Genomic DNA, 72,089 nt, shown 5'->3' on the forward strand with positions numbered 1-72,089 from the left:
ATATGTTATGGATGCTAAGGAGACAGACACTACGCCTATCACGGGTAACCTAGTCATTTAACATTTTTACATTGCTTACTATTGCATGAAATGTTAAATTGGTTGTTAGAAATTAATTGGGATCAAGAAGACGTAGGGACATTTTTAGAACTTCAGTTTGATCAGAGTAGAGCAACGGAAGCATGGATTTTGGGATATTAGAATCTAATTTAGGTATAGAAGGTATAAGTGAATTTCGAGGACGAAATTTTATTTAAGGAGGGAAGGAATTGTAAGGTCCAAAATTAAGACGGCGTAATCCAACGGCTTGCAAATCTAGGAATTCTGAAAAATGGTTAATTAAATTATTTTAACTGCTTATTTGATTATGTGATATGCATGCTTATATGTTAAATATGATTTTTACTTTCATCATGCATAAAACTGTATTTCTAAGGATTATTCAAGTGACGATCGAGGAACGGGGACCGAGAGCTGAAGAAAATGTAAAATATTTTTATTAAATAGTTGATTTTAATTATTTGAAGGTTGGGAGATGCTTTTTATTATTTTTGAAAAATAAGAGGTTTTGAGGTGATTTTATACGCCGGAACGTAATTTTTATCGGTATTGGATTTTCAAATAAAATACGAGCTTTCGAGCAACCCGGCTAATAAATTCACAAATTTATTTAAACAAAAGCCATGATAGTATTTTATTTAAATCATAAGCAAGCACTAATGGGCCTAAACTTGGCTTAATAGGCCTAAGCCTTATTTAGTGAATTAATTAGTATTTATAATGTTAAACCCTCCCCAAAACCCCACAAACTCACGCCACACACTCCACACAAATTGAAACTCCTCTCGGCAGCCTATACACGAAGCACACACATACAAAAAAAAAAACTTTGAGGAAATTCGGTGGAGGCTTAAGGAAGTTGATAGCCACGGTTCCCGTCCGTTCTTCGCAATCGTCAACGATTTTTCATGCGTAAAATACGCAAAGGCACGCCTATTCTTTCTTTCTAAAACCATCAACACATCATAGTATTTGTTTATGCATGAAAAACATGAAAATAAAAGAAGTACTTTGAATTATTTTCGGAATTTTGCCATATGTCAACTTTTTGTCTTGTTTACTCATTCAAAATTCATGTTTTTGTATGGTTTAAGGACTGCCATGATATAGGTATTGAACAAGCATTGTTTTACATGAAATTAGAGCCCTAGAACACCACCTAATCAACCACACGATCATGAGAATAATCTGAAAAAGTAAGCTGCTGTCATGTGAGTTCAAGGCTTCGGTTGTTGGTCTTCACGGCTGGGCTTAGTGTTGGCTTGGTTCCAGGGATAGCCAGGGCCGTGAGGGAGTCAAGGGAAGAGTCCTAGCCATGCTAGGACTCGAGCCAAGTGGGCTGGGAGGAGTCCTTGTTGACAGGGACTCCTACCCGAGAGTGACCAAACCTGCGCAGGTATGGTGCAGGCTGGTAAGGGAGTGTGGGCTCGGTCCAGGGGGCCTGGGCTGGGTTAGGTCGACTCCTTGGGGTCCTAAGTGAGTGCTCGACAGGTGGGTTCAAGGGTGGCTTTGTTGGCTAGAGTCCCAGGAGTGCAAACATGAGTCCTTGTCCAATTGGGTTTCTCGGCCACTTCATGGGGAAACTGGTGTGGGTCGGTTTTGGGGCTAGGGGCTTGGTCCGTGAGTTCCTAGGGTCCAGTATGGTGTCTAAGGACGTTGGGCAGAGTCTGGTTCAATAGGGTTCGAGGGTGGCTCGATAAAATCGAAAGATGGCTCGGGTTGCATCCTCAATGGTCAATTATGGGTTTTAATTGATAAATTAATTGAAACACGGCTCACGGGGGTCTAGTCATGGTTCACAAGGGCTAAAATAATATAAAAAAAAAACTAAATTTAGAATTTAGGAATTTTATATTAAAGTTTGGGATTTTTGAATTAAAACGCCCTCAATACGCCTAATAACGAATTAATTAAAAAGCCTAATATTTAAGCTAAATAAAATTATGGAAATTTTAATTTAGGCTTAAATAATTATTTGGGACATGTTAGAGTCAAAAGAATCAAGAAAAAGTCAAATATGAAAAATTATACGTCCAGGGGTAAAACGGTCTTTTTACACCTAAAAATTAGTAAACGTCATGGCAGTGCCCTAAATGCAATTTTATATGCTAATATGATTATTTTTATGATTATGGATGTTTATGAATTTTTATATGTTAAAACTTTTATTATAAATGTTCATGGATTTTTATTATTTAATCTTTGACATTTAAAAGATATGTTGCATGCATGGTTTCAAAAATAAAAACGATACGTATATGCATGGTTTTTTAAGTGATGATAACATGTTGAAGGATGTGAAAAGATTGTGACTACTGAATATGTTGGAAATATCGTGAGGGTTATGGTCCCAGTGGGAGCCCGACGATCGTGTTTCCTTGGATACGGATATGAATACGAATGCGTGATACGAATACGAATATGTTAATACGTTGGCCAGGGCCCAGTTGACCGGTGAGAGTGTTGCTGGTGTCCCCCGCCGCCCAGTACTGTGGTTTTCTTTAAGATGGATCCATCGCCCATTAAGATTAAGAATACGAGTCACAATCACGATCTGAATTCAACAAACACGAACATGAACATGAACATGAATACGAATATGAATATGGATACGAATATGGAGACGAATATGGATATGAATTAGTGATATGTTTATGAAAATGTTTTTATGCATCATGAAAATGTTTACGAAAATGTTTAAGTTTAGGCTTATGCATCTTCATGAAAATGATATTTTAAGTACAAGTATTTTTCACTGTTATATGTTAACTGTATTACATATTACTTGTTATCAAAGATAGGACGTGTTGAGTCTTTAGACTCACTAGGTGTGTTGGTGCAGGTGATATTAATAATTATGATGTTGGAGGCCTTGACGAGTGACTTGCTGGACTGTCGGTGCACACAACCCGAGGACCAGCGCTTCTATTTCCGCATTTAAGTTTATGATTTTAAGTTAAAGATTTTTACGACATTTATCTATGTTTTGAGAGATTTTGAGAGGTTTAGTATGAGCTACACTTTTCAACGTTTATTGCTTTCTAGGTTTGGTAAAACATTTGACGACTTCGTTTTTATGACTTTATCACTTGATTTTAAATGCTAGTTGGTCGACGTTTTATTTCAAATGGCAAAATATTTTATAAAAATATTTTCATATGGTAAATGTACATGGCCAAGGGTTGAGTGACAAAAAAAAAAAAAATTTCTAGTACTTTTAAAGCAATAAAAAGGACAGGACGTTTCAATATACCTTCAAGATGCAAAACTCGAGATCAATTGAAGATCATGTTGATGACTTTAATAAGATCATTCTGGATTTAGAAAATATCGATATCAAGATAGATGATGAAGATCAAGCACTGCTGCTGCTACGTTCTCTTCCGGATAATTATGCAAATCTCAGAGACACCATGATTTATGGGAGAGAATCCCTCACGATGGAGGAAGTACACTCCGCACTAATGTCAAAAGAATTGAACAAAAGGTTTGATGTTTCAAAGAGGGACAATTCGAAGGGCTATTTGTGAGAGACCGCACTGATAAAAGAGAATTCAAATATAGAAGCAAAACACGATCGAGATCAAAGAACAAGTTTAAAAGAAAGTGTTACTTGTGTCATAAAGAGGGACATTTTAAACGAGATTGACCTGAGTTGAACAAGAAATACCGGGACAAATAAACTGATGTTGGTGCTGCTGCAGCCATCCAAGATGGATACGAAAGTGCGGATGAACTCCTAGTAGCCACAGAAAGATCTGAAAGCGATTGGATCCTGGACTCCGGGTGCTCTTTCCACATGAGCCCACACAAAGACTGGTTTTGTGATCTTACCAAGGTAGATGGTGGTAAGGTTCTCATGGGAAACAACGTGTCTTGCAACATAGAAGGAGTAGGATCAATTAAGCTTAAGGTGGATGATGGAACAATTAAAACTTTTTCTGAAGTAAGATACATTCCTGGACTGAAACGAAATCTCATTTCCCTTGGAGTTTTGGACAAACTTGGTTATAGCTTTAAGGCAAAAGATGGAGTACTCACGGTGAAAAAAGGTGCATTGGTCATTATGAAAGGATGCATCACGAATGGTTTATACCTCCTTGAAGGAAAAACTTGTATAGATAAGATGGCATTCACAGCCATTAACACCAGTGATAAGAATGAGCTGTGGCACCTAAGGTTGGGTCATGTGAGTGAACGAGGGCTCCATGAATTAAGCAAGCAAGGAGTGTTTGGAAGAGACAAGATCAGCAACCTAGATTTTTGTGAGCACTGTGTCTATGGGAAGCAAACTAGAGTTAAGTTCTCAAAGGCTGTTCATAGGACAAAAGCTACCCTAGGCTATATTCATTCTGATGTCTGGGGGCCATCCAAAACACTTACCAATGGAGGTGCTAGGTACTTCATCACATTTATTGATGATTTTTCAAGGATAGTATGGATATACACAATGGAACAAAAGAATGAAGCAAGACAAAAGTTCATTGACTGGAAAACCTTTGTGGAAAATCAGACAGGGAAGAGGATTAAGAGGTTGAGGACAGATAATGGATTAGAGTTCTTGGAAAAGGAATTCACAAAATTATGTAAGAAACATGGAATTGCTAGACATCTTACAGTAAGACATAAATCCCAACAGAATGGGTTGGCCGAGCGCATGAATAGAACACTATTGGAAAGAGTAAGGTGCATGCTTTCTAGTGCCAAGCTGCCGTTAAGTATCTGGGGAGAAGCTGTCAATACCGCGGCCTATCTGATAAATAGGTGTCCCTCCACCGCTTTAGATTTTAAAACACCAATGGAGGTGTGGTCTGGGATGCCAGCAGACTATGAACATCTTAAAATCTTTGGCTCAATGGCATATATACATGTGAATAAAGGAAAGCTAAAACCAAGAGCTAAGAAGGTAATTTTCTTAGGCTATCCCGATGGAGTAAAAGGTTATAGAGTTTGGCTTCAAGAAGGAGGTCCTGGGAAATGCATGATAAGTAGGGACATCACATTCAATGAAAAAGATCTACCTCAGGAACATTTCATTAATGAGCTCACAACATTGCAGAGCAACAATGAGAATGAAATTAATCCTATGGTGGAGCCTACTGATACTTCATCAGGATCTAAGCAGACAAGTCAAGATGAGTCAAAGGACCAAGAAACAGATATGCATCAAAACCGGAACATTCTTGATGAATATGTTCTGTTAAGGAACAGAGAGAGAAGGGAAATATAAACTCCTGTAAGGTTTGGTTATGCTGACTTAATTCCATACGCTTTGAATGTGGCTGAGGACATCAATGGACATGAACCAAGGACCTATGAAGAAGCCATAAGTTGTCCAGACAGTGAACATTGGAAATCTGCCATCAATGAAGAACTAACTTCTCTGCATAAGAACCAAACGTGGAAATTGGTGGATATGCCTAAAGGACAAAAGTTAGTTGGATGCAGGTGGATTTTTAAGAAGAAGAAGGGAATACCTGATGCTGAAAGACCAAGATTCAAAGCTAGGTTGGTTGCACGGGGATTTACACAAAGAGAAGGAATAGATTTCAATGAAATCTTCTCCCCTGTTGTCAAACATACTTCAATAAGAGTTTTGCTGTCGTTGGTAACATTCCAAGACCTGGAATTAGAACAAATGGATGTGAGGACTGCCTTCCTACATGGTAACCTAGATGAAACCATATACATGAATCAACCCCAAGGTCATGTTGTATCAGGAATGGAAGAAAAAGTATGTTTACTCAAGAGATCCCTCTATGGTTTAAAACAATCCCCACGACAGTGGTATAAACGGTTTGACAACTTTATGATTGCTAACTCCTTTGACAGAAGCAAATATGACAGCTGTGTATATTCGAAGAGGACTTCAAGTGGAGGCAAGTTGTACTTACTGCTCTACGTTGATGATATGCTGATGGCTTGCAAAGACATGAAGGAAATTCTAAAATTGAAAGAACGGTTAAGTACTGAGTTTGAGATGAAGGACTTAGGACCGGCACGGAAAATTTTAGGAGTCCAGATAATGCGGGACATATTAAATAAGAAGATGTATCTGTCCCAAAGTGAATATGTACGGAGGGTGTTGGAAAGATTTCGAATGAACAGGTCTAAGGGAGTCACAACTCCCTTAGCAACACATTTTAAGTTGTCTAGTGAACAATGCCCAAAAACTCCATAAGAGCAGGAACTTATGCTGAGCATTCCATATTCGAATGCAACAGGGAGTCTTATGTACGCAATAGTCTGCACTAGACCTGATCTTGCTTATGCTTCGAGCATTGTTAGTAGGTTTATGCCAAAACCAAGGAAAAAGTATTGGGAAGCTGTGAAATGAGTTCTGAGATATCTCCAAGGATCTGTAGGTCAAGGCTTAGTGTATGGTGAAGAACAAACCACCACTGGAAATTGTTTGGCGGGATACGTAGATGCTGATTATGCAGGAGATCTTGACAAGAGAAGGTCAATATCTGGATATGCATTCATGTTTTATGGAAATCTGATAAGCTGGAAAGCCACTCTCCAACCCATTCTTGCGCTATCCACTACAGAAGCCGAGTATATTGCCATTACTGAAGCCGCAAAGGAAGCGTTATGGTTGAAAGGATTGGTTGGTGAACTACTAAGTGATGAGGTGGAGGTTACTTTGTTCAGTGATAGCCAAAGTGCTTTGCACCTGACCAGAAATCCTATGCATCATGAACGGTCTAAGAATATTGATGTGAGATCACACTTCATCAGAAACATAGATGAAGAAGGAAAAATTACAATGAAGAAAGTCTCTACAGATGAGAATCCAGCTGTCATACTAACAAAGCCAGTGCCTAGAGTCAAGTTCCAAAATTGTTTGAAATTGATCAATGTTGGAAGGATCCCAAGTATCTGTTAAAACTAAGGGACTGATCAAGGACTGTAAATCTAAACCAAGGTGGAGATTTGTGGTGTGGTTTAGGATTTAGCATCAGGTGGACCGTTGGGCCAGCTTGTGTTATGAGGAAGGCTTATCACTGGTGTGGGGACCCGGACGCTAATCATGTTCTTAATCATCATTGGGACTAATTAATCAATTATAGTAAACAGGGTCTAAATTTTTTTTAAAATGCGGAAGGTAATGGAATCAAACTCCTATTCATTCAGTATAAAAATATAAATCTGATAAAATATACAATCATACATACTCAGGTTCAACAACTACTATCAAGTGTTTAAACCCTATCTCTAGTCCAAGTCCGGAATCACCACTCTAATCTCGATCTGTCTTTACCGCTGTGACCCTGAACCTGTCCCACTTGTTGTCATGCACACATACAAACAAGACAACAGCCGGATAACTCCGGTGAGATATAAATATCCCAGTATAAACAATGTATTAAATGCAATCATATAAAACATATATAAAAGCATAAACAAACATCGAAACATGTATCTAATCTGACTACATGAATCAATGACTCGTGATCTAATTTTATCTTATCTCAAATCTAGGGATCCCAATCTAATTTATACTTTGGTATGCTGTATCGAGTGTCTGAGATAGACGTCGATCTACATCTAAGGCTCTTCGATACACCGTAAGTCTAGAGTCTTATCGGTTCTGAGAAAGACTCGGCGGTTCTGCCCTAGCTAGGCTGTCTGCCCTAGACTCGGACTCTTACTTTGTTCTAAGTCAATACATTACATATCAATCTGATAATCTGCAAATATCAATGCAATAAAATAAAGTATGTGATTTAGGGAAACTCAAGTCAAACCTAACTCGAGTTGTGCAATCCCGAATCAACATTTATTTATACCTTTCTTGCTGTCGATATGATACAATCAAGGTCTTGATTCAAAGTCTGTCACTGTTCAATCTGGCAATGACAATATCAATATTTTGTATCAATATTCTAATCAAATCACAACATCTCTGTTTTATCAAATTCTGACAGTATAACAGTACAATCTGGCGACCACCGTACAAATCTGATATCAATTCTAATCATTTCATTCTGAAATTCATAACAATTCCATATTCAGTCCGTTTCTTAATCTGGCTTTGATTCTACGTTGTCTAACATGTCAAGAACAACATATATGACGTGTATTCAATTGTAACAACATCATAATTTCAAAACATGTTAAAACGCAGTAAAACTTACGTCCAGTTGAAGCCTACGTTGTTAGGAGCTCGATACCGAAGTCGGATTCAAAATCAGACGGACGGATTGAAATATAAAGGCGTAAGGATTTTTCACAAAGTTTCTCTGAAGCCTTTCTCGATTTCTCCTTATTTATTTTCATAGATTCTGAAGGCAACGTATATATATATATATATCCGATTGCATGTAAACAAAACGTGGCTTCTTTTCACAATTTGAAAGTGGTGCTCAGGCGGTGCTAAACTACCGCTCGAGCGCGGCAGTCTCTGTCCAAGCCCTTCCGGATTGCACTTTGGCGCTCGGGCGGTCAAAACTACCACCCGGGCGCCAACTCTTCTTCCCGCAACGTAAATTTGATGAACACTGGCGCTCGGGCGGTCAAAAACTACCACTCGGGCGCCGGACTCTCTGTCCCCAAGTTATGCCATTCGTATGCTTGGCCCGATTTTGTCTCGTAATAGCCCTTTAATAATTATATCAATTCAATTTCAATAATCTTTGCTTAACATGATATAAAATCTAGGGCATTACATTTCTCCCCCCCTAAGATACGATTTTGTCCTCGAAATCACATGCATTTATTCGTATCAATAAGGAGTATATATACAAAACTGTATAAGAAATTTACATTATCGAAACAACTCTGGGAATTCTTGTTTCATATCTGATTCAGTTTCCCAGGTGGCTTCTTCAGTGCCATGACGAGTCCATTGAACTTTTACGAGTGGAATCATCTTCGTTCTGAGCTGTTTTTCTTTGCGATCAATAATCTGAATCGGTTTTTCAACATAGCTCAACGTCTCATCCAGTTCGGCCTCGTCTGGTTGAATAGCATGTGAAGCATCAGGAAGGTATTTCCTTAATAACGATACATGAAAGACATCATGTATCCCAGATAATGAAGGCGGTAATGCAAGTCGATAGGCACGATCTCCTATCTTCTCGAGAATTTCATAAGGCCCAATATATCGTGGAGACAGTTTCCCTTTCTTGCCAAATCTGACAACTCCTCTGAAAGGTGAAATCTTCAAAAATACTCGGTCTCCAACCTCAAATACCAACGGTCTACGTCGAACATTGGCATATTTGGCCTGTCTGTCTTGCGCTGCCTTCATTTTCTTTCGAATTAGCTTCACTTTTTCTGTCATATCTCTGATCATATCTGGTCCAATCTCAGGTACTTCAGAGATATCATCCCAATAGAGAGGGGATCTGCACTTCTTTCCGTACAACGCTTCAAATGGTGTCATCTCAATACTCGTCTGATAGCTGTTGTTGTACGAAAACTCACAAAGCGGCAATGCATCTTGCCAATTAGTGCCAAAATCAAGCACTACTGCTCTCAGCATATCCTCCAGTGTCTGGATAGTCCGCTCTGACTGTCCGTCGGTCTGTGGATGATATGCGGTACTCAGATGTAACTTCGTACCGAGAGCTTGCTGCAAACTCTGCCAGAAGTGCGAAGTAAATCGAGGATCACGGTCTGATACAATCGACTTCGGCACTCCATGCAATCTGACCACTTCTCTGACATAGATCTCTGCCATCTGGTCAAATCTGTACGTCATCTTGTACGGGATAAAACATGCGGATTTGGTCAATCTGTCAATCACGACCCAAATCGCATCACAACCTCGGGAGGAACGCGGCAACTGCGTCACAAAATCCATGGAAATGTGATCCCATTTCCATTCAGGAATGGACAAGCTCTGCAATAAACCTCCTGGTTTCTTTCTTTCTGCCTTCACCTGCTGGCAATTCAGACATTTGGAAACAAATTCGGCAATGTCAGCCTTCATTTGTTTCCACCAGAACTGTCTTTTTAAATCGTTATACATCTTTCTGCCACCAGGATGAATACTAAATCGACTGTTGTGCGCTTCTGACAATATCTGTCGTCTCAAATCTGAAACATTCGGCACAACCAGACGATTATTCACATACAAGATGTTGTCACGTACCTGATATTCTGATCGATGTCCTGTTCTAACCATCGATCCTGATTTCTGTACATTCAGAACTTCGCTGAGCTGCATTAATTCTCATAATCAGCTCTGGTTCTACTTGCACCGTATAAAGTCTCAACGGTTTATAATCTGTTTCAAATTTTAATCCAGACAAACAGCAGTCTTCTATCAAATTTGAAACACCAATCGTCGATAAGGATAAAGAACATACCTTTCGACTCAGTGCATCAGCTGCTGCATTAGACTTTCCTGGATAGTATTTGATTTCACAATCAAAATCTTTAAGCAAATAAAGCCATCTTCGTTGCCTCATATTCAATTCAGATTGTGAAAACAGATATTTCAAACTCTTATGATCAGAATATATCTCAAACTTTTCACCATAAAGATAGTGTCGCCATATCTTTAATGCAAAGACAATGGCTGCCAATTCTAGATCATGAATTGGATAACGATTCTCATGTGGTTTAAGCTGTCTTGAGGCATAAGCAATAACATGCCCTCGTTGCATCAGAACACATCCCAACCCTCTATGAGAAGCGTCGCAATAAACCACAAAATCACCAGTACCTGACGGGATAGTCAACACTGGTGCACTGGTCAACCTCTTCTTCAACTCCAGAAAACTGGTCTCACATTCTGCAGACCAAACAAATGGAGCATTCTTATGAGTCAGCTGAGTAATTGGTTTAGCTATACTCGAGAAATCTTTAATGAAACGACGGTAGTATCATGCTAAACCCATGAAACTGCGAATTTCAGGCACTGACGTCGGTCTTGGCCAAGAAATCACGGCTTCCACTTTACTGGGATCGACTGATATCCCATCTCCGGATATAATATGACCCAGAAATACTACCTGTCTTAGCCAAAACTCACATTTCGACAGTTTAGCAAATAACTTCTCAGCCCTTAGAATTCGCAACACAGTTCTTAGATGCTCAGCATGCTCACTCATATTCTTTGAATAAATTAAAATATCATCGATGAAAATAATCACAAAATCATCGAGATATTTCTGGAAGATACGGTTCATCAATCCCATGAATACAGCTGGAGCATTCGTCAGACCAAACGGCATGACAATAAATTCATAGTGTCCATACCTGGTTCTGAATGCTGTCTTTGAGATATCAGAATCTCTGACTCTCAACTGATGATATCCCGATCTTAAATCAATCTTGGAATATACTGAAGAACCCTGCAACTGATCGAATAAATCATCAATACGAGGCAAAGGATATTTATTCTTTATCGTTTCCTTGTTCAGTTGCCTATAGTTGATGCAGAGTCTCATTGAACCATCTTTCTTTCTTACAAATAGTACTGGTGTACCCCAAGGAGACACACTCGGTCTGATGTACCCCTTGGCCAGTAAATCTTCCAACTGATCCTTCAATTCTTTCAATTCAACTGGTGCCATTCTATATGGAGCTCTAGAAATCGGTACTGTACCTGGCATTAGTTCAATGCTGAAGTCTATCTCTCTAACTGGAGGTAATCCCTGGATCTCATCTGGGAAGACGTCAGCAAACTCACGTACCACTGGCAGATCAGCCAATGCTGGACTCGACTTCAGTAAATCTACTGAATATACAAGGAACCCTTCTGCTCCTTTCTATAACAATCGAATCATAGATAGTACGGATACTAAAGTAATTCTCGATCTAGAACCCTTCCCGTAAAATTTCCACTCTTCAGCCATATCTGGTCTGAATCTCACTATCTTGTGGAAACAGTCAACTGTCGCTCTGTACTTGGTCAGCATATCAATACCGATAATACAATCAAAATCGGACAACCCAAGTACGATGCAATCTAACTCAATCTCATGCCCGTCATACTGTAGTATACAATGCTTAACAGAATTTACAGATATCAAACCTATCCCCAAAGGCGAAGATACCGACACTACAGTAGCTAAAGACTCTACAGGCAATGCATGACTCAATGCAAATCGTTCAGAAATAAATGTGTGTGAAGCACCGGTATCAATCAGTACGTAAGCAGAGTAACCACATAAAGAACAGTTACCTGCCACAACGTCATCTGGTGCTTCCTGGGCCTGCTCCTCTGTCAAAGCGAAGACTCTGGCCTGCTGTCTCGAAGGCTGGCCAACTGTCTGGCTTCCTCCTGGCCTCTACTGTGACTGAGCTGGCGCTGGCTGAAATGTATGAACAGCAGCTGATCGTCTCTCAGTCTGTGCTACTGATCCCGATGACTCGGCTCCCTGAGTTCTCTGCGAACCTCTCTGTGGACACACTTTAGCATAGTATCCCGGCAGTTTACAGAAATTGCAACTACCAGTCACTCCCTGGCATTGCTCAGTAGCATGTCTTCCTCCGCAAGTCTTGCAATAAACTCCAGTGTAACTCTGGCTCAGTCTGGAACCACCGGAGCTGGAAGAACTACTGCCAGATTTCTTGAATTGCTTTCCCCTGGCTTTCAAAAATTCTTTCTTTCCTCCAATACTGCTGCCACTCTCAAATCTGGGAGGTGGTTGTTGTGGTCTCGGTGCTGGAGACACAAATGAAGCCCCTTTCTGTCTCATCAGACCGGCTTCTGCTCCCTTGGCTCTGTTCAAGGCATCAGTAAAATTATCCGGTCGCCCTGTGTTCACCAATGTGAAAATGTCGGGGTTCAGGCCATTGATGAACTGGTCAGCAGTAGCTTCTTCGCTGTCAGCCACATGTGGAGAAAATTTCAGCAAGGAGGAGAACTTTGACACGTACTCCTCTATATTCATCTCTCCTTGCTTTAGATTGGCAAACTCCGCCCCCTTATCCTTCCGGTACGACACTGGAAAGAATCGTTGATAAAATTCAGTTCTAAATATATTCCAGGTAATATTCGTACCTCTATGCTCCATGGCTCTCTTCCTCGTAATCCACCAGTCCTTGGCAACGTCGTGTAACTGGTGTCCAATTAATTTCACCCTCTTTTCATCTGTATACTCCAAGGATTCGAACAGCATCTCTATATCATCAAGCCAACTCTCACACTCTACAGCGTTCTCTGTGCCTTTCAAGGTCGGCGGATGAAAAGACTGAAACCTCTTCAGTAAGGTTTCCATTGGAGTCGGTGTTACATCCATTAGAGGATTGGATGTACTTCCCTGTTCTGGTACTCGTCTCGGAGGCATATCTAATAATCAAATAGATTAGTAACAAGTACAACAATTCTGTTGCAATCCTCCTCTGATCATCTCACTGTTGATCTAGAATCAGTACTGATCCAATCTCAATAAAACATATTACTATATCAATCAGATAAACAAGTAACATGTAATAAAGCAGTAAGACATGCTAGCATTCAAAAGCAGGAAAGAAAACCTCAATCTACCCCGCTCACTAGCCTCTTCTATCTCAATCTAAAGAATCCTCGCTCTGATACCACCTGTTGTGGGGACCCGGACGCTAATCATGTTCTTAATCGTCATTGGGACTAATTAATCAATTATAGTAAAGCAGTAAGGATTTTTCACAAAGTTTATCTGAAGCCTTTCTCGATTTCTCCTTATTTATTTTCATAGATTCTGAAGGCAACGTATATATATATATCCGATTGCATGTAAACGAAACGTGGCTTCTTTTCACAATTTGAAAGTGGCGCTCGGGCGGTGCTAAACTACCGCTCGAGCGCGGCAGTCTCTGTCCAAGCCCTTCCGGATTGCACTTTGGTGCTCGGGCGGTCAAAAACTACCACCCGCGCGTCAACTCTTCTTCCCGCAACGTAAATTTGATGAACACTGGCGCTCGGGCGGTCAAAAACTACCACTCGGGCGCCAGACTCTCTGTCCCCAAGTTATGCCATTCGTATGCTTGGCCCGATTTTGTCTCGTAATAGCCCTTTAATAATTATATCAATTCAATTTCAATAATCTTTGCTTAACATGATATAAAATCTAGGGCATTACAACTGGGTTGTTGAGTTTGATTGTGAATGGGCCCTGATGGTTATGTAGCCCACTCCTTGTCAAGAATCGTAGTCGTCTTCTTAACTGAAGGAGTCAAGTTAGTTGCTCTGGTTTTTTACAGGAGAGAAGAGAGTATCTTTCGGTGAGAGCATGATAGCTTGAGTGATTACTACTTTCCTTTTGTAATTCAATTATAAGAGTGATAAGGAGAAGTCTGAGAAAATCACTGTAAACATTCCTTTGTTCCAGCTTGTGTTTAGTGAATTGGTCTTGATCGGTAAGTGGATGTAGGACTAATTTTGAGTCCGAACGACTATAATTCTTGGTGTACATTTCTCTTTGGTGTGTGATTGATTGTTTAAAACTCCTCGCATTCGAACTTATCAAGTACAACAAGATCTTTTATGTTTTTGAAATCCAGTACATCAAGGTCAAACATAACCCCATAAAGATGTATTGGTTCTAAAACATAATTCCCATAAGGTGTTTGGTGTAAGAGAATTTGATTTCTCTTTTACCTTGTTCTCGATGGGTGTGCTTCTCTACCTACATAGAAATCTGTTTGAGGTTATATCATAATTGTATTATGAGATCTCATACGGTGTTTCATGGGAAGATGACCAAATTACTGAGAGAGTTTCGTAAATTGTTGAGATTCGCAAAAGATTATATGAGGTTTTGAAGATCTTCTAGACCAATCCTTTCTATAATTGTCATCAGCTTAATTTATTTTCTGAGATATTTTTAATTAGATTGATCATGTTTCCTTCGTCGATTAAAGGTTTGGGCATTACCTTGACCTTAATTTTTGGTGTAACAAGGGTTCAGTACCAAAGAATGGTGATAACCTTCCTTCTGAGGTCCTTTTATTAGAACTTTGTTGTCAATATTGAGTTTGGATTTTTGTTTGAATATTCTTTAATGTTCCAAGAATTTCTTATTTTTTTTCAAGGATTTTCTCAATTTTATGTGATATATAGTATAGCTGATTGTCGTGCCGTCTTTTGGATCTTTCTAATATCTCTGAAAAATTTAGAGGAATCTAGTACTATTTCTAGGAACCTATTATTTTGAATCATAAGTTTATTTTAGGACTCTGTTGTCTTCCTCTTTGCTCCCGATCTTCTTATAAATATTCCCAAGTATTGGAATAAGTCATGTAAATAAATAATATCGAACTTATGCTCGAATATATAATTTTTGAGAAAAATATATTCTTCAAACATTTAATTACACGATAATAATACCATTGCATATTTGAAATATTTTTATCTCGACTCTGTTATCATTTCTGATATAGTTTTAAATAATTAATGAATGTAAGGATAGTTTTGTATCTTTGTCATGGTTAGGGAGTTCAAACCAAATTTATAAAATATAAAGTATACATGACAACTTATTTTTTACTTTATAAATTTATCTCCAATTTCCCAAAAAAAAAAACATGGAGCAGACCTAATAATTTAATTGCCCTACAAATTAGGCGGAAGACTTTTCTTTCTTTGGAAGTTGAAGAAAGATTGGATAAAACTATTATGTAATAAACAAATAAAAAAAGTCCTTCTCAATTCTAACATTCATATAAAAAAATTACTTTGATTTATGCTTTATTTATATTTTATATAAAAAAATAAGTGGCATTCATTATCACCAAATGTGTCTTTTCTATTTACTTTTCTATAATAAATAATTGTGAAGATTTATATTATTCTAAAAATAAAGTTATAGAATAAAAAATCAAAAACAAATGTAAATAATTATATCAATATAATTATTTTACATATAGAAATTTTAAAGTATTATAGAATAAAAACTCAAAAACAAATGTGTGGGGACCCGGAGGCTAATCAAGTTCATAATCGTCATTGGGATAATTTAATCAATTATAATAAACAGGGTCTAATTTTTTTTTCAAATGCGAAACGTAATGGAAATCATACTAGTATACATAGCAGTATACAATAAGGTACAAATCTTGTACATCATACATTCAATATAGACTAAGGTTCAACATCTAACTATCAAGTGTTTAAACCCTATCTACAGCAACGTCAAAGTCCGTGGTCTCCACTCTAATCATGATCTCTCGTCATCTCCTCGACCCTGATCCTGTCCCACCTGTTGTCATGCACACATACAAACACGACAACAGCCGGATAATTCCGGTGAGAAAATAATCCCAATATAAATCAATGAAACATGCAATCATATGATAAACATAAAAGCATGAACAGGTAACAGCAATATGTATCAAATTCTGAAATATAATCAATATAAAACTGTCGAAAATGCTCGTGACTTCACAACTTAGACTAGACTCAATCCTAGTCTAGGGATCCCAATTTCCAGATGTTAATATTCCTATATCGACCAACAGTAATAGAAAAAACTCTGATTCTATCCACGTCGATATAACCAAACATCCAGTGTCTGGACCTATCCGTCACAGACTGTGGTCCTATCATCAATACACTATCTTGTGACATCGTGCAATGTGCCCATGGCGATCCCGCCACTTTCAGGTACTTCTGTCACAAGATTACTCGTCTAATGCATGCTCCTATAAATCAATAAAACAAGAATTTTAATCAAATCAATGAACACAATGATAAAACATAATAATAAATATGAGATTTAGGGAAAACCATGTATTTCCTACTTGAGCCGATCTCCCAATACACATTGACTTATACATTTCTTTTGTAGTCTCGGTCTGAAGTGATAATCGTCCTGAATTCAAGACTGTTTCTGTAAATCTGAAACGACATGTCGAGAATCATAATATCAATATTCCATTCTCAATTCAACACTGAATCTGATTAATCTGGATTTAATTCAAATCACAGTATAACGGCACAATCTCAGTATCCCCGTCAATACCATATCAACAGACATCAAAATTACAAATCATAACTAATATCCGATACAATCTGTAATTAACCCATTATACAAATCTGTCCAATATCAATCGATATATTCTGAAAAATCATAACAATTTCATAATCAATCTGTTTCTCAATCTGACTTCGATTCTACGATATCTAATATGCCAAGAACATCATATATGAAGTGTATTCGATTCCAACAATATCATAATTTCGGGACATATCAAAACTTAACAAAACTTACGTCCAGTTGTAGCCTGCGTCGAGAAGAACACAGTACTGAAGTCGGATTCAAAATCTAATGGGTAGATTTCTCGCAAAATCTAAATCAAAATCAAAATGTGAGGTTGGCTTCGGTTTTCCTTTTTTGCCGATTCTGAAGGTTAATTAACGTTTGTGTGTGTATATATATATATATATATATATATATATATATATATATATATACACACACATACACCATGCATTCTTTCAAAACGTGGCATAACTCCTTAAGTTGCATGTCTCGCGCATAGGCGCGACCATTCTCGGCGCATATGCGCGAGACATAATGTCTCAGCGCGTCACCTTCACAGCAGCTCGCGCATATGTGCACCCATACTCGGCGCATATGCGCGAGGCCAATGTTCAGTTTTGCCAACTCTTGGGTATCCTCGCGCATATGCGCGGATTCATGTCGCGCATATGCGCGAGGTTCTCTGGACATTTCGCGCATATGCGCTCGGCGGGGTCGCGCATATGCGCGAGAGTTCATCCTCGCACATACATTTTTTCATGCTAAATTCAAACCGTGTCCCAATTAATCCTCTCATAATCACTTCAATTAATTAACCCATCATTTCAGATTAATAACGTAACAAATTCCGAGCATTACATTTCTCCCCCCCTAAGATATGATTTCGTCCCCGAAATCACTGGCAATCAATCATATCAATAAGAAGGCATGTAATAGAAACTGAATAGAAACTTACATCAATGAAATAGTGCTAGAAATTCTTGTCTCATATCCGATTCAGTCTTCCAGGTGGATTCTTCAACGCCATGACGGGTCCATTGAACTTTAACAAGAGGAATCGTCTTTGTTCTGAGTCTCTTTTCTTTACGATCGATAATCTGGATCGGCTTTTCAACATAACTCAGAGATTCATCAAGTTCGGCCTCGTCTGGATGGATAATATAGGAGTCATCAGGGAAGCATAGATACATGAAAGACATCATTTATCCTGGATAATGAAGGCGGTAAGGATAGTTGACAGGCACGATCTTCTATCTTCTCGAGAATCTCATATGGACCAACGTATCGTGGAGACAATTTCCCTTTCTTGCTGAATCTGACAACACCTCTGAAAGGAGAAATCTTCAGAAATACTCAATCTCCTACCTCAAATACCAACGGTCGTCGTCGAAGTGTCCTGTGTTGCCTTAATTTTCTTCTGAATCAGTTTCACTTTTTCTGTCATATTACTGATCATATCAGGTCCAGTCTCCGGAACTTCAGAGATATAATCCCAAAAAAGAGGGGATCGGCACTTCTTTCCATACAATGCTTCAAAATGTTCCATCTCAATACTCGATTGATAGCTATTGTTGTACGAAAACTCACAGAGAGGCAATGCATCTTGCCAACTAGTGCTCAAATCAAGCACTACAGCTCTCAGCATATCTTCCAGTGTCTGTATTGTTCGTTCTGACTGTCCGTCTGTCTGTGTATGATATGCGGTACTCAGATGTAACTTCGTACCGAGAGCCTGTTGTAAACTCTGCCAGAAGTGTGAAGTAAACCGAGGATCACGGTCTGAAACAATTGACTTCGGCACTCCGTGCAATCTGACCACCTCTCTAATATAAATATCGGCCATCTGATCATACAGGTACATCATTTTGTATGGAATAAAACATGCAGATTTGGTTAATCGATCGATCACAACCCAAATCGCATCACAACCTCGGGAGGATCGTGGCAACTGTGTCACAAAATCTATGAAAATGTGATCCCATTTCCATTCAGCAATAGACAAACTCTATAGCAATCCTCCTGGTTTCTTTCTTTCCGCTTTCACCTGTTGGAATTTCAGACATCTGGAAACAAATTCTGCAATGTCAGTCTTCATTTGTTTCCACCAAAACTGTGTCTTCAAGTCATTGTACATCTTTCTGCCACCAGGATGAATACTGAATCGACTACTGTGCGTTTCTGTCAATATCTGTTGTCTCAACTCTGAAACATTTGGCACAACTAGACGATTATTTACATACAGTACATTGTCACGTACCCGATACTCTGATCGATGTCCTGCTCTAACCATCACAATCGAGTTCTGAACATTCTGATCAACTTTCTGAGCCGCTTTTATTCTCAATATCAATTCTGGTTCGGCCCGAATAGTACATAATCTCAATGGCTGACGATCTGTTTCAAAAGCTAATCCAGACAAACTGCAATCTTCTATCAAGTTCGACACACCAATAGTCGATAAGGATAAAGAACATACCTTTCGACTCAATGCATCAGTTGCTGCATTGGATTTTCTTGGATAATACTTGATTTCACAATCGAAATCTTTAAGCAAATCAAGCCATCTCCTCTGCCTCATATTCAATTCGGACTGTGAAAAAAATACTTCAGGCTTTTGTGGTCAGAATAGATTTCAAACTTTTCACCGTACAGATAATGTCGACATATCTTCAATGCAAAGACTATGGCTGCCAATTCAAGATCATGAATTGGATAACGAGTCTCATGGGGCTTCAATTGTCTTGAGACATAAGCGATAACATGCCCTCACTGCATCAAAACACAACCCAATCCACGGTAAGATGCATCACAATAAACCACAAAGTCACCAGCACCTGACGGAATAGTCAACACCGGAGCATTGGTCAATCTTTTCTTCAGTTCTAAAAAGCTGGTCTCACATTTTTCAGACCACACAGCTGGAGCATTCTTCTGAGTCAACTGTGTAATCGGTTTTGCAATTCTGGAGAAATCTTTAATAAAGCGTCGATAATATCCGACCAAAGCCATAAAACTGCGAATTTCGAGCACTGATGTCAGTCTCGGCCAAGAAATCACGGCTTCAACCTTGCTGGGATCGACTGATCTCCCATCTCCGGATATAATATGTCCCAGAAATACTACTTGTCTCAACCAGAACTCACATTTCGACAGCTTAGCATACAGTTTCTCAGCCCTCAGAATTCGCAACACTGTTCTCAAATGCTCGGCATGCTCCATCATACTCTTGGAATAAATCAAAATATCATCGATGAATATAATCACAAAATCATCGAGATATCTCCGAAACACACGGTTAATTAATCACATAAATACCGCCGGTGCATTCGTCAAACCAAACGGCATGACAATAAATTAATAGTGTCCATACCTGGTTCTAAATGCTGTCTTTGAGATGTCAGAATCCTTGACTCTCAGTTGATGGTATCCATATCTCAGATCGATCTTTGAATACACCGAAGAACCCTGCAACTGGTCAAATAAATCATCAATACGAGGCAATGGATATTTATTCTTTACCGTTACCTTGTTCAGTTGCCGGTAGTCAATACAAAGTCTCATTGACCCATCTTTCTTCCTCACAAACAGTACTGGAGCACCCCAAGGGGACACACTCGGTCTGATGTACCCCTTGGCCAGTAAATCCTCCAACTGTTCTTTCAGCTCTATCAACTCAATCGGTGCCATCCTGTACGGAGCCCTCGAAATCGGAACTGCTCCTGGCATCAAATCAATGCTGAAGTCTATTTATCGAATCGGAGGTAATCCAGGAATCTCATCTGAAAAGACATCAGCAAACTCACCCACCACTGGCAAGTCCACCAATGGTGGGCTTGATTTCAGTAAATCACTTGAATAGACCAGAATCCATCAGCTCCTTTCTGCAATAATCTAGTCATATTCATTGCAGATATCAAATGAATTCTGGCTCGAGAACCCTTACCATAAAATTTCCACTCCTCGGCCATTTCAGGTCTGAACCGAACAATCTTGTGGAAACAATCGACTGTGGCTCTGTACTTGGTTAACATATCAATATCGATAATACAATCAAAATCAGATATCCCAAGCACAATACAGTCTAACTCAATCTCATGCCCATCGTACTGCAGTGTACAATATTTCACAGACTTCACCGATATCCACCATGTCCCTAACGGAGAAGAGACAGACACTACCGCAGACAATGAATCAATAGGTAATGCATGACTCAATGCAAACCTCTCAGAAATAAATGTATGTGATGCACCGGTATCTTACAATATGTATGCAGGATAACCAAAAATAAAACGGTTACCTGCCACTACATCATCAGGTGCATCTTGTGCCTGCTCCTCGGTCAAAGCAAAAACTCGGGCCTGCTGTCTAGGAGGCTGGCTCATTGTCTGGCTTCCTCCTGGCCTCTGCTGTGACTGGGTAGACGGTGCTGGCTGGAAAAAATGAACAGCTGATGGTCGTGTACCTGTCTGAGCCACTGATCTAGATGACTCAGCTGCCTGGGATCCCTGGGCACCTCTCTGTGGACATACACGGGCAAAATGTCCTTGTTGTTTGCAGATACGACAGCTGCCAAATATTTCTCGGCACTGCTTAGTGGAATGCTTCCCTCCACAAGTATTGCAATAAGGTCCAGTATAGCTCTGGCTCTGTCAATGACTCCCAGAGCTAGAAGAACTGCTCCCTGACCTCTTGAATTGCTTCCCTCTAGCTTTCAAGAAATCCTTCTTTCCACCACTGCTGCTGCCACCTTCGAATCGAGGAGGTGGTTGCTGTGGTCCCGGTGCTGGAAGCACAAACAAAGCCCCTCTCTGTCTCATCAGACCGACTTTGGCTCCCTTGGCTCTGTTCAAGGCGTCGGTAAAATTGTTCGGTCTCCCAGTGTTTACCAACATAAATATTTCCGGATTTAGGCCATTTATAAACTGATCAGCGACGACCTCATCATGTTCAACCACATGTGGAGCAAATCGCAACAGTGAAGAGAACTTGGCCACATATTCCTCAATGTTAAGATGGCCATGTCTCAAGTTTGCAAACTCGGCTCCCTTGTCCTTCCTATACGACACGGGAAAGAACCTCTGATAGAATTCAGTTCTAAACACATTCTAGGTAATGGTCGTACCTCGGTGTTCCAATGCCCTCTTCGTCGTAATCCACCAGTTCTTTGCAACGTCGTGTAACTGGTGTCCTATCAGTTTCACTTTCCACTCATCAGTATATTCCAAAGACTCAAACAACATTTCAATATCTTCCAGCCAATTCTCACAATCCACGGAAGTCTCCGTTCCCTTCAAAGATTGTGGATGAAATGACTGAAATCTTTTCAAGAGCGTCTCCATTGGAGTGGCTGTAAAATCCATTGGAGGATTCGAGGTGCTACCATGTTCTGGTACTCTTCTCGGAGGCATATCTGATAATCAAATGGATTAGTAACAAATACCACAATTTTATTTCAGTCTTCCTCCGATCATCTTACTGCTGATCCAGAATCGATGCTGATACATTCTCAATCAAACATATTATCATATCAAATCAGATAAGCAAGTAAGATGTATTAAAGCAGCAAGACATGCTAGCATTCAAAAGCAGGAAAGAAAACCTCAATCTACCTCGCTCACTAGCTTCTATCTCAATCTAAAGGATCTATCGCTCTAATATCACCTGTTGTGGGGACCCGGACGCTAATCAAGTTCATAATCGTCATTGAGATAATTTAATCATTTATAATAAACAGGGTCTAATTTTTTTTTAAAATGAGGAACGTAATGGAAATCATACTAGTATACATATCAATATACAATAAGGTACAAGTCCTGCACAACATACATTTAATATAGACTAAGGTTCAACAACTAACTATCAAGTGTTCAAACCCTATCTACAGCAACGTCAAAATCTGTGGTCTCCACTCTAATCATGATCTCTCGTCATCTCCTCGACCTTGATCATGTCCCACCTGTTGTCTTGCACACATACAAACACGACAACAGCCGGATAATTCCGGTGAGAATATAATCCCAATATAAATCAATGAAACATGCAATCATATGATAAATATAAAAGCATGAACAGGTAACAGCAATATGTATCATATTCTGAAACATAATCGATATAAAACTGTCGACAATGCTCGTGACTCCACGACTCAGACTAGACTCAATCCTCATCTAGGGATCCCGATTTCCAGATGTTGGTATTCCTATATCGACCAACAGTAATAGAAGAAACTCAGATTCTATCCACGTCGATATTACCAAACATCCAGTGTCTGGACCTATCCGCCACTTTCAGGTACTTCTGTCACAAGATTACTCGTCTAATGCATGCTCCTATAAATCAATAGAACATGCATTTTAATCAAATCAATGAACACAATGATAAAACATAATAATAAGTATGTGATTTAGGGAAACCCAAGTATTTCCTACTTGAGTCGATCTCCCAATACACATTGACTTATAACTTTCCTTTGTAGTCTCGGTTTGAAGCGATAACCGTTCTGAATTCAAGACTGTCTCTGTAAATCTGAAACGACATATCGAGAATCATAATATCAATATTCCATTCTCAATTCAACACTGAATCTGATTAATATGGATTTAATTCAAATCACAGTATAACGGCACAATCTCAATATCCCCGACAATACCATATCAACAGACATCAATTACAAATCATAACTAATATCCGGTACAATCTGTAATTAACCCATAATACAAATCTGTCCAATATCAATCGATATATTCTGAAAAATCATAACAATTTCATAATCAATCCGTTTCTCAATCTGACTTCGATTCTACGATGTCTAATATGCCAAGAACATCATATATGAAGTGTATTCGATTCCAACAATATCATAATTTCGGGACATGTCAAAACTTAACAAAAATTACGTCCAGTTGTAGCCTGCGTCGAGAGGAACACAATAGTGAAGTCGAATTCAAAATATAATGGGTAGATTTCTCGCAAAACCTAAATCAAAATCAAAATGTGAGATTGGCTTCGGTTTTCCTTTTTTACCGATTCTGAAGGTTAATTAACGTTTTGTATATATATATATAATATATATATACACACACACACACACCATGCATGCTTTCAAAACGTGGCATAACTCCTTAAGTTGCACGTCTCGCGCATATGCGCGACCATTCTCGGCGCATATGCGCGAGACGTAATGTCTCAGCGCGTCACCTTCACAGCAACTCGCGCATATGCGCGCCCATACTCGGCGCATATGCGCGAGGCCATTGTTCAGTTTAGCCAACTCTCGGGTATCCTCGCGCATATGCGCGGATTCATGTCGCGCATATGCGCGAGGTTCTCTGCACATTTCGCGCATATGCGCCCGACGGGGTCGCGCATATGCGCCCGAGTTCATCCTCGCACATACATCTTTTCATGCTAAATTCAAACCGTGTCCTGATTAATCCTCTCATAATCACTTAAATTAATTAACCCATCATTTTAGATTAATAACGTAACAAATTCCGGGCATTACAAAATGTAACTAATTATATCAATATAGTTATTTTGTATATAGAAATTTTAATATAATTAAAAATTAAATTTATATTAAAATTTAATATATCCATGGCTACTAGTATTACTTGAATATTGTTTCAAACAAAATATATGATATTACGAAACAATTAAAACACGTTGTCAGATTATTAATAATAATAATAACATAATAATAAAATAAACGAAAAAATTGTACTTTTGTACTTTGTGCTGCACGAGTAGTACCAGTATACACGCTTCCAGATCAAAGGTTTATCATTATGTCATCACCCCTTTCCAACCCTCTTCTCAGCTCTCCTCCAATGCCACCGCGGATCCTCTTAGCCACTGATTCTGTGACCGCCAAATTCGGCGCCGAATCGGCCACCCCCAGTATTGCCACAAAGCAAGACAATTATTTTATAGGTTTGAGCATTACATTTGAACCGCAAATTATTGCTGAAATCAACGAGGTTTAAATGGAAAATCCACAAATTTAGAAATCAAAAGAGTTGGTTGCAATCAAGATGACTGAACCATATCTTCAATTTGTTTCATCATAGACTCCAAGGCTAATTTTTCTGGCGAACTTTGACATACATCTATCTCAGTTGGCTCGAAGTTCAGCTCGATGTCAATGGCAACTGATTGGATGACTTCGTCAACGTTGTACAATGACAAGTCAGCATCCATGTATAGAAGTTGTCCAACTGGTTGAGATGATGAAGGTGCAGAGAGTAAAGATGATTGAATATGCTCAGGAAAAGATTAAGTTGTTGTCTTAGAAACCTGTTCAGCATTAGGCTCTTTGGATGGTTCTGACTGAAATCCAGTTTGCTGAAATTGCTCTGTTGATGTTGGACTTTGGGAATCAACCGGTATGTTTAATTGTTGATCCATTTTCCATACTTTGATCTTCATTTGCAAGGATATTAAATCTCAGTCCAGCTGCTGGAATACATCTCGGTCATTATACGCAGTTGGACTGACTGGATCGTAGTCCAGTTTCAACTGAGCTGTTATTTCAGTCAGCTTCTTCAAGCGCATCAGATCAAAGAAATAAGTCCTCCTTTCCAATGCCTAAGAAATAATGACAGCCTAGATTGTCTTCCAAACCATTGTTTTTAGGGCATTGAATTTCCTTAAAACTGATTTCTTCTTCAGTCGCCTGGCATACACTATAATGCGAAACCTGAGCCATTCATCAACATCTTCCACCTTAGATTCAGCAAATTCATGCATCTCACTCCAAATGAGATCAATGTGAATCTGACCTGTGTTGGTTGGCATGGGCTCTTCAATAATTTTGCTCTTTCCTTTTGGGTCAGTTAGGGCGTGAGAAATGGTCAGCCATGTAGCGGTTGTATCTACCTTTTCTCTAGTCACCACACCTTTCGGTCGAGAAATTGGTAGAATAGTTGATCTGATGACAAAGATAAGACGTGCTCGATGTCCAAAAATCTTTATCTTCCCACCAGATTCGGTGACAAACTTCAAAGAATGATCAGCTGTCTTCTTCAGCTGAGTCTCTTCAAATGATGATGCAACTAGAACTGACCGAATTGGTATAGCAGTTATGGGTGTTTCAGCTCCAGTTGACAACACTCGAGCATCTGGTATGGCTTCAAGAAGGTCTTCGGTGACCTAGGTTTCTTCACAATCTTTGGAGGTGCCTTTTTTGAATCACTTTCACTGACAATCAATTTCCTTTTGATTGTCAATTTCTTAGTAATCTCCTTGGATTTGGTTACCTTCACAGACATCCAACGTCCCAATCTCAGTTTTTATTTTCACAAATTTTGATAGGGAGATGTCCAGCTTGGTTCTGGGTGGCTAAACATTTTTGGCGTTGAAGACCTTGAACTTGGACGACTTTTCAGCCGAGTCATCAACGAGGCTTGAGTTTTTCAGCAAATAGCTGTGTTGCAGAGCGAAGCCATTGGACTGCTTGGATAATTGAACCATGTTCTTCAATATATTGAAAATATTGGTTGAAAAGTTCAATCTTATGCCTTTCATGATCGCATTCATGATTTGACACTTTTCTAATGTGAGGGCAACGAATGAACCTGCCTTGGCGAGGACGCCTTTTGTGTGAATCAAAAAGTCATATTTTCAAAGCATTTTGAGCACAAAATTTTCTCCCCCTCAATATTTAAAAATAATCTCTCCATTAAAATATAACGAGTTCTCCCCCTATATATCTAAAATTTTAAAAATTATAAAAGAAGAGGGATAACTAACAAATTTTTTCCATGGCTCATTTTCTGCTTCAGCACTTATGCTCTGCCTTCAACGGATAAACTGCTTTTTCTCGAGCATAAATAGGCTGCAAATTTTATACCATTGAAATGCTTTATGAGTCTAGTTTGCAACACAAAAATCGATTTGTCATTTGTACACTCGAGCAAGGAGATATGTCATATTTCCCACGGTAGCTGCAAGCTGCACAAAAATTTAGTTTTGCATATATATGTTTAAAAAAATATGAAATTTTCAAATTTTAAATATCAAAATTAGTTTCAATGCTCTTTCAAGAACAACCCGCTCTGATACCACTTGACATGATAGATTTGAAGGATCGAAGTGCTTAGAAAGGGGGTTGAATAAACACTATAATTTGACTCTTTTTCGATAAAGGTGAATCATTTTAGTGATAAACTGAATCCACGAATCTTGTTGTCGATATCAATCAACTAACCAGTTTAAGTGCAGAAATAAACCAACTGATAGATTGAATACTTAACGTATAACTAAAACAAAGAAATTTTGTGGATGTTCGGTGACTTCAAATGGTCCTATGTCACCGCTTTTATCACAAGGATATGATTATCACTAAAAGACTTTGATTAAATACAGAGGCTGTAATGACCCGCTTCAGATTGGTCTTAAATACTGTCAAACTGAAACTCTTAGTATCTTTATAATTTATCAGTATACAACTCATTTTCTTTTCTTAGCACAACTGATCTTAAGAGATCGAATACAACAATGTAATGTGCTAGTGCTTTAGCTCAGATGATAGCCTGAATGCTATGAAATATCTCTGTTAAGTGTGAGCTTTTCTACATGAATATCGTAACTAAACTTGTATGCTTGAATTCAAAACTCATGCCTGAATTCAAAACTCACTCAGAATAATTGTGCAAAAAGTTCTTATCTCAGCTGAACTCCACGGCTATTTATAGGCTTTGCTTCCAACGGTAACATTGAATGCGTTAAATGACTCATATCCATTGATTTATCCTTTCTGAACGTGTCAACATTCTTCTGACAATAGTACACTGTGGCATTTTGATATGCGACGCTCCCACTACGAGTTACAATATGCTTTTGTACAATTTTTCAGTTGTTGGCTACGCTCTTAACTGATGACATTTCAAACTGACTATCAGTTGACTATATAACCGATCAGTTGAGCTGACTGTATAACTGATAGTTAAATTATCTATACAGATTCAGTTATCGTCGATCAATTCGATTGCCTTCGATTATTTAGCGCATTAATTTTCAGTTTGGGGAACTTCAGTTTAAGATCGAATTCATTCAGTTAAGTCGATCAGTTCTGCAATCTTCAAAAGTTTTATTTGTTAAACTCCAAAATTATAATTCTAACACTTTATATAACTGATATACTGAAACTGATTGTAGATAAAATAATGTATAGCTTCGTACAGAATAAGAAATAGCTTTTCACTTTGTTTGAAAGCGGTAAGTACAGATTCATACAAAAATTTCAAAATGAAAATATATATATATATATATATATATATATATATATATATATATAGATTCTCCTCAGACTATAACTAATGTCAGATACTTTGATCATTTCTTTGCTTTCTTTGCAGCTGGTCCTTTATCAGTTGGTTTGTCTGGTTCACTATGCTTCTTGCTTGTCTCTGCTGCTATCTTTAGTTCCTCCCCCCTTTTTGTCAACACCTGCCACTTTGGAAAAGAGGAGGATTGTTGGGCTTACTTGATCGAAAACTTCAGCTAGTTGATTATGCATAATATCAATCTATTTGGACAAACTAGTGTGCACAAAGTCATTTATATTGTTGAGTAGTTTCTGGGAAGTGATTAGCTTAGGAGTTGTAACCGCTTCTCTTTTCATCCTTTCCACTATAATAAACAAAGCATATGCATCCTTAATTAGCTTCTTCAAGTCCTTCATTATATGATCTTTCAGTGTATCCAGACTCAAAGAATGTAGCAGTTGAGTAGACTTGACCTGAGATATGTTTGACCCAAGATCTGTGAGGTTTGACAATATACTATCCAGCATCACCTCAGTTGCAAGTGGTAGTTCAGGGGAGAGTTCTTCAGTTGTAGCCTTTTTTTCCCTTTTCCCTTCTGACTGAATTCCACCACTGCTTACTGAATTGAGCCAGCATCATGGTCAATATTGTCTCTTCTTGGACTGTAAAAATCTGAGGCTGATCCTTATGATTAGATGCAGCACTTGGTGCCTCAATAGTCTTCTCGAAGGAGATCAGTTTGTGGGAGGCTTTTGAGATGAAGAAAGTCTCAGGAACTGCCAAGCTAGTTGAGATCAGTTCTGGTAAAACTGATGGTTCTTGGATTGTTGGCAATATTGTGTCATCAGTAGGATAATCAGTTCTTGACTGAACTACATCAGTTGTTGGGGCACTTACTTCTTCTGCAACCGACACCACAACAACTTCCTCAGAAGCTTGGTCGTCTTTGTATTTCTGCTGAATATCTTCAGAAACCGATAGCAGCAACTCATCTACATTTGCTAATGATAGCTCTTCTTCAGTATAGGTAGTTGGTTGAACTGCTGGTTCAGAAACTGGCAAAATAAATAAAGAGATTGAGGAGGTTGAGCTTCTGAGGAGGATGGAGGGATAATCTCTGGAAGCTATTCCGCAGTGTTTATCTTGCTTAATCAATTTCAGCTGGAACAGTTAACGGCTCTGTAGCAATTCAGTTTGTATGAACTCCTCAACTGGTGTAGAGCTGCTGGTCTCCACTGGAACACGCTACATATGTCCCATCTCCCAATTCTTGACTTTAATAAGGGAATGATGAGATCAGAGTCCAGTTGTTGGAAGACTGCCCTATAAGTATAAGCAGTTGGACCAGCTGGATCATAGTTTTTCTTCAGTTCAGCTGTTATTTCAGTTAGCCCCTTGATTCTCAATAAAATGATTACATCATTCTTTCCATTGCTTGGGCGACTGAAGTAGCCTTCACAGTCTTCATCATTGCTGACTCAAGTGAGATGAAGCGCTTAAGAACTGATTTATTCTTGAACTGCTTGGCAAGGGTGACAGTTCTAAACTGTACTCATTCATCATAATGCTCTAGTTTCAGCTCAGCACACTAATGGTATTGAATTGAGTCTGAATGGTACTGTTAGACCTGGTTCCTCAGTCATCTTAGCCTTGTATTTTAGATCAGTTAGGGCATGTGGAAGATCCGATCCAATACCAGTTGTGTTCACCACGTTTGTACTAAGTACACCTTTCGGCCGTGCCTTAGGTTGAATGGTAGGGAAAAAAACTATGGTGAGGGAAGCTGGAATTCTAGTCAGCTTGAATGTCTTCCCAGATTCATTTATTATCATTTGAGGATAGTCAGGTTTGCTCTTGGTCCGGAGCTCTGCAACTGATTGGACTGATTGGATAGGCATAGTAGGAAGTGGCTCCCCAGCACCTGTAGACATTAATATGAGCTCAGGTAGAGCTCCTGGAGTGGCAACCGGCTTGGTCTTCTGAGACCTCGGCTTCTTGATTAGTGGGGAGAGGGAGTCTTCTCCAAGTCACTGCACTATAAGAAAAATGCTAATTGACAACGGATTTTATCCGTTGTCTTTTAGGGTGAAAAACTGATGTTGTAAGCAGTGTTGTTAAAAGTCGGGACAACGACAACGAATAAAATCCGTTGTCTTAGATAACAAAGACAACAGTTTTGCATTGTTTTTTATATGTTGTGTGATATGAGATATGACAACGGTTTTACAACGTCTAAAAACCATTGTGTTATATGAGCTATGACAACGTTTTTGCAACTAGTTAAAAACGTTGTTGTTCTGAATTTACAACAACATTTTGACAATGGATAAAAAACGTTATTATTTGTGTTTTACAACAACTTTTATGCAACGAATCAAAACCGTTGTTGTATGTCTTTGACCTTGATTACAAATCAATTTTGCATCATTTTATAATTGTTGTCGTTAAATTTTTAAAAACTGTTGTTTTTCACATTTTATATACAATGAACTAATTAATTAATAATTATATAAAAACACAAATTAAAAAATCCTGAAATTAGAACTAATAAAAACTTAAAAGATACAATCATCCTCAAAAAATTCAGTCCAAAAGTAAAACATAAATTGTGCCCACATCAATGTACCATAATCCATAATATTTTATCGAAAATAAATCTACAACACCAAAAACACTAGATATAAATAAAGGTGCATATTTTTATGAAGCTTTCTTTCTCCTTCTACCGAAGCTGCAAAGTGTTTATCATTTCGAACATATCCTATATTGAAAAACAAAAACCATGGTTATATTTTTTCGAATATTTAACTGAGCTCAAAAACAAAACAAAAACAGCTGATGCAAAAACAAAAACACATAGATTTCCATGCACTATCTCGCGGTTGCTAGCGAAAACAACATAACAATTGTATACTCGAAAATGAAGTCCCCAGAGGAAAGCATTAAATCATTATCAAAATGGATATATCAAACATATTTGGTTAGGTTTTAATTCAGCAACATAAAGAAGGATTTCATAATGGTATAAATATTTTGATTTACTTTTCTAGAAATTTCGGCATGACCTCCCCATAAATAGGACCTCCCGAAAAAAATAAAAACAACATAACAACTGTATACTCGAAAATGAAGTCCATCGATTCAAACATAAAACAAATCGCATGCAGAGCCGGCCAAGCTCGATCATTTCAAATAAAATCTATCAATCAATTATCACACAATATGTACACATACACGGGGTATGTCCTCAGCAAATGACTGAAGATGCAGTTATTTAGTACTTACCAGCAAAAATATCTGAAATGTCTCAACAGCACAACAACAGCAATTACCTGGAAATGGAGGAGTTATAATTTTAAAACTTTGCAAATGTTCATTTACTTATATCAAACAATTGTTAAATGAAAAGAGAAACAAAATTATGGAGGGAAGCCAAGCAGAGAATTTACAGAACAAGTGTTGAAACAAGTCCTGGATGACTCTCTGATGCAATCTGATTGCATTTTTGTTTCTGATATCCGACTCAATAATAATATTTTTTTTCCCCTTCAGCTCCAATTCCCTTGTTTTCATCAAGCACTAGTAGGTCATTTTCGACTGTTGTAACTGAGGGTGTTGTTGAAAGTGTCTTCAACGACAACGGTTTTAAACCGTTGTCTTTTCTACCAACGACAACGGTTTTGCAACGGTGTTAAACCGTTGTATTTTCTACCAACGACAACGATTTTGCAAGGGTTTAAAACCGATGTCTTTTATACCAACTACATCGGTAGTATAAAAATGCTATTAAAATTTGCGACGGCATTAAAAACCGTCGCAAATGAAAACCGTTGTCGTAGCTGCATTTTGCGACGGTTTAATATTTTTTGCGACGATTATACAACACCGTCGCAAATTACAGTTGCGACGGAATTACTCAGAAACCCGTCGCTAAATGTAGCGACAGTATTCATGTGGAAATACTGTCGCTATTTTGCGACGGTTTACAGGTCTGTCGCTAATATTTTAGGTAAAATAAAAAAAAATTTAAGAATTTTATAAATCTGTGTTGTGAATTGGTACAATCTTGTAAGAGATAAAAACTTTAAGTGTCGTGAAGTAATAAAATCGTGTAAAAGATAAAATTTTAATTGTGATGAAATGGTAAAAAAATCGTGTAAGAGATAAAAATTTTAAGTGTTGTGAAGTGATAAAATTGTGTAAGAGATAAAAATTTTAAGTGATATGAAGTTGTAAAATCGTGTAAATAAGAAAAAGTTTAAGTTTAGTGAAGTGAAGTGGAAGAAAATGGAGTGAATTTGTATGTATTTATAGAGAGTGGTGGAAAAAAACGGAGGGAAATTTAGGCGGGATCGAATTTTTTAAATTTGCGACAGGTGTTCGCTAAACCGTCGCTAAATTTAGCGACGGGAAATTGCGAGATACACTCGCAAATAGTAGCAACGATTCTTATTTAAACCGTCGACAATATGAATGTAGCGACGGTATATATCAAACCGTCGCTAAAAATGGAGGGTGAATCAGGCGGGATGAATTTTTGAATTTGGCGACGGGTTTTGGCTAAACCGTCGCTAATATTAGCTACGGTCTTAAATAGAACCGTCGCGAATAGGAATGTAGCGACGGCGAATATAAAACCATCGCTAATATTAGCGACGGTTTTGTTACCCGTCGCTAATTTTCGTTGTGTTTTGTCCTAAAATCGTCGCTAATTAACGTTGTGTTTTCTAAAACCGTTGTCGATTGTCCAAAAATACACGCTAATAGACAACAGTTCATGAAACAGTTGTCGTAAACGTTCTACGACAACGGTTTTTAAAAACCATTGTAGTGTATTATAATACTACAAATTATTTTAAAAAAATTCTACGACAACGGTTTTTAAAAACCGTTGTGGTAGCTCGAAAAAAAACCGCTAATAGACAACAGTTTTTAAAAACCGTTGTCATTGCCCAAAAAAACACAATAATAGACAACGATTTTTAAAACCGTTGTCGTAGGCCAACAAAAAAACAAGTTAATAGACAACGGTTTTTAAAAACCGTTGTCGTAGGCCAAAAAAGACACGCTAAGAGACAACGGTTTTTAAAATCCGTTGTCGTAGCTCGAAAAAAACCGCTAATAGACAACGGTTTTTAAAAACCGTTGTCGTAGGCCTAAAAGGACACGCTAATAGACAACTGTTTTTAAAACCGTTGTCGTAGCCCAAAAAACACAAGCTAATAGACAACGGTTATTAAAAACCGTTGTCGTAGCCCAAAAAGAACACGCTTATAGACAACGGTTATTAAAAACCGTTGTCGTATACCAAAAAAACACGCTAATAGACAACAGTTTTTAAAAACCGTTGTCGTAGACATATCAATGACAACAGTTTTTAAGAAACTGTAGTCTATGAGCGGGTTTTTTGAGCCTACGACAACGGTTTTTCTTGAATCCGTTGTTAAAAGACAAAACACAACGCTTTTTATAAAAAAACCGTTGTCGTTGATGTGTTGTTGAATGAAGATTTTCTTGTAGTGAAGTTTCTTGGTTCCTAATCTTTATCCTTATTTGTTGTTGCTGCTACTAGAAATAACTATGACCACCGTGGCTGTGGCCAGGTTGTCTAAAGGAAAACGTACTAGAGTTGGCAAAGTCAATTACATTGTTTGTTTATTGGAATACTTCTATCAATGTATAGTGTATTTATTGTTGTTCAATAAACCCTATAACAACGGGAAAGGCCTCAGCATGTGGGATAATTTCACGCACACGTATCCAGAATATAAATGCAGTAGAAGGGCAGTATTTGGGGAAGAACAAACAACCAAGAATCGATTCCACATAAACTTAATTCCTTACTCAATACAAGACAAACAACCACGAACCAAACGCAAATCTAACCTGAATCGAACGCAAATCTCGCACAGCCAACAGAAAAGAGTTGCAAGGGCTTAGGGAAGAACTTCAGGTGTAAAGGCCCGAAAATCCTTGCTTGAAAATTTGCGGAAAATTAAAATTTTTCTTTTAAAATAAATGGAGTGCCTCATTCATACCAAAAACTGATAAAATGTTTAACGTTCAAAATAGCAGCGGAAGAAATTATTACTTGCCAAAATAACAAGTTAAAGTATTCAACAACTGATAAAAATATTTGGGCATAAAAAAAATGGCAAGTGCTGAAACTGAGGTCCTCGGGTGCCACTACTGCCGACCCAAGCTGGCTCACTGGTCCCCGCCCTCGGCCCTAGCCTCATCAGTACCTACAACAATCAAGTCTAGTGAGTCTAAAGACTCAACATGCATATATCGTAGATAACGAGTAAATACTATCGTAAAATTTTGCATGGGATAAAATATCATGTCATGAGGCATACTAAAAATAACTTGTACTGAGCAATTATAATACGTGTATAACTGAACTGAAAATCATAGTAAAAATGTTTGCTCCTTGGAGCCCTGTACTGAAATAACTGGTAATAATTTTCTGTTGAGATTATGGTCTACGCCTGTGGCCCCTGCACTGAACTGAACTGATCGGTAACTGGTTACCGGGGAGTATCAAACTGAACTGAACTGACCGGTCACTGGCGACCGGGTGGTACCAAACTGAACTTATCGGTCATTGGCGACCGTGTAAAATAATGCTCCCATAATAGTGAATTGACCACAAGCAATATCGCATAAATCTCAAAAATAAGTATTTTCTATTTTCATGCACGTAATATAATTAAATGGCATAATGAAAATATCCTGTTTATTTTACCAACTGGATTGGATCGCTCCCAGGCTTGCTGCAACCTAAATATGCCATGAAAAATATGAAATAGCTTTTACTTGACCAAACTATGCAATTAAGTTTGAAAATGCGACAATTACGTCTAACGACTTCGTATTTAATCATGACTCCGAACCAACCCGAACCAACACTGAACCGACGTATAGTCATGATTAAAATACGCTTATAATTATGAACTAATGCTCCTAAAATGATGAGGGTCGAAATCTAGGTGAAATGGAGGCCAAAACAAAAAACGCTCTTTCGAGAGTCAATTTGGCACATCGCACCGTAAATTCTCGTACGACCTTAAAAATGATCCGAATCACGAACGGTCGAAAACATGACCTTCCTAACTTGATGGGGCACTGTCCAGTCCAATTCCATAGGCTAAAAGCCAACCATGAACTCAGACGAGCCTCCGAAACCTCACAGCAAGTTGCTGTCAAATTCCAGCAGCAGCAACTTCGCTTGCATCGCGTCGTTTGCGAGACTTTTGGCCATTGGGGCTGGAACCACCGACCAGAGCCTCTCAACAACATCCCAAAGAATGATCTGAACCATGGCTAAGGGCCCTAGGCCAGCCACAATTCGCACCATTCCAGCAAACATCAGAAACTTCAACCTAGAACACGCGTGCATGCGTGTGTAGTGTTTTGTTTGATTGCTGTCTCGTGTCGTTCCAGTGCCCATGTGATTGACCATGGCACGATCTAGAAATCTAGGGGCATGGTATGAACCGTGGCTAAGGGCCATAGGCCAACCAAGATCCACACCAAACCAACCAAAGCCGAAACTCATATGATGTACCAATGAGGAAGTCGAATGTGGGGGAGGGGCTGTTCTAGAGTTTTATTCAAAAACCGATTAGCCATGTACCAAGCCACCAAAAGGGTGACTTAGTCTCGTCTTAGACATGCTAGGGAAGTGATCTAACCATAGCTATAGGCCCCTAGGACAGCCATGATCAGATCCTTACCTTTTGACCGCAACTGAATTTTTTCAAAACTCAAGATGACACTCATGGGGAATGTGCTGTCATTCCTGAATTTCAGTGAGTATGGGGCTGGAACCAACGTTCTTTCATGACCCTAACATGTCCTAGTACATGTCTATATGCAGCCTCGAGCCCCTGGAACGAGCCATCCCTGAAATCGAAACAAAACATACCCAACGTGAAGCATGGTAGAACCGAAAATCTGTGCATAAATTATTTCTTGTTCTTGTTGCTAAAATTTCGGTTTTTGGCATGAAATGATGATCATGAAACATGAAAATAATGTTAGTAGGACTTGACTGAAGAGTCAAGGAATAATATATGCATGCGTGGTTTCGTTTGAAAGAAAAACGAAAAGAAAAGACGATCTGGCGCGGAGGAGTGGTGCGACCTAGCTTCCTTGTTTGCTACTGAATTTTTCTCTCTTTTGTCTAGCTAAGAAACCACGGTTTTTACACTGATTATACCTCTGAAATGCTCTCAAATTTCGGTGGATAGGGGAGGAGAATGGTGGTTAAGAAGGTGAGGAGAATGGGTGCAAAATATAAGGCCAAATCAAGACCAAGTCTTCCTAAATTTGAATTTTGAATTGTTGTTTGATATCAAGTCTTTGTTGGGTGTTTCTAGAATGTGATGACCGAAATCCTCAAGCTATCTAGACAAGGATAATGCTTATTAGTTAATTAATTAAGTTGCTCTATAATTAAAAATATTAGCATGCTAAAACAACAAGGAATGGGTCAAAAGGGTGAGTTGGCATTTCCTAGCTCAATCTATTAAGGGTTGCCGAAAATCATCACTAAAATGAAGGGAATTTATTTACTAACTAGTAAATTTATAACCCTTAAAAGCCTCACTAATCCTTTAAATAATTTAGTGAGCTAACCCCTTAATTATGAAACTTAAATAAATTTATTTTCTACTCACCTCAAGTAACTTAAATAATTCCTTGAACTTCCTTATTAACTTAAATTAACTTACTTGCTAGCTAAAATAAATCCTGGAAATGTTTCTCGAATCTTAAATTCTATCTCAAGACTCCAACTCCAGTCCGGCCTCACTGAAATAACTGAAATGATAAAAACCAAAATGCTGGCTAAAACAATTAACTTCAAAGGAAAGCATTTAAATAATCATGAAATGAAGTCAATTAAATTCAAAATACTAGAATTATGCATGGCTTATACGTAGGCTGATTTACGGGTTCTACAATCCTCCCCCCTTAAAAGAAATTTCGTCCTCGAAATTCGCTTATACTTGATAAACAAAAAGTTTATACTTAGTTCTAATATCCCAATAGTCCACGCTTCCGCTGCGCTACTCTGATAAAATAAGTGTTGGGTTGTCCTTCCGTCTCCTCAATCCTGATTAACTCTACCTTCTAATCCTCATTTGCGAATTGTAACTTAAAACAACTTATGGTAACTTAGTTTTATTCTACTATGAACTCAAATTTTACTTATCTCGCAATTCCTCATAATAGAGATGAATGTCCAAACTTATCGCACCTTACTTTTCTTATATTATACCCCTAATATTCATCGAACTATTACATTAGCATTTATGCGGTTCAACTTAAAAAACCTTAGCACCAAAAGTTACTGATCGACTTCTATCCTCGGTAAAACAATTAAATGTTAAACCTTATCTCAACCTCATAATAAGATTAGCCCAAGATCCTTGAATCATATCTTTATCTTATGGCACCAAACTTACATACTAAATTATTTACAAGTACATCCCAAATATTAAATTGTCGCAAATCTTAAATTTCAAGTAGTGATAATTCATAAAACCCATTTATACAATATCAAACTTCTACCTATATTTTAAAGCCTTTCAAGTCCCAATTACATGCTTAAACCATTTTCTTCCCAATTACAATATAGTTGAGGCCTAAGGCCCTTGGACTTTCCTCATTGAAACGAATGTCGCATTCTTACGTATTGTGGGGACCCGGACGCTAATTCATTCCTTAATCGTCGTTAGGAATAATTCCAACAATTATAATAAACAGGGTCTAAATTTTTTTTTCCTTAAATTATACAGCGGAAACATAATGTAATTAAATTCAAATTACATATTGAACATAACATACAATTATTGTAGGATCAACAATAATCCAACTAGGTTCAACTACAAGTCAGTGCAGAATCCTAAGTTGCTTCAAAGCCCGGATCTCCACGCTATCTAGTCCAGCCTCGTTCTCTTCTTGACCCTGATCCTAGCCCACCTGTTGCCATGCACACATACAAACAAGACAACAGCCGGATAACTCCGGTGAGATATAAATATCCCAATATAAATCATATATACATGCCATCATATAAACGATATAAAAGCATATATCAAAAATCATATCATGTATCAAAATCATGATATCAATCCATAATAAGAATAAATCATATTCTATACAGGTACCCTAATCCGGAACATAATTCAATATCCAGAATAAATTCTATTCTACGCATGTACCAATATCAGGAACATACTCAATATCAAGAATAAATCCTATTCTAAACATGTACCACTATCAGGAACATACTCAATATCCAGAATAAATCCTATTCTAAACATGTACCAATATCAGGAACAAAATCAACATCAATAAATATAAATCAATATAATTGTCACTCAGACTTGTGACTCCACGTTTTAGACTAGACTCAATCCTAGCCTAGGGATCCCGGTTTCCAGATGTGGTATTCCTATATCGAACAACAGTAATAGAAAAGACTCCAGTTCTATCCACGTCGATATAACCAAACATCCGGTGTCCTGACCTATCCGTCATGGACTGTGGTTCTATCACCAATATCATGTCCTGTGACAAAGTGCAATGGGCCAGTGATGAGTCCTCACTATCCGGCCCTTCTGTCACAAGATGAAATGTCTACAACTAAGCATATCCGCCTAGGGCTCAAGACATACATTGTCTATAAATCCATAGACCAAACACATCAATCGTATTCAATTGCAAATAACAATGCAATAAAAGAAAGTATGTGATTTAGGGAAACTCGAGTCAAACCTCACTCGAGTTGTGCAATCCCAACTCGACATTAATTTATACATTTATCTCCTCGCTCAGAAGAAGAAGAAGAATTCCCGACTCTATCTCGGTCCATTCTCAATCTGGTAATAACAATACCGAACATATATAATATCAATAAACAACTCAATTCAACACCTGTTTTGATTAATCTTCAAATCACAATAAAATCTGATCAATGTCAATCAACATACGGTATCACAATCCAATCTAAATCAATACCGAATCTGATCAATATCAATTAACCGATGTTTCAACGGTATAACAATACAGTCTCGATCACCCCCTCAATCCGAACACCACAGATATAATACCAGAACTCATAATCAATATCGATACCAGTCATAATCTCAATAACAATACATATCTGATAAGAATTCTCAGTCAAATCAATTCCAAAAATCATAACAATTACATAATCAGTCCGTTTCTCAATTTGACTTCGATTCTATGATGTCTAACATGACAAGAACATCATATATGAATTCTGTTCAATTCTGACAGTAGCATAATTTCAAAACATATCAAAACGTAGCAAAACTTACGTCCAGTTGTAGCCTACGTTGATAGGAACTCGGTACTGTACTCAAATTCAAAATCAGACGAGCGGATTTCTCGCAAAACGGCGTAAGGATTTTCAACACTTATACAGAAGCTTTTCTCGATTTCTCCCCGAATGCCTTTATCAATGTTTGTACATATATATATATATATATATATACATACACGTTTTCATGCAAGTGACCAAGTGGCAATTTCTTGTTTCGCATGCCTCGCGCTCGGGCGGTAAGAAACTACCGCTCGAGCGCGGCAGTTTCTGCCCAAGCATTCTCAACTTGCACTATTGGCGCTCGGGCGGTAATATTCTACCGCTCGGGCGCCACATCTTCTGTCCGAGTGATGTTCTTATGGAACACTGGCGCTCGGGCGGTAACTTTCTACCGCTCGGGCGCCAGACTTTCTGTCCAAAATCCACATCTATGGTGCATTGGCGCTCGGGCGGTCTCTTTCTACCGCTCGGGCGCCACAAGTTCTGTACAACAATCTTATTTTTCTTGCACCGATGCCCGGCATCGTCATTTGAGTTCTTATAACCTCAATCACATCAATTAATCAACGTCTGATTATAATAATTAAATCTCGGGCATTACATTTCTCCCCCTCTTAGATATGATTTCGTCCCCGAAATCACAACCAATCCATTCATGGAATACAGATAATCATATCTAATACCAATTCAGATATACGAAGGAGATATACAGCATTACAATGATCTCATCTAAATGACCTCACTCGCGATAGAATCAACCTCAGAATTTTGGTTATACAACATCCGTATATACCAATCAATAACTCAACATAATCAATATCATTATCTGTTAATCCCTGTCAAAGACATACTCCATCTTCGGCTTCAAATACCAACAGTCATCATCCGACGTTGGTATATTTAGTCTACTTATTCTGCGTGGATTCCATTTTATTCATCTGATCTCTAATCTTATCCATTCCAATCTCAGACCTCCCCGCAATATTATTTCCATACAAAGGAGATTTGCAGTTCTCACTGTGCAATACTGCGATTAAAGCTATTTCGATACTCATCTAGTAGCTATTATTGTACAATAATTCACAAGTGACAATGAATCATGTCAACTAGTGCTATAATCCAGCCTTACATTTCCTGGATATCTTCCAGTATCAGGATAGTTCACTCCGACTATCCGTCAATCTATAATCATAGATAAAATATCATCTCATGCACTCAGCCAAAAATAAAAAAAATATCAAACGAAAATCACAGTCTGACATAATTCACTTTGGCATTCAATACAATCTGATTCCCGTTTATGACATACCTTTCAGTCAACTGATCATATCTGTGCCTCTTCCTGTATAATATAACACGTACAGATGTGAAAAATCATTCAATCACAATCACTGTCTTGGCCAGATTGCAGTAGTGTCATCACACAATACATAGAAATGTACTCCCATTTCTATTTATAAATCAATAATCAAGATCAGTAATCAAAAAGGTTCTATCTGTCTGTCTTCATCTGTCAGCGATTTAGACATTTCAATACAAATTCTGGCATAACTGATTTCATCTGTTTACTTCAAAACGGTCTATTCGAATTATCACACGTTTCCTGTAACCAAAATAGTACTGAATCTACTATTGTGTGTATCTGAAAATACCTGACATTCCAATTCGAACATCTGACATAATAAATCAGCTAATAAGATAAATTAAAGAAAATACCTACCTGGTATTCAGTTCTGACTATCAAAATCAAATTCTGGACAGTCTGATCAAACTTCTGAACTGCTTTAATCTTCAAAACCATTTCTGATTCGACTGGACTGTATATAAACTCAACGGTTCATGACAATCGGTATTAAACACGGATTCAGAATGATAACAATATCAGATCAGATTCAGAATATCAATACACAATACTGATTTAATAACTGCATAGAATGCAATTTCTGACATTTCTGACACTTCTGAAATTCTGCTATATTCAATGTCGTTCTCAGCCACTGATCACGGTCTCACAGTGCTACAATCAATCAGTATACTATCTTCAGATATCATAGACTCTGAATACAATCTGTTACAATCCCGATTCATGTCCGAACAATTCTGTATATAACAATCTCAGTTCCCAGAATATGCAGTACAATTGTCAACTGTTCGATTCAATCAATCATACGCTGCAGATACATCAAATGTCATAGATAAAACGCGTATAACATCATCAGAATACTTCTGAACACAGGATTTATCAACCCATAAATGGAACTGAAGTACTTTACAGAGAAACATATAATCAAATGTAACTCTACCTCTTCAGGCAATAATTCTTTCAACTGATATCTCAATCTTCTCAATTCAATCAATATCAGTTTATAAGTAATTCTCAAATGAAACCAATACCTGGAATTACATCAAGGCTGAAATCATTCTCCCTGATACAGGACAAACCTGAAATCTCATCTGCAAGACTATAGCAAACTTCCTGCTACTAGTAAATCAATCCCTGATAGGCTTCATCTTTAGTAATCAACTGAATATATGAGGAATTACTCCATTCCTTTCGATAATCATCAAATCTTATATATAATACGGATATCAAGGAATTCAAATTCAAGAATCCTTACCGTATATCATTCATTCTTTGGCCATTTCAGGTCCGAATCTTACCATCTCCTGGCAAGAATTTAAAATAGCTCTGTACATGTTCGATATATCAATATCCATCATGCAGTCATCATCAGACAATACAAATACAATCTAGTCTAATTCAATCTCATTTTCAACTCATTGCAGTATACAATATGTCACAGAGTATTACTGCTATCAATTCTTTTCCCCAAAAGGTATAAAGGTCAATACTTCAGTAATATAGACCCAACAGGTACAACGTATATCAATGCACTCAGTCACAGATAATCGTAAATAATGCATTAGTATATATCAATACATATGCAATATAATCATAAAATATCAGTACCTGTCACTGTATCATCCAGTATGTCCTGGGTCTGTTCCTCGATCACCACCCCCAGATGATCCTGCTCCCTGAAATCTTCGGGCACCTTTCTGTGGACAGACTCTAGCAAAGTGTCCTTGCTGTTTACAGAAGTTGCAACGACCAGTCACCCCATGGCATAGTTCCGGGGAATGTCTCCCACCGCAATTCCTGCAATAAACTCCAGTATAATTCGGACTAGAGCCACTGGAGCTAGATGAACCGCTCCCAAACTTCTTGAATTGCTTCTTTTGAACTTTCAACATTTCTTTCTTTCCACCACTGCTACTGCCAATCTCGATTCTGGAAGGCAGTTGTTGTGGTATCGATGTTGGAAGAATATATGAAGCTTCCTTTTGTCTCATTAGAACGGTTTCTGCTCTTCTGGCTCGATTCAGAGTATCAGTAAAATTACTCGGTTGTCTCACAGTTACCAAGGTGCGTATTTCTGGATTCAAGCCCTTGATAAACTGATCAGCTACAGCTGTATCAGTTCTAGCCACTTGCGGACCAAACTGTAACAAAGTGAAGAAATGAGCCAAATATTCATCGATCTTCAATGGACCCTGCCTCAAATTTTCAAATTCTGCTCTTTTATCCTCTCGATATGATAAAGGTACAAACCTTTGATAAATTCAACCTTGAAAAGTTTCCACATAATCATGAAACCACGCTGTACTATGGCTTCCCGGTTTACCAGCCACCAACTTCTAGCGACTTCCCGTAGTTGATTCCCAACCAGTTTAATTATGCAATCGTCTGTGAATCCCAGAAATTCAAACAGCATTTCAATCTCCTCCAGCCAAGTCTCACAATCCGCTGGTGCTTCAACACCCCTCAAAATCGGTGGTTGAAACGACTGAAACCTTATCATCTGTGTTTCCATCCGAGTTTCAGACACATCCATCTGATCATACGATGTACTACCCCTTTCTGGAATCCTTCTAGGAGGAATATCTGATAATCACAGATGTTAGTAGTAACAAGAGACAAATCCGTCTCAATCCCAATCCTGATCAGCTTACATCTGATCAAGAATTGGTTCTGATCCAGTTTCAAGTAATACATATTACCAAATCAACTTAGATATTCAGGTAACATGTAGCTTTCTAAACAGTAAAACATACTGAAATCTTAACATATACATTGTAATTTCAACATTATATTCAATCATATGCCATATAAATCCAGACAGTAAAGCATAATATCATGCTAGCATACACAATGTAATTCCACATTATAATCAATCACATGCTAGCAATCACATGCAAGGAAAGAAAACTCATTCTACCCCGCTTACTCTTCTCTATCTCAGTGCTAAAGAACCTATAGTTCAAGGACCTACGGCTCTGATACCATCTGTTGTGGGGACCCGGACGCTAATTCATTCCTTAATCGTCGTTAGGAATAATTCCAACAATTATAATAAACAGGGTCTAAATTTTTTTTTTCCTTAAATTATACAGCGGAAACATAATGTAATTAAATTCAAATTACATATTGAACATAACATACAATTATTGTAGGATCTACAATAATCCAAATAGGTTCAACTACAAGTCAGTGCTGAATCCTAAGTTGCTTCAAAGCCCGGATCTCCACGCTATCTAGTCCAGCCTCGTTCTCTTCTTGACCCTGATCCTAGCCCACCTGTTGCCATGCACACATACAAACAAGACAACAACCGGATAACTCCGGTGAGATATAAATATCCCAGTATAAATCATGTATACATGCCATCATATAAACGATATAAAAGCATATATCAAAAATCATATCATGTATCAAAATCATGATATCAATCCATAATAAGAATAAATCATATTCTATACAGGTACCCTAATCCGGAACATAATTCAATATCCAGAATAAATTCTATTCTACGCATGTACCAATATCAGGAACATACTCAATATCAAGAATAACTCCTATTCTAAACATGTACCACTATCAGGAACATACTCAATATCCAGAATAAATCCTATTCTAAACATGTACCAATATCAGGAACAAAATCAACATCAATAAATATAAATCAATATAATTGTCACTCAGACTTGTGACTCCACGTTTTAGACTAGACTCAATCCTAGCCTAGGGATCCCGGTTTCCAGATGTGGTATTCCTATATCGACCAACAGTAATAGAAAAGACTCCAGTTCTATCCACATCGATATAACCAAACATCCAGTGTCCTGACCTATCCGTCATGGACTGTGGTTCTATCACCAATATCCTGTCCTGTGACAAAGTGCAATGGGCCAGTGACGAGTCCTTACTATCCGGCCCTTCTGTCACAAGATGAAATGTCTACAACTAAGCATATCCGCCTAGGGCTCAAGACATACATTGTCTATAAATCCATAGACCAAACACATCAATCGTATTCAATTGCAAATAACAATGCAATAAAAGAAAGTATGTGATTTAGGGAAACTCGAGTCAAACCTCACTCGAGTTGTGCAATCCCAACTCAACATTAATTTATACCTTTATCTCCTCGCTCAAAACAAGAAGAAGAATTCCCGACTCTATCTCGGTCCATTCTCAATCTGGTAATAACAATACCGAACAGATATAATATCAATAAACAACTCAATTCAATACCTGTTCTGATTAATCTTCAAATCACAATAAAATCTGATCAATGTCAATCGACATACGGTATCACAATCCAATCTAAATCAATACTGAATCTGATCAATATCAATTAACCGATGTTTCAATGGTATAACAATACAGTCTCGATCACCCCGTCAATCCGAACATCACAGATATAATACCAGAACTCATAATCAATATCGATACCAGTCATAATCTCAATAACAATACATATCTGATAAGAATTCTCAGTCAAATCAATTCCAAAAATCATAACAATTACATAATCAGTCCGTTTCTCAATCTGACTTCGATTCTATGATGTCTAACATGAGAAGAACATCATATATGAATTCTGTTCAATTCTGACAGTAGCATAATTTCAAAACATATCAAAACGTAGCAAAACTTACGTCCAGTTGTAGCCTACGTTGATAGGAACTCGGTACTGTACTCAGATTCAAAATCAGACGAGCGGATTTCTCGCAAAACGGCGTAAGGATTTTCAACACTTATACAGAAGCTTTTCTCGATTTCTCCCCGAATGCCTTTATCAATGTTTGTACATATATATATATATATATATATATATATACACGTTTGCATGCAAGTGACCAAGTGGCAATTTCTTGTTTCGCATGCCTCGCGCTCGGGCGGTAAGAAACTACCGCTCGAGCGCGGCAGTTTCTGCCCAAGCATTCTCAACTTGCACTATTGGCGCTCGGGCGGTAATATTCTACCGCTCGGGCGCCACATCTTCTGTCCGAGTGATGTTCTTATGGAACACTGGCGCTCGGGCGGTAACTTTCTACCGCTCGGGCGCCAGACTTTCTGTCCAAAATCCACATCTATGGTGCATTGGCGCTCGGGCGGTCTCTTTCTACCGCTCGGGCGCCACAAGTTCTGTACAACAATCTTATTTTTCTTGCACCGACGCCCGGCCTCGTCATTTGAGTTCTTATAACCTCAATCACATCAATTAATCAACGTCTGATTATAATAATTAAATCTCGGGCATTACACGTATCCTCAATGCTTAATACATGCTAGCGTATAAAACTTATTAAGTCATCCCATGGTAGCCTTAGAATAATTTTAATAAATCAACTTCACTTATAACCCGTAGAGTTCTAGAATCCCCATATCGAGGTTTTAGATTTCTTACTCGATAAAAATCTTAACATTCGACCATTGGTAACTTATGTTGAACACAACTAATAATTCCCTTTTGTTTTTATTTCACCCGAAATTCTCGTATAAACGCATATCCCCTAAATTTGAAATTAAAACTTACGCAACCCAATATTGTTGGACAACATAATTCCAACATATTCACTTATTCTCAAGTTTCTTCATGACTTATAAAAATTCCTCAAGACAAGGTGTCTACCCCAATTCTTACATGCGTCTACCAATTAAACTAACCATCATCGTACCCAACTTTCCTAAAAATTTTAAATTCTCACAAGGTATAATCTTAACTGTTAAGATCATGACCAAAACTTGTGGCACATCAAACTTATGTTCCCAAAAATTTACTAACTCAATCTTTATCCTTATAACTTAACTAACCGATCAAATTTACCTTAAATCGTCATCACTTTAAATTCTTAATTTGACACAACATTATTTCATTAACGCTTAAATTTTCACGCCTAAGATTGTTTCATCCTACAATGTCCTTGGTAACCATTCATTATAACATTATACCCCAAATATCTAAATATTCTATATTTCCTTCGAGCCTAAATGACCGAAAATTCCTACCATTTAAACCGTTCAATTCACACTTACTACTAAATAAGTTCTCAAATTTCTTAAAATTGTAAAATTAATTCTTACTTTCCTCGAATGTCGTACAATTTTCCCTAAATCTCGAAAATTCCACAATTACCCATGAGTCCTCAGTATTCCCAATTTCATTTTATAGATTTCACGTATCATAAGGTTCAATAGCCTTAAGTTTATTAAACCCAAAATTAATTCCCATAACACGTATTTCATTTCTATAAATACTTAAAATTCCAATTCGTCAAAAGTTTGCATTTAATCCTTAAAATTTTGAAAATTGCAAACTAACCCTTACAGTTCTCCAAATTTACATTTTGGCCCTACAACTATTCGAAATTTGCATCATTGTCCCCATAAAATTTTCCATCTTTACCTCATTAAACTTTTAGATTCTCGAACTCGAAATTAAATCTCAAACTTTGGTAAATTCGAAAATAGTCCCTTAGAATTTTATTTTTTTGAACCTAGGTCCTCAAATCATTGGTTATTACAATTGTGTCCTTAAAATTCTCAATTCCTGCAATTCCATCCTTAAATCCAACTATGTTGAACATGCATCCTAAATAAATTCTCATAATTAATCTTACATTTCCATAGATACTTAAAATCCTCAAATTGTACATTTATAATCCTAAAGATTGTCGTCGTCTTCGAATCGCTATTGCTTATATGAAATCCTCAAAAATTTACTCGACTAGCAACCAAGAACCATTAATAATTTCTTAGAAATTCTACAAGTCTCAAAAGCATTCATAATTTTCAAGATTAACTTATAACCCATAAGGAGGACATCAACACTACTGACCTAAAAATTAATATAGTCAAATCATTTTCAATCTCTTCTAAAGCCCATTATTCGAATTCTTAGACATGTCCAATTCCAAACGTACCCAACATGCATTATTTCATAATTTATTTTTAAATTTAAATAAATACTGAACAATTAAAATCTGAACGTAAAATATTTCATGAAAACATGTTGTTAAATAATTCATGCTTTAAATAAAATGCGTAAATGTAAAACTTATAGACCGAAGACGTGACTTCATGAGCTTCTTGCGGTCAGTAGTAGTGCAACCCTATACAGAACCATTGCTCTTATACCATCTGTAAAGGCCCGAAAATCCTTGCTTGAAAATTTGCGGAAAATTAAAATTTTTCTTTTAAAATAAATGGAGTGCCTTATTCATACCAAAAACTGATAAAATGTTTAACGTTCAAAATAGCAGCGGAAGAAATTATTACTTGCCAAAATAACAAGTTAAAGTATTCAACAACTGATAAAAATATTTGGGCATAAAAAAAATGGCAAGTGCTGAAACTGAGGTCCTCGGGTGCCACTACTGCCGACCCAAGCTGGCTCACTGGTCCCCGCCCTCGGCCGTAGCCTCATCAGTACCTACAACAATCAAGTCTAGTGAGTCTAAAGACTCAACATGCATATATCGTAGATAACGAGTAAATACTATCGTAAAATTTTGCATGGGATAAAATATCATGTCATGAAGCATACTGAAAATAACTTGTACTGAGCAATTATAATACGTGTAGAACTGAACTGAAAATCATAGTAAAAATGTTTGCTCCTTGGAGCCCTGTACTGAAATAACTGGTAATAATTTTCTGTTGAGATTATGGTCTACGCCTGTGGCCCCTGCACTGAACTGAACTGATCGGTAACTGGCTACCGGGGAGTATCAAACTGAACTGAACTGACCGGTCACTGGCGACCGGGTGGTACCAAACTGAACTTATCGGTCATTGGCGACCGTGTAAAATAATGCTCCCATAATAGTGAATTGACCACAAGCAATATCGCATAAATCTCAAAAATAAGTATTTTCTATTTTCATGCACGTAATATAATTAAATGGCATAATGAAAATATCCTGTTTATTTTACCAACTGGATTGGATCGCTCCCAGGCTCGCTGCAACCTAAATATGCCATGAAAAATATGCAATAGCTTATACTTGACCAAACTATGCAATTAAGTTTGAAAATGCGACAATTACGTCTAACGACTTCGTATTTAATCATGACTCCAAACCAACCCGAACCAACACTGAACCGACGTATAGTCATGATTAAAATACGCTTAAAATTATGAACTAATGCTCCTAAAATGATGAGGGTCAAAATCTAGGTGAAATGGAGGCCAAAACAAGAAACTCTCTTTCGAGAGTCAATTTGGCACATCGAACCGTAAATTCTCGTACGACCTCAAAAATGATCCGAATCACAAACGGTCAAAAGCATGACCTTCCTAACTCGATGGGGCACTGTCCGGTCCAAGGAAATAGGCTAAAAGCCAACCAAGAACTCAGATGAGCCTCCGAACCATCACAGCAAGTTGCTGTCAAATTCCAGCAGCAGCAACTTCGCTTGCATCGCGTCGTTTGCGAGACTTTTGGCCATTGGGGCTGGAACCACCGACCAGAGCCTCTCAAAAAAATCCCAAGGAATGATTTGAACCATGGCTAAGGGCCCTAGGCCAGCCACAATTCTCACCCTTCCAGCAAACATCAGAAACTTCAACCGAGAACACGTGTGCATGCGTGTGTAGTGTTTTGTTTGATTGTCGTCTCGTGCCGTTCCAGTGCCAATGTGATTGACCATGGCACGACCTAGACATCTAGGGGAATGGTATGAACCGTGGTTAAGGGCCATAGGCCAACCAAGATCCACACCAAACCAACCAAAGCCGAAACTCATATGCTGTACCAATGAGGAAGTCGAATGTTGGGGAGGGGTTGTTCTAGAGTTTTATTCAAAAACCGATTAGCCATGGACCAAGCCACCAAAAGGCCGAGTTAGTCTCGTCTTAGACATGCTAGGGAAGTGATCTAACCAAAGCTATAGGCCACTAGGGCAGCCATGATCAGATCCTTACCCTTTTGATAGCAACTGAATTTTTTCGAAACTCAAGATGACACTCATGGGGAATGTGCTATCATTCCTGAATTTCAGTGAGTATGGGGCTGGAACCAACGTTCTTTCATGACCCTAACATGTCCTAGTACATGTCTATTTGCAGCCTCGAGCCCCTGGAACGAGCCATCCCTGAAATCGAAACAAAACATACCCAACGTGAAGCATGGTAGAACCGAAAATCTGTGCATAAATTATTTCTTGTTCTTGTTGCTAAAATTTCGGTTTTTGGCATGAAATGATGATCATGAAAATGAAAATAATGTTAGTAAGACTTGATTGAAGAGTCAAGGAAGAATATATGCGTGCCTGGTTTCGTTTGAAAGAAAAACGAAAAGAAAAGACGATCCGGCGCGGAGGAGTGGTGCGACCTAGCTTCCTTGTTTGCTACTGAATTTTTCTCTCTTTTCTCTAGCTAAGAACCCACGGTTTTTACACTGAATATACCTCTGAAATGCTCTCAAATTTCGGTGGATAGGGGAGGAGAATGGTGGTTAAGAAGTTGAGGAGAATGGGTGCAAAATATAAGGCCAAATCAAGACCAAGTCTCCCTAAATTTGAATTTTGAATTGTTGTTTGATATCAAGTCTTTGTTGGGTGTTTCTAGAATGTGATGACCGAAATCCTCAAGCTATCTAGACTAGGATAATGCTTATTAGTTAATTAATTAAGGTTTCTCCATAATTAAAAATATTAGCATGCTAAAACAACAAGGAATGTGTCAAAAGGGTGAGTTGGCATTTCCTAGCTCAATCTATTAAGGATGGCCGAAAATCATCACTAAAATGAAGGGAATTTATTTCCTAACTAGTAAATTTATAACCCTTAAAAGCCTCACTAATCCTTTAAATAATTTAGTGAGCTAACCCCTTAATTATGGAACTTAAGTAAATTTATTTTCTACTCACCTCAAGTAACTTAAATAATTCCTTGAACTTCCTTATTAAGTTAAATTAACTTACTTGCTAGCTAAAATAAATCCTGGAAATGTTTCTCGAATCTTTAATTCTATCTCAAGACTCCAACTCCAGTCCGGCCTCACTGAAATAACTGAAATGATAAAAACCAAACTGCTGGCTAAAACAATTAACTTCAAAGGAAAGCATTTAAATAATCATGAAATGAAGTCAATTAAATTCAAAATACTAGAATTATGCAAGGCTTATACGTACACTGATTTACGGGTTCTACATCAGGAGCTCGACGCTTCTTGTTCGATGTTCTGGGCGGCGCTCGCCGGAGGCTGTCGTATGTGAGGGAGAGAGCCACGGGAGTAGGGTTGGGTTTTCTTCTTCCTTAGCTTGGACGGGGCGGGAATGAATTTGGGGAATGGGTTCGCCGCTCGGCTTTCAACCTGTTTTTTTTCTTTTTAATTATTTTTTTTTGGTTTTTAATGGTTTTTTACATCAATTTGCCAAAACTGTTGTCGTATGTAATAAATATCGCGCTCATCGACAACGGTTTATAAAAACGTTGTCTTAGACACCTACAACACAACAGTTTTTTAAAAAACGTTGTTGTAGCCACCAAAAAAACCACTCATAGACAACGTTTTTTAAAAAACATTGTCTTTGACCCATAAAAGACAACACTTTCTCAAAATCCGTTGTCTATGATAATAAAAAAACGCATAAAGACAACAGTTTTCCTTGAAACCGTTGTTAATAAAAAAAACAAGACTTTGTAACTTTCTTCATCTTAACGGCTGTCTCGTCTTCTCCGGCCTTCTTTGACTGAAAATTTTGAGCATTATAGACTTTGAATTTGGTGACTAATGAGGAAGATTCCGGAGAGAATCTAGAATCTTCAATCAGCCTGCTCAGCTAAAGTGCAAATCCTTTCTATTGCTTCGTCGATTGCACCATGTTCTTCAGATTTGAGAACAAAATAGATGACCAGTTCACCACAGTGCCTTTCACAAAGGCAGTTATCACCTGAAATTTCTCGATAGTGAGGGCTGAAAAAAACCAGCTTTTGCTAGGATATCTTTAGCAACAATATCTACCAACAGCTGAAACTCTGGCTTCAGTTCCCTCTTGGCATCAGAAACCTTGTGTAATGTCTGAAAAACAACCTACGTAAATTATTTTAATTACTTAATTGTTTTATTTAATTGATTTTAAATGCTTATTTGATGCATATGATATGATTAAAGGTATGATTGAATGATTAAATGATAATATGACATGATTTCATGAAACTAAAAGATTTTACCCGAATATTCGATAATAGGCAAGGGAAAGGAGACCGGGGACGACCAAGACAAGGATAATTATTTTTCATTAAAAAGTTGCAAGGCTTCCTAATATGATTTAAAAATGATATAATTTTCCTCAAAATTTTGGAGCTCGAATTATTTTACGAGTCGAACTCGAATTTTCCCCGGGAAGCCGATTTTGGGCAAACAAGGAGTTTTAAAAGATCAAAAATAATAATTTTGTGAAACTAATTTTATAAAGTTCTAAGTTTTAATTAAATAAGTGTTATTGTACCCAATTTAATTATTTAAAGTAAGCCCAGTTACCCTTAAGCTTTCAAGCGCGAAATCGAAGCCCATTAACATGTTGATTAAATTATAAATAAGGACTCCTAGGCTTTAAACTCATAATTCATCTTCAATCAGCCAAAAATTCTCTCCCACACACATAAAATTTTTGAAAACAAGGAAGGAAGGAAATCAAGGGTTCTTCGTTGTCCGGTCGTCCAAATTCGCACCATCGCCGACGATTGAATATTCGATAGTTTTAAATGCAAAGAAACATTTTCTAAACTCTTTTAAACATCATACAAATCATAATATGCATGATTTATTTGTTTATGCATGAAAAAATAGGTGTTTGAATATTTTTATGGTAGAATGTTTATTTTCAAAAATATGATGTTTTTACGCTTATATGAAAAACGTTTTAAATCCAACGAGTACACTGCCAACGTAGGATGTTATATGAATGAAATATGGTTAAAACATGACAAAAAAATATAGGAAAATAAGCTGGAATATAAGGGAACAAAACAAGGAGAAGAACCAAGGGTTTGTGTGCTTGTTTGTGTCACTTGGGGCTCAGCCAGGGCTGGGTCTGGGTCAGGATTGGTCGTGGTTTAGGGCTAGTTTGGGTCCTAGGGCGGCTAGGAGTCAAGGAAGTGGCTAGGGAAGAGTCCTAGTGAACTAAGGACTCTCCCCCACGCATGCAAGGGGAGTTTCAGGAGAAGAGAGACTTGCGGCTAGCCTGGGGGCGAGCCATAGTGGTCTATCAGGGTCCAAGGGAGATGGTAAAGGGTTGGGGCAAGGGCATGGGCTGGAGTGGCTTGGTTCGCTGCTGGCTCGAGAAAAACGGGTATGAAGCAACTCGCGTGGCCTTAGGTGCGCACATCTTGTTCTAGATTCAGGCAGCTTGTTGCTTGGGTTCAGGCGTCTAGGCTGGGCGTGGTCCAGGGTCGGTTAGGTTTAGGTGGGCTCTGTGGTGGCTCGGCTGGAAGAGTCCTAGTTGGCTAGGAGTCTACTAGCGTGAGTTGTAGTAGATGCACAGCTAGGAGTCTGGTTCCAAGAGTGTTTGAGAAAGCTAGGGTCTGGTTCTTTGGACTGTGCTTGGTCAGTAGGGTGCCTAGGTGGGTTGGCTCAGGTTTGGCTAGAGGTGGCTTGACCGTGGCCCGAGTAAATTGGGAGATGGCTCGAGTTGTTCGACTATGGGTCAAAAAGAGAATTAATGAATGAAAAATTGGAACCATGGGTCCACGGGTGTGGTTCATGCCTCACAAGGGTATTTTAGGTAATAAAAAGGTTATGTTTAAAATTCGGAAAAAAAATATTAAGTTTTGAATTTATTCGGGATTTAATTGCCTCACGAAACGTTAATTAAAGAATTAATTAGAAAGCATAGATTTAAGCTTAATAAAATTATGAAAAATTAGATTTAAGCTTAAATAATTATTTGGGATAAGTCCATGTCATTAAAAGTAAGAAAAGATAAAATCAAGAAATTTTACGTCTAGGGGAAAAACGGTCATTTTACACTTGAAAAAATACGTAAAAGTTTGGCAGCATCCCGAAGGATCGTAATGCATGTTAAATGATATTTTGTTATTTTAAATGATTCTTTTTATGAAAATATGAGATTTTATGATTTATGTTAAAGCCGTTCAATTTTTTTTTTACTATAAATATGCTATTTTCGGAAAGTCATGATATTTTACGCTTTTTAAGAAAATGAAAAATATTTTGATGAATGTAAATTGACTGTGACAGAAGATCTGATATATGATATGATTTTGTTTGTATATGATTATTTGCTACTCATGTTTAGAACATGCTGAGTCATTAAACTCACTAGATTTGTATGATGCAGGATTTGATGATATTTTACGGGAGGCACTGATGAGTGGATCGAGTATTGCAGTACACTCCCGAGGGACCTTTATGTTTCCGCACTAGCTTGATAGATAAAAGATTTAAAATATATTGTTAATGATTTTATTAGAGATTTTTATGCTTTAATTTTATGTTAGTTTATCTTTTTAAAGGTCGCCGTATGATTTTTGATTAGTTGATGATTTATGAATATTTTATACACTTTAGATTTTAAATGTTATTGTTATGATTTATGAAAATGTTAAGTTATTTTACTAGTAATTTTCGAGTTTATGATTTTAAAAAAAATGTCGAGGTCGTTTCACCTTGACCATCGTTCCACTGGCTGATAGAAAGGTATGCATCTATTCATATCTACATAACCACTTCAGAGAAGTTTGAGAGTTCTTCAGCTGGCAGATTGAATAGGTTCCTGAAAAATTCTTCATCAACAACCATAAGGTGATTGTTGACTTGCATCTGGATCTTTCCATCATCTGTGACTAAGCTGGACTCGTAGACATATAAGAGTTCTGAAGAGAAATTTTCTTGAGTAGCCAGCCCCAAGAAGTGACAAAGTCCAGAAGCTTCAATCTACTGAAAAATGCGTCGAATTGATTCTTCGGAGATTAACAGGATCGATTCGAAATCGATGGCAATAACATTCAACAGTAAAGCGGGAGTTTGGGATGCCATTTCTATCTTGATTTAGCTGTAAGGAGAGAAACGGGGAATGTAAGTATCTTGCTCTAGGAAATTCGAGAGTTAGGAAAATTTAGAAACTGTAAAGTGAAGTCTAAGAAAGACGGTTTTTAAATATATCTCGTGACTTTTCAAATTTCGGACACATGTGAATTCGTGAGTAGTTTGACTGTAATTATAGGTCATTCAACCATTGTAATTTATTTGAGAAGCTGAAATTGGGAAGCTACGTAAAAACGAGATTTTGGATTTAAAATTTGAATCAATAAATTTGAATAAATTTAAATTAACAAATTTCAATCAATCACGGTTGTTATTATAGAACTGAATTGAATTAAAGTTTGTCAAACTATTTGATAAGATGAGTTGATACTGAAACTGATACTGATGCTGACTGATCAGTTTTAAACTTACTCAGTTCAGTCGTCAACAACCGACATCTGTCTTATCAGCTAACTCATTAAAACTCAACGTTTCCCCTAAATTAAGCATTAAAACAAATCAGTAAGTCTTAAAATATTTCTAAAATAAGAAAAAATATTCTCGGTTAATTGTTTTGTGAAGATGTCTTGTAACATCCAAAACCCGGTTACATAAACCGCATGCATGAAAATTATTAAATGGATAAATTATTTTAATTAAATGATTTTGGATGTATCAAGGATACATTTTGATTGACTAAATGATTAATTGTATAATTTTGCTTGATTTAATAATTTAAAGATTTTTAGACAAATATCGGTGGTTGGACGAGGACGGAGAACTGGAAACGATTACGGTGTCAAAGTTTTAAAGACTAAATTTTTTTTTTTTAGTTAAAAAAACATTTATTTTAAATAATTTAAGAATTTTAGTTTTTTAATAGTCAAGTTTAAATTAATTAGTGGGAGTAAGAAATATAGTTATTTATAAGAATTTTTTTTTTGGAAATAAGTATTTTTGAATATTTTAAATTGAGGCCTACTAATTTTAATAAAATTAAGGGGCTTAATTAATTAATTAAAAATTAAGGTTGATTAGTGTAAGGCCTTGAAATTTATTGTTAATCACATCGATTAGAATAAAATCTCCAAAAATAAGTTAAGAATGTAAAATATATGTATATATATTTTCATATTAAAATATACATGTATAGAAGAAATTAAAGCACGTAGCCACTATGTATATAAATATTATAAAATGAATTTAACATTTAAATTAAATAAAAAGATAAGAGTAAAAATAAAATAATATAACTATACTAACATATTATTCTAAGAAGTGAAATAGTGAAACAAATTTCACTTAAATAATTGATGGATGCAACTTGCTTCCAAAATGATTAGCTTTTGTGTGTATCCTTGAAACTTGGCATCGAATGCAACTATATAAAAAGATGTTTTCAAGTGAATTTTGTATTGAACAACTGAACTCTTAAATTTTCATAATAAGCCAACAATAATAAATACACTGGAGAAATTCTCCAGCATCACTTGGTGGTTCTCAGAGAAGGTAAGAAATGTTTCATTAATTACTTGTATTTTCTACCTTAAATATATATGATAATGTGCCAACTATTGCAATCAAATACACCTAGAAAGATTTAATCAAGTTATTTTCAAAATTTTTAACATTTATGAAACATGTTAATAAAAGTCATTTGAAAATTTGTAAGTAAATAATGAGACGATGCAGTAATGGGAGTTATCAACTTTGAATTTTAAAGACACACACACACACACACATATATATATATATATTATTTATATATATAAAAGCTATTAAATGTATGTAGAAATACTAAGTATTTAGCAATTGAATTACATTTTTCCCACCTTTATGTTTGAAATGATTAGTGTATTTTCGTGTACTAAATGTTGAATATTTTATATAACTTCCTAGTTTATGTATAGATCCTATCCAACTATATGTTTTGCTTAGAATGTCACTGTACAAGAATTTAAGAAATTATTTATGAATTTTAATGGGTGTTCATACCTTATTGTTATTTTGGACATTTGATGATATTGGAATTACAAGTCATGAATATTGAGTTGAGAATGAATAATAATAATAAGGAACATTAATTTCTGTGATTTAATAAATTGAATTTCATGACTATTTTGCACTACAAGAAAAACGCCCAACAACAACGCAGCTACGACAACGGTTTTTCAAAAACACCGTTGTCGTATAGTTTTTAACAACGGTTTTCACTAAAACCGTTGTCGTAGGTGTGTTTTGACAACGGTTTTTACAAAACCGTTGTCTTTTATGGTGTCAACGACAACGGTTTTCTAAAAACTGTTGTCTTTCAGCGTATTTTTTTGGACAATCGACAACAGTTTCTTAAAAACCGTTGTCTTAGATATGTCTACGACAACGGTTTTAAAACCGTTGTCTATGAGCGAGTTTTTTTTGGAATACGACAACGGTTATAAAAACTGTTGTGTATGAGCGTGTTTTTTTTCGACATACCACAACGGTTTTATAAAAACCGTTGTGGATTGGTGTTTTATTTTTTGACAAACGAGAATGGTTTAATAAAACTGTTGTTGATTGATGTTTTTTTTTATAGAAACGACAACGTTTTAGTGAATCGTTGTAGATTAGCGGTTTTTTTAGAAACCACAACGGTTGTAAATAATTGTTGTTAAAATTATAAATCGGCGACGGTTAAAACAAAAAACCGTCGCTATTACCGACAGATTTACTAACACAAAGTTCAATGTAGCGACGAATTTAAAACCGTCGCTAATGGCAGATCGGCGAATTTTAACAACGGTTTTCACTAAAATAGCAACAGGTTTTTGAAATCCGTCGCCGATTTAAAATAGCGACAGGTTTTTGGTCATTATTCTATTTTTAAATTTTTTAACAATTCTTGAGTGTCTTTTATCCGTTGTCGTTTATTCTATTTAGCGACGGTTTTTTGTTTAACCGTCGCTAAAGGTAGCGACGGTATTACTTAAATTGTCGCCGATTAAAATATTGCGACGGTTTAAAACTTACACCGTTGCTAAATTAGCGACAAATAAATACAAAACCGTCGCAGAATTAGCGACGGTTTATATTAAACCGTCGCCGATTTACAATTTCGCGACGGTTTAAATAAAACCGTTGCCATTTTCAAAAAAATTCCTTCCCCCCTAATTTTCCCTCCATTTTCTTTCACCACTCTCTATAAATACACACAACTTTACTTCAATTTCTTCCACTTCACTTCACAACAATTAAAATTTTTATCACTTACACGATTTTAAAACTTCACAACATTTAAATTTTTGTCTCTTCACGATATTACAACTTCACAACACTTAAATTTTTTATCTCTTACACGATTTTTTTACCACTTCAAAACGATTAACATTTTTATCTCTTACACGATTTTATCACTTCACGACTTTTAAAATTTTTATCTCGTCCACGATCGTATCAATTGAAAACACAGATTTATTAAATTCTTAAATTTTTTTTTATTTTACCTAAAATATTAGCGACGGAATATATAAACTGTCGCTAATGAGCGACAGTTAAGCAAATGAATACCGTCGTTAAACGAAGCGACAATAATAAGTAAACTGTTGCTAAATTTAGCGACGGTTTTGTAAACCGTCGCTAATCAAGGACTGTTATTATATAACAACCGTCGCAAATATCTTTTGCGACGGTTATAAAAACCGTCGCAAATTGTAGTTTCTACATCACTTTTTCTTTTGCGACGATTTTAAAAACCGTCGCAAATTGTAGCTACGACACCGGTTTAAAACCCTTGCATAACCGTTGTCGTTGCTAGAAATTAAAACGGTTTAACACTGTTGCAAAACCGTTGTCGTTGCTAGAAAAGACAACGGTTTAAAACCGTTGTCGTTGAAGACACTTTCAACAACACCCTCAGTTACAACAGTTTTATCTGGCCTACGACAACGGATTTTATCCGTTGTCGTTTGGCGTTTTTGTTGTAGTGATAAATTATATAGTAAATAAAATTTGGAATTATGAATTACGAAAATTTACTGAATCTCAATTTTAATTAGATGAATCAAAAAAGCTATGATTAAAGTTGTTTGAATTGAAATTGTATCAAATTATTTAACGTGTCTAGTGTTAACCAAGTAAATGGAGTAAAAAAATTATCTATTCTTTTCTTTATAATAGATCAAGGATTTTACGGAGCTAAATTTCACTCGTTGAAATAAATTCATAACAAGGTATGTTACTATCGGGTGATATACAACAGGTACCAGTAAAATTTGATATTTGTTGAATTTGGATGATTTGTCTACATAAATTATTTGTGTATTGCATAAACATCGATGCGCGAAAATAAAATATATTTTACATAAATGTATTTTATATATATATATATGTAGCATCGATGCATGACACGACATTGCATTTCATTTTGAACATCGATCCTATTGATAATCTTTTTGATATTTTGTGTGTATGATTGAGGTGATATATTTGGGATGATATGGAGCTGTAACTAGCCTGAGAGATGTTGTAGGCTGATAAGGTGCAGTATTTCTGTAGTCCCAGGCGAGCTGATCGGCACACGGTCGTAGACTAGCTAAGGAGTTATCACTACGACAGTGTAACCGATCCTTGCCTGTTGCTCGAGCTATTATTACATTGCATTTAACGATTGTGTAGTTTCCGTTATTCTATTTACCATGCATGTAGATTTACCCTGATCATGCATTGCATCCACATATCATTTATTATAATGCATGTTGTTTTTTTATTTCGGTTTTAATATAATGGTTTATTACTCACCCCTTTAGGGGCGGCTATCTTCTATGTATGGTTGGTTATCGGGGAAAGATGACATACATAGTTCTATTGGGAGATTATTGATATCAGGAAAGATCATATAGAGTGATGCCAATAGGTGGATTGTTGACATTGGTCGAGGAAGTCTTCTATGACTGTCCTGGATTACTAGTGGAGTTGGGGACAGAGCCTGTGATACCATCCGTCGTAGTGAGAGTCACCTGGACAGCATATGTTCCCATCTGCCTTATGAGAAGAGATATATATATTCAACTAAGAATATTATCATCGAACTATAGATAAGCTCGAAGCATTTTGTTATGTAATATTATTCGAGCACTAATCTGTAATATGAAATGCTTCAAAACTAATATATGATGATGTATTTTGCTATGACAGAAATTTATAATATATATATGTATGAAGTTACTAAAAAATGTGTTAATTGTGGTGTCTCGGCTAATAATTATATTTTTATAATATAATACTGAGTATCTTTGGAAACGAAACTTTTATTTGAGCTCGTGTCGTCGTATACTTAAAAAAAACATTTTCCACTGTAGAGTGAAAACAATAATTAAATTAATTAATGCATGATAATTATTGGTGGAAGTCGAGGGACCCACACTTAGTGGTATCAGAGCAATAAACTGGGAAATTGCTCAAAGTATCAGAGCATATCTAGATATGCTTCCATAGGATTATGGTAACACGAGAGTTACGCGAAACTTAATTAATTGCCTATGTGCTCCTATATTTTTATGTGTGTGGATTTATATAGTACATTGATAATATTTCTTTGTGTATATATTTGTTTATTTGGCCTTTATAGATGGCTACAAGAGGACGAGGAAGTGGACGCGGTCGTGGTCGTCCTAGGATATATATAGAAACTCCTATGACAGAAGAAAATCCAATGGACCAAGTTGTTGATCAATTTGTACAAATAACGATGGATGAGATTGTTTCAAGATTCCAAAAATTGCTTCCCACAAGATTCTTTGGTGCTAAGGATGCTGAAAAATCCGAATCATGGCTTAAAGTTATTGAGTACATGTTCATCTTAATGGAGTATACTGATAATCAAAAGCATAAGCTTGCATTATACCAATTGAAGGATCGTGCGAATGGGACTTGATGAACAAGGAATCGAGGTAAGTTGGACTGTCTTCAAAACTCAATTCACTGAACAATTTTCTCCACCATCTTACTATACCGAAAAAGAGAATGAGTTCAACAACCTACGACAAAGGAATATGTCTGTAGCTGAATATGACTCTACTTTTACTGCACTGCTAAAATACGTACCACATGTAGCAGCAAACCCAAAGGCAAAATATAATCATTTTGTGAATGGACTAAACAACAACATTTATACTTATGTGGTGTCTGGACTGACTACCTACTAGATTTGCAGAGGTAGTCGAAAGAGCAAAAAATGCAGAAGCCGGAATTAAGAGGGGAAGCAATTCGTTTGTTCTTACAGGTAACAGATTAACCACCCAAAAAATTTGAAAGCTAAAGGAAAGATGTTTAAGAAATTTGGATCAGTTTCTTCGAGTTCTAGTGGTTATCGCCAACAGGGTGAATCTCAAATAACTACTTATTCTGGTCTCTACTGTAACCGTTGTGGAGGCAGGCATTTTAGTGAACAATGTGTTGGTTTTTATGGCTCTTGTCGGGAATGTGGTTAGGAAGGTCATTACGCAAGGGTTTTCCCATCATAGAAGAATGTTCCACAACCGGTCCGAGGAGGATTTCGTGGATGATCTAGTACTGGTAGACGTATTGTACCTGCTAAATCTTTTCAGCAGTCATATGGACCATCGCAGCAAGCCTCGGGAAGTAATTTCTCAAGCCAACCCCAGGCTCGTGTTTTTGCACTCATAGAAGATCAAGCTCAGGAAGCACCAGGAAGTGTCATAGCAGGTAATTGTTCTATATCTGGTTATCCGGCACGAGTATTATATGACACCGGTGCATCCCATTCATTCATTTCTGAATCATTCATTACATCACATTCTTTGACTTCTATTGTACTACCTACATCAATTTCTGTTGCTACTCCGATGGGTAAGATCATTGTAACGCCCCAGATTCGACGACTGTCCTTACTGTACCAAGACGAGTCTTTCCAACATGCTTATGTCCTCACTCACACGCACCCCAAGAAATTTCACAGGAGGTCACCCATCCCAAAATTGCCCCAAGTCAAGCACGCTTCACTTTGGAGTTCTTATGTGATGAGCTGCCGAAAAGGAGATGCACCTTCGTGATATGAGTTAAGATATCAAATCATTTAAGCCCTCTTCAACTGTATAGTCCACTACATTGAACAGTCTCAGAATCCCTCTCATTTCGGTGTGGGATCGGTTCATTCATGTTCCCTCCACCTAGAAGCCTGCCAGGAGCCGCTCATTGTCCGTGCAACCTCATGGCACCGACGATCACCCCCCACCTTCTTCGGCCCCGAGTCTCACATGCCCACCAGCTTCCGCTTGGTTCGTCCCCGAACCACCCCGTACGAAGAGAGTTTGGCTCTGATACCACTTGTAACGCCCCAGATTCGATGATTGTCCTCACTGCATCAAGACGGGTCTTTCCAGCATGCTTATGTCCTCACTCACACGCACCGTAGGAAACTTCCCAGGGGGTCACCCATCCCAAAATTGCCTAAAGTTAAGCACGCTTCACTTTGGAGTTCTTATGTGAAGAGCTACCGAAAAGAAGATGCACCTTCTTGATATGAGTAGTACCAAATAAATCTTTTAAGCCCTCTTCAACTGTACAGTCCATTACATTGAAAAGTCCCGGAATCACTCTCCTTGCGATGTAAGAACGGTTCATTCATGTTCCCTCCGCCTAGAAGTCTGCCAGGAGCCGCTCATTGTCTGTGCCACCTCATGTCACCGGCGATCACCCCAGCCCTCTTTGGCCCCGGGCCTCACATTCCCACCAGCTTCCGCTTGGTTCATCCCCGAACCACACCGTACTCGGAGAGGTCGGCTCTGATACCACTTGTAACGCCCCAGATTCGATGATTGTCCTCACTGTATCAAGACGGGTCTTTCCAGCGTGCTTATATCCTCACTCACACGCACCCTGGGAAACTTCTCATGGGTTCACCCATCCCAAAATTGCCCCAAGTCAAGCACGCTTAACTTTGGAGTTTTTATGTGAAGAGCTACCGAAAAGAAGGTGTGGTAGCTCATCACATAAGAACTCTAAAGTTAAGCGTGCTTGACTTGGGGCAATTTTGGGATGGGTGACCCCTTGAGAAGTTTCCTAGGGTGCGTGTGAGTGAGGACATAAGCACGCTGGAAAGACCCGTCTTGATACAGTGAGGACAGTCATCGAATCTGGGGCGTTACAAGTACATGTGAGGCCCTGGGCCGAAGAGGGCGGGGGTGATCGCCGGTGCCATGAGGTGGAACGGACAATGAGCGGCTCCTGGCAGGCTTCTAGGTAGAGGGAACATGAATGAACCGTTCTTATATCGGAAGGAGAGGGATTCCGAGACTGTTCAATGTAATGGACTGTACAGTTGAAGAGGGCTTAAAATATTTGATTGTTAATACTCATATCAAGAAGGTGCATCTTCTTTTCGGTAGCTCTTCACATAAGAACTCCAAAGTTAAGTGTTGTTGACTTGGGGAAATTTTGTGATGGGTGACCCCTGAGAAGTTTCCTAGGGTGCGTGTGAGTGATGACATAAGCACGCTGAAAATACCCGTCTTGATACAGTGAGGACAGTCATCGAATATGGGGCGTTACAATCATCAGGTCTACTCGAATGATACTGGATTGCGTGTTGAATTGTGAAGATAATGAACTGCATTTGAACCTTATTGTTCTACCGATGAAGATTTTGATTGTATCGTGGGAATGGATACAGTGACAATATACCATGCCGCCATTGATTTTCCATGGGTTAGTCTGTTTTCGTCCGAACTCTGGGACAAAATGAAATTTCCATGGTAAGGGCTCACGTGCCAAAATTCACCTGATATCATCCTTCGAATATCGCGTTTATTATTCCAAGGGAATCAAGGATACCTTGTATATGCTTTCAACACCGAGAAACCAGAATCAACATTGTATGAAATCCTAGTGTCGAACGAATTTCAAGATTTTTTTCCCGATGAAATACCTGGATTTCGTCCACCCAGAGAAATAGAATTCTAGATAGAAATAATTTCTGGAACAATTGTTATTTCTAAAGCACCATACCGAATGACCCCATTAGAATTAAAAGAATTGAAGGAACAACTGTAAGAATTACTAGTTAAAGGCTACATTAGACCCAGTGTATCACCATGGGGAGCCCCAGTGTTGTTCGTACACAAGAAAGATGGCTCGATGCAGTTGTGCATTGATTATAGACAACTGAATCAAGCTACTATAAAGAACAAGTACCCATTACCTCGAATTGATGACTTATTTGATCAACTTCAGGGTACTGCTATTTATTCAAAGATCGATTTATGTTCCGGTTATCATCAATTGAGAGTTTGAGATGAAGATATACCAAAGACAACAATCTGGATAAGATACAGTCATTTTGAATTCCTGGTAATGCCATTTGGTGTTACAAATGCTCCAACAGTATTCATGGATTTAATGAATCGCATATTCAAGAATCGCATATTCAAGGAAGTTCTTGACCAATTTGTTATCGTTTTTATTGATGATATTTTGGTATATTCAAAATTTGAAGAGGAACACGCTGTACACTTGAGAATTGTCCTACAAATACTTCGCAAGGAACAACTTTATACTAAATTGTAAAAATGTGAGTTTTGGCTAGATCGTGTGGTGTTCTTAGGTCATGTCATATCACGCTTTGGCATCTCAGTTGATCCAAACAAAATAGAAGCCATGATTAATTGGTCTAGACTAATATGTGTTCCTGAAATACGAAGTTTCATGGGCTTAGCTGGTTATTACCGTCGATTCATCGATGGATTCTCAAAAATCGCTAAACCATTTACCCGTCTAACACAGAAAAATGTAAAATTCATTTGGTCTGATGAATATGAATCAAGTTTTCTCGAGTTGAAAAAGAGATTGACCACTGCACCAGTTCTTACTCTTCCATCTGGTTCGGGTGGTTTCACTGTTTGAACTGATGCATCGTTAAAGAGCTTAGGTTGTGTTCTGATGCAACACGGAAAAGTGATTGCCTACGCTTCTAGGCAAATAAAACCCCACGAGAGCAGGTATCCGGTTCATGATCTAGAATTAGCCGCCATTGTATTTGCCCTAAAAATTTGTCGTCACTATTTATATAGAGAAATGTTTGTGATCCAATCCGATCATAAAAGCCCAAAGTATTTATTCTCTCAGTCGGATCTGAACATGAGACAATGCAGATGGATGAACTTTCTCAAAGATTATGATTTTGAGATTCAGTATCAGCCTGGAAAAGTGAACGTCACAGCTGATGCACTCAGTCGAAAAGTTCAAGACGTCATTATGTCTTTAGTCTGAATTTCACAAGTGCATGAAGATATTTATACATCGGGATGGAATTTCATTATTAATGATGAGCACGTCATTGTTGCTGCGGTACACATTGAGCCCGATTTAAGTTCTCGGATTAAGGAAGCACAAAAGACTGATACACAAATTCTGAAATCCAGACAATTGGTCCTTGATGGCCACAAATCAGGATTTGAAATATTTGCCGATGATTCCCTACGATTAAATGGTAATCTAGTTGTTCCAGAAAAATCAGATTTGCGACTAGAGCTTTTGGAGGAGGCCCATTGCAGCCGTTATAGTATCCATCCTGGAGGAAAGAAAATGTATGCATGTTTGAGATTCCAGTTTTGGTGGAAGAGAATTAAGAAAAACATATCTGAATTCGTGTCTAGATTTCTCACATGTCAACAAGTCAAAGCTGAAAAGAAGAAACCCGGAGGACTCCTACGAAGTCTCAAAATTCCCAAATTGTAATGTACCGTACTTTTAAACAATTTTAAAATTTACAGAAAAATAATTTTTTTAAAATTAAATAGAAGCCTTCAAATTGCGATAACGATAACCTGATCATTCGAAATATTTGCAACAAAAATATCACAAATAAAGTTTGCTAAAACACTTGTTTAAATATCGTAAACAATAATGTGAAATTAGAGCATTTGAAACATTGCATAATTTCTTAAAAACATGGGCGGTCCTCGGGTTTAGCCTCCTACTCAGTCCAAGCCGGCTCATTGATCCCCACCTCTTGTCTCCTCAAAGTCATCCTCACCTGCATCGATCAAGTCTAGTGAGCCTAAAGACTCAACATGTATAAACTGGAGATAGAAAGTACTACATAATAAAACCACATGCATATTTAAAGTAGAGTTTACATAATTGAAACTTGAACGTAATAGCATAAACATACTTGAAACTTGAACGTAGTAGCATAAACGTAGACGTGCCATCATCATAAAACTTTTCTTAAACATACTTGCATCATACATAATTGAACATACATAGCATCATTTTGCGTAGAGACATGTTTCAAAGTAAGCGACTCATACATAAATGCATCTTATCAGACTAAACCACAGTACTTGGCTGACAGGGAAAATCCACTGCCACATACATGAGATCCCTAGTCATGCTTTACCGGGTGGATTGGTCTCTGGTCATGCTTTACCGCTTTTTCCATTCTAGATCTAAACCCGGTCATGCTTTACCGGTGTGAGAGGTCCTCGGCCACGTTCACCGACTTCCAAACTCGTTCATAATTTGGTCACAAGACATTTAGCATACCTAAAAACTTATAATATTTTCTTTTGTACATCGAACATACTTACGTGGCGTTGAAAGATTCGTTGGATCTCGGCTGGGGCCATTGCTGCACATATTAACATGAGTTCGAATACCTATCTTGCATAACTTAGACGTATAGTCATGCTCATACCCAAAAATGACAAAAATTTCTAAATCTCTCGGAACTTGACCTCGTTTAATCATCGTACTAAATCATATAATCAAACCCCAAAACAATCCCTACAAAATAGTTTTTTTTAAGGACACGGACCCCGTTTAAGGGTCCATGTCGGGGTCCGCGTAGGTGCTGGAAATTCACATTTTTGAAGGAAAAGTGCACGGACTCCAGGTCCGGGTAGGTGTCCGGGTAGCCTCTGAACTTGCAAACTCGCGAAAATTCACTAACTTATTGATTCAATTTTCCAAAATCCAAGCCTAGGGACCATGAACCAACACCTCGAGACTCATCCTAGGATGCTATTACAGTGGTTAAAACTCGTACAAACACCCCAAACGTCCTCAAGCATCGACAAGCAACTTCAATACAACAACCTGTAATCCGACATCATTTCGCTTCCTACGGTTTCTATTACATCCCAAGCCATTGCCGACCCAAACGAACCACCCAATAACACCTAAATACATACCATAACATATCTAAATTCAGTAGCACAAGCCCGGCGGTGCCCAACGAAGCCTGCAACTCAAAAGCTTCAAGAACACATCAAGAACGCATTTAAAAAAACGCTGTTTGAGCAGTCCCACGAAAACAATCATAACTCCCTCATTTCTTATCCAAATATTTCTACTTTACTGTCGAATCAAAGTTATCAAAAAGTTCTACGATTTATATGCTGAAAATTTTTCCAGAAAATCGACTGAAAAATATCAGTATTAAAAATGACAGCAAATTTCGAGTTTTGCAAAAACGTTTCAAATTCGATCCAACACATTTCTACTCAAACTTTGCACAACATACATGAACTTTCACGCATAATAAACAACAACACGAATAATATGACAAGATCGATGCGAGAATGAAAGAATATACATGTCTTTTGATATTTAAAATTACCGAACCGAAGATACAGAAGCGGGAAGGATGTGAGAGACGATCCGGGACGAATGTGGCACTATTTTCTTGAAGAAAACTCAACGAAAATTGCTGGAAAATATAGAGGAGAGGGGCGGCTGCTCTTGGTTCTTAGAACCCTAAAATTTTCTTCTAAAAAAATATGAGATGAAATGTGTATGTGTGTGTTGTGTGAAACGTATATGGGTGAGTGTAATTGTGTTTTTGTGTGAGTTAATAATAGGGTTAATTAGGGGCTAATCATGCTTAGGTAGATAATTAATAATAAACAAAATATACTAATATAATTACTTAACCACATTAAAAGATTTTAATAACCTAATTTACAAGGTTTAAGAATTCCTCCTACATTTACAAAATATCCTAATTACAAAAATAAATTCCATAACTGCTAAACTTTAAAAGTTAAAAAAATCCTAAAATCACTTAATAATTAAATTAGGCTTTTGAAATACTAAAAACTTAATAAATCATTTAAAATGCCTCAATTCTACTTAAAATAAAATACCACCTTTTAGAATTGCCAAAAATCGTCGTCGGTTTCTTTTCATCGATCCCGCGTCGAATAATCACCTGAAACATGGAACTCATGAAACCATTTTAACGTGCATCACATAACCATGAATAATTTAAAATGATGCAATTAAATAGATCATGCATCTCTAGAAATCATTTTAAACTTAAATAAACAATTTAACAATTTAATAAATGCATGGGTTTTACGTGTACTGAATTTTGGGCTCTACACAAATGGAATTGGGAGCATATTGCAATGGATTTTGTTACTCTTTTACCTCATTCTTAAAGAGGATGCGATTCTATATGGGTTGTAGTGGATCGCCTATCAAAATCTGCACATTTTCCGTACGAGCGGACATACACTTATAGCAAAATTGCTCGTCTCTATATTGACAATATAACGAGACTTCATGGAATTCCTGTCACCATTGTTTCTGATAGAGAGCCAAGATTTACTTCGAAATTTTGGGGAAGTTTTCAAGAAGCATTAGGTTCAAGATTGGCTATGAGTATTGCATATCACCCACAGACTCACGGCCAGTCTGAACGAACTATTCAAACTCTGGAAGATATGCTTCGCGCTATTATTATGGATTTTCATGTTTGATGGCAAGATGCTTTATCACTTGTAGAATTCTCATACAATAACAGTTTCCAATGTAGTATTGGAATGGCACCATTTGAAGTCTTATATGGAAGAAAATGTAGATCACCATTATTTTGGGATGAGATAGGTGAAAAGCAACTGACTGGGCCAGAGCTGATACAGGAAATAAATGATAAAATCCATTTGATTTGAAAACGAATAAAATCTTCTCAATACCGACAAGCTAGTTACGCGGATCGACGACGAAGGCCGCTTGAATCCAATAAAGAAGATCGGGTATTCCTAAAAATTTCACCATTCAGAGGAACGGTTCAACTCGGCATGAAAGGAAAATTATCACAGCGCTACATTGGTCCAAACGAAATCTAGAACGTGTGGGAATTTTGGCATATCGGTTGGCATTACCAACTGCACTATAAAAAATTCATAATGTGTTTCATATTTCCATGCTACGGAAATATGAACTCGATCCAAATCATGTTCTGCCACCAGATGAGGTTGAATTAGACCAGAAACTAGCATATTTCAAGCAACCAATTTGTATTTTGGATCAGAAAGAAAAGGTTTTGTGTAATAAAACAATTCCCCTGGTACGTGTTCAATGGTCTCGTCATGAAGTAGAAGTGTCTATTTAGGAATTAGATAGTCAAATGCGTCAGTTATATCCTTAATTGTTCAACTAGTATGAACTAGGTATGAATTTCATTGTTATTATTGCAGATACATGGTCATAACATTTGTGGGGACCCGGACGCTAATCATCTTCTCAATCATCATTGGGATTTAATTATCAGTTCTGATAAACAGGGTCTAAAAATTTTTCTTTTTAAAATGTAAATGCGGAAGGTAATGGAATCTAAATAATATACATCTCAGTATAAAATACATTTCAGTATAAAAGTACAATACTGTACAATCTAAGTCTAAGGTTCGTTTACTAAGTTCAAGTAATAAACCAAATCTACAGTAAGTTCGGAATCACCACGCTAACTATTCTTCTCTCCTCATCCTCTTGACCCCGATCCATCCCCACCTGTTGTCATGCACACATACAAAACAAGACAACAGCCGGATAATTCCGGTGAGAATAAATCCCAGTATAAAACATGGTAAACATGTATATCCACAATATAATTCATGAAACATGCGGTCATGAATGAAATCAAAACAATAGAGTTCATAATCTATGAAATCAAATCAAATAAGCATGTAACTCAAGTCAGATAAACATGCATATAAACAATCTAAATAATGAAACATGCTATCATAAATGAAAGCAATAACAATGGGCTCCATAATATATGAATCTCATTCATCTACGCATGCAGTTCTAATCAAATCATGTCATGACTCGACTCCATGCTGACTCTAGGGATCCCGGTGTGAATAAGACGTCACTGTCTGTTACCTACTCTCCCAATCGGGGTAACATACGTCTTATTCCTAGACTTCGGTCATATCTGTATCGAATAATCTACAATCGGAGGGTGTCTGCTCCTATGTAACGATACACCGAACGTCTAGAGGTATGGCTGTCTGTCAAGACTCTCCTATATGAAATGCAATGCATATAAATCTATAAACAAAGCATAATCATATCAAAACATAAACATTAATCTAGTATGTGATTTTATTGGGAAACTCAAATGAGGTCTGATTTGAGTTATGTCTTACCGAATATCACATGAATTATACCTTTGTCTTCCTGATCTGACGAAGACGATGACCTGTATTCAAATCTGTCCATATCCAATCTGAAAAGACAATATCGAATACATAGTATCGATGAATAACTCAATTCACAATCTGTTCTGATCAATACTCAACTCAGTACATAATCTGATCAATATCTGAACAAAATACAATCTGATTTATATCAACGTTATTGTAATACAATCGAAATCAAATCTGAATCTGAACAATCCAATTTAACTGATGTTTCAACGGCATAACGATACTGTCTCGATAACCCCGTCAGTCTAAACATCACAGATATAATATCAGACTTCGTAATCAATAACAATACCAGTCATAATCTCAATAACAATACAATTCTGATATGAAATCTCAGTCAAATCGACTCCAAAAATCATAACAAATACATAAACAATCTGTTCTTCAGTCTGACTTCAATTATACGATATCTACGGTATTATAAACATCATATCTGATTCATATTCAGTTCTGACAATATCATAAATTCAAAACATGTCTAAACGTAACAAAACTTACGTCCAGTTGTAGTCTGCGTTGATATGAAAACAGTACCGAAGTCGGATTTCAATTTAGATAGACGGTTCGCTCGTAAATCAATTTCTGAATTAGAACTGAAAGCTTCTCCCTCAATTCTCGACTTCTTCAATGAATGAATGAAGAATCGTCTAAGTTATACATATATATATACTCCATGCATGTGAAGCAACGTGGCATACTCCTTTGTGCAGCACGTCTCGCGCATATGCGCGACATTCATCGGCGCATATGCGCGAGACACAATTCTTGGCGCGTGTCTCGGCAATACCTCTCGCGCATATGCGCGCCACTCATCCGCGCATATGCGCCAAAGCTTCTGGACTACCCGTGCAATGCGCGCATACAAGTCGCGCATGTGCGCGCGTAGTTCTGGACTTAACTTTTGCTACTGGACACCTCGCGCATATGCGCGCCCACACGCTGCGCATATGCGCCAAGTGTTCTGCCTCCTCCGCGCATGTGCGCCTATACATATCGCGCATGTGCGCGAGGACTTGTCTTGGCACATTATGTCAATTCTTTTCTCGACTCTCCCGGTCTAATCTGTTCCGTCTATAAGTGTCTCAATTAATCAATAATTCGTTTCAGATTAATTTCTGATTACAGTAATAAAATCTCGTGCATTACATTTCTCCCCCTCTTAAATCTGAGTTCGTCCTCGAACTCATAAGTAATCAGTTCAAATATACTAGAAGAAATGTATCGTAAAGTTTAAATCAAAACTCAAATCTCTGATTCCAATCTGGAATAAGAATTCACTAAGTATAACATCATAATACTTCTCCAAATTCTTTTGAAAGAATCAATCTCGCAGTACTGGCTATACAACATCCGTATATATCAATCTACAGTTCATAGTAAATCAATACTATTGACGATTATTAATTCTGTTTATCCCGATCAAGGATATATTCAATCTTCCACTCTCAATACCAAGCATCATCATCCGATGTTGGTTTATCAAATCTGTCATTTCTGAGCTATCTTTATTCCTTTCTGAATCTTCTTGATAAGGATTCTGTAGTACTCACTGTACAATGTGTTGTCTGTAACTATCTCAGTACTCTTTTGATAGCTATCACCACACAATTACCCATAAAGTAACAATACCTCATGTCAACTAG

The sequence above is a fragment of the Primulina eburnea genome, chromosome 3 (genome assembly GCF_022965805.1).
Source record: "Primulina eburnea isolate SZY01 chromosome 3, ASM2296580v1, whole genome shotgun sequence".
In the NCBI taxonomy this organism is placed as follows: Eukaryota; Viridiplantae; Streptophyta; class Magnoliopsida; order Lamiales; family Gesneriaceae; genus Primulina; species Primulina eburnea.